General features: G+C 42.5%; 3 protein-coding genes and 1 long non-coding RNA gene across 4 annotated transcripts; 1 reads left to right on the forward strand and 3 right to left on the reverse strand.

Annotated features, from left to right (window-relative positions):
• The first annotated feature begins 1,412 nt into the window (after positions 1–1,412).
• Positions 1,413–14,635, forward strand: LOC110507336 (zinc finger protein 239). Its single transcript, XM_021587259.2, has 2 exons — positions 1,413–2,323; positions 13,068–14,635. Exons 1-2 carry the CDS (start codon positions 1,957–1,959, stop codon positions 13,673–13,675), a joined length of 975 nt encoding a protein of 324 aa, XP_021442934.1. The 5' UTR covers positions 1,413–1,956; the 3' UTR covers positions 13,676–14,635.
• A 20,500-nt stretch (positions 14,636–35,135) lies between these two features.
• LOC110507043 (stonustoxin subunit beta-like) lies at positions 35,136–39,455 on the reverse strand. The gene is made up of 2 exons (XM_036965790.1): positions 39,340–39,455; positions 35,136–35,794 (listed from the first exon to the last, which is right to left on the reverse strand). The coding sequence occupies exons 1-2, from the start codon at positions 39,416–39,418 to the stop codon at positions 35,268–35,270; spliced, it is 606 nt and encodes a 201-aa protein (XP_036821685.1). The 5' UTR covers positions 39,419–39,455; the 3' UTR covers positions 35,136–35,267.
• A 5,074-nt stretch (positions 39,456–44,529) lies between these two features.
• Positions 44,530–55,196, reverse strand: LOC110507338 (NACHT, LRR and PYD domains-containing protein 3-like; the record flags this gene model as incomplete). The annotated part of the gene is made up of 5 exons (XM_036965782.1): positions 55,048–55,196; positions 53,392–53,508; positions 45,858–45,942; positions 45,500–45,728; positions 44,530–45,143 (listed from the first exon to the last, which is right to left on the reverse strand). Coding segments are annotated over exons 1-5 (1,173 nt in total), but the record flags the coding sequence as incomplete, so codon positions are not given.
• Positions 55,197–55,247: 51 nt separating this feature from the next.
• On the reverse strand, positions 55,248–60,106 carry LOC118944748. Its single transcript, XR_005040049.1, has 3 exons — positions 59,912–60,106; positions 56,026–56,094; positions 55,248–55,281 (listed from the first exon to the last, which is right to left on the reverse strand). It is a non-coding gene; the product is annotated as an uncharacterized LOC118944748 (long non-coding RNA).
• Positions 60,107–71,550: the final 11,444 nt, after the last annotated feature.

The following is a 71,550-nucleotide window of genomic DNA, read 5'->3' on the forward strand; positions in this document are numbered from 1 at the left end:
CCACCATACAAAGACTTAGGACCCAGTTCACGATCTCTATGGCTTCTTCTACATGTGGCCAGTCTTTAGGCATTGTTTCAGGCTTTACTCTGAAAAATGAGGGAGATACAGCACTTTCAATGAGTGGACAGCGGAAATTTGCAGCCATGAGCCCAGCGCGTGATCGGGAGCGCGCATTTCTTGTTTACCTTTTCTATTGACAAAGCTTTTGTCCGGTTGAAATATTATTGAATATTTATGACAAAAACAACCTGAGGATTGATTTTAAACATCGTTTGACATGTTTCTACAAACTTTAATTGTACTTTTTTAAACATTTCGTCTGATGTTGAGAGCGCGCATTGTGACTTTTGATTACTGATCTAAACGCACCAACAAAACTGAGGTTTTTGGACATAAAGAGGGACATTATCGAACAAATTGAACATTTATTGTCTAACATGGAGACCTGGGAGTGCCACCAGATGAAGATCATCAAAGGTGAGTGACTAATTTTAATGCTATTTCTGACTTTTGTGAGCCCTCTCCTTGGTTGGAAAATGGCTGTACGGTTTTCTGTGGCTAGGCGCTGCCCTAACATAATCGCATGATGTGCTTTCGTCGTAAAGCCTTTTTGAATTCTGACACTGCGGCTGGATTAACAAGACGCTTATCTTAATCCTATGTATAAAACTTGTATTTTTCATCAATGTTTATGATGAGTATTTCTGTAATTTGATTTGGCTCTCTGAAATTTCACCGGATGCTTGTTGATTACTGTACATAACGCGCCAATTTCAACTGGGATTTTTGGACATAAAGAGGGACCTTATCGAACAAAACACACATTTATTTTGTAACATGAAGTCCTGTGAGTGCCATCTGATGAAGATCAAAGGTTAGTGATTAATTTAATCGCTATTTCTGACTTTTGCGAGCCCTCTCCTTGGCTGGAAAATGGCTGTATGGTTTTCTGTGACAAGGTGCTGACCTAACAAAATCAGATGGTGTGCTTTCGCCGTAAAGCCTTTTTGAAATCGGACACTGTGGTTGGATTTACAAGAAGTGTATCTTTAAAATGGTATATAATACTTGTATGTTTGAGGAATTGTAATTATGGGATTTCTGTTTTGAATTTGGCAACCTGCAATTTCACTTGCTGTTTTCGAGGTGGGACGCTACCTGTCCCACTGGTGCCAGACAGGTTAAAGCAGGTTAAAGCATCAGACAAGTTCTGTACGTATATTTGATTTTATAAAAATGTATTCGTGGATGTTGATGTGTCTTGCTGGAAGATCCACTTATGGCCAAGTTTCAGCCTCCTAGCAGAGAGGTAACCAGGTTTGGTGGCAAAAATATCCTGGTAGTGGGTAAAGTTTTTATTTATTTTATTTTATACAGTAATTTTTGCTCATCTCTATCAAGGGTATCAATAAGTAGTTGCTTATTTTGATAACTAGTTATTTGACTGAATCAGGAATACAGATGTGGAGTAGATGTAGAGTTTGTTTTAAAATCTCATTACAAATCTGAACTATTCAAACAACACTTGTTGCTCTTTGTACGTGTTGATATAATATTAATATTTAATGGAGAGGAAAAAAACGTTTCCCTAAACTGCTTTATAGTATTATAATTCATTGAAGGAAAAAAAAGGTTTTCCCTGCGTTTACTCCTTCCAGACAGCAGATGGCGATATGTGTCTTTCAGGTGATGTTTCTACTGTGACGTATAATTTAGTGGACGGAACGCTTCTTCAACACCTGCAGCCACCTCTGTATCTCGCTAGACAACAAAGTCGGAACATTCAAGATCTTTAGACAATTTCGTGGTTTATTTGCCACTATGATTTAAACATACGTATGTGGAAACAACTAGCTACCTCATTTAATTTTATATTTACGTTGTGTCAATTAGCTGGCTGGTTAAATTAGCACTAGTCTAGTCGCTAATGCTAATTAGCTATTATCCACGACCATGAGTTCACTAAACTACTCTCCTGATAAAGAAGAGGACGTCTGCTGGACGGAGAAAGAAGCTCTCGTCAAAGAGGAGGAGGAAGAGGAGGCTGTTACAATACAAAATCAAGTAGAGGGTGGGGCTGTTACCGTGAAAGAAGAAGAGAAAGATGCGTTCAGAGTGAAAGAGGAGGAGGATGTTACAGTAAAAGAAGAGGAGGAAGAGAAAGAGGAGGAAGCCGTTTTTGGAGTGGAGGAGGTTACTGTGACCGTGAAAGAAGATGACCACGTTTTTTTAATGAAGGATGAAGAGGGGGAGATTACTGTCACATTAGAGGAGGAAGAAGAAGAGAAGACTGGAGATCTGATTAACACCAGTAAATACAGTGAGTACTGTCTTAAAAAATAGGGGCACAAACTGCAATTGTTGAACTCGTGTGATTTTTTAAATCTACACTTGAATATGTTTTTGTACTATATGAATCGTTCATGACGTCCTCCAGTGATTTTTACTTTTTACTTTTCCTGTTGAAAAGTGATATATAAATACATTAAAGTATAAACACACTAAAGGGAAACACATATTACTTTGAAAATTGCGTTTAATAGACAACTGCAAACATTAAGTAGTTGAGTATTCAAGGAGTTGGTTTGATAGAAAGTGATGATGTCATGGACACTTCAAGTAGTAGGGCATTCAATGAGTTGGTTTGATAGGAAGTGGTGATGTCATGGACACTTCAAGGAGTTGGTTTAGAGCTACAACAAGGAAGCAGTGACAGATTCCAATGGATATTGATGTTCAAATGCTACAGCAATTATGAAGGTGAAAAGGTCAATCCAGAGGTATAATCCACAATAAAACTACATAAAACAATGATATTAAATGGTTGAAAACTGTATCTTAAAACGGCGTCTTCTATACAGGCACCCATCATCTGTTCCATGTAGACTTCAACTGACCCCGTCTTCCCATAATCCAACTAATGAAACGCACCTACAATTGGCCACGAGAGGTCATGACAAACAGAGGGATATTCTGTATACAAATAAACAACTTCCATACAACGCTGTACACAGTCAGCATTTCTATGTTAATTCTATATAATATAAATAATTCTATAAAACATTCTATTCAATATCAAACATATCTACAAATACTTTTTCTTTCTGATACCAAAATGAGACAGTCATTAGTTATATTTCTAAATGTCTCTAACAGATATAATCTGGACATCAGACAGTCATTAGTTATATTTCTAACATATATAATCTTGACATGAGACAGTCATTAGTTATATTTCTAAATGTCTCCAACAGATATAATCTGGGCATGAGACAATCATTTGTTATATTTCTGAGGTTGAGAGACAAAAGCACTGGTTGTTCATTCTATTGTTTCTTGCCAATCACACTGGTTGTTCATTCGATAGTTTCTGGCCAATCACACTGGTTGTTCATTCTATTGTTTCTGGCCAATCACACTGGTTGTTCATTCTATTGTTTTCTAGCCAATCACACTGGTTGTTCATTCTATTGTTTCTGGCGAATCACACTTGTTGTTCGTTCTATAGTTTCTAGCCAAGCAGAAAATGTTGCTGTCTCATCCATTCCCTACGGCAGGTCAGAGGTCGCATTTCAGAATGTCAACATTGTTGCTATGGTGGCTTCAAACAACGTCCCAATATTCTAATTAGCCACTTGGATATGTTCTGAGGGAATTGATGAAGCTACAAAGAGGGGGGTCACCAACAAAACGTTACAGATATTGGGAACCATTTAATCAATTTTTACAACATTTATAAGGGTGATTTTGCATAAAAGTGAACCTGAACCACAGTGATAATTATCCTTAAAGGTTCAATATGCAGAAATCTCTCCACCATTTGATAAAATTGTGATATTTCGCCTGATTTCAGTATGTCTACACTCCGAGCTTGTTTTGTCACAATCATTGTATTATCTAAACCGCTGTTAAATATATTTTCCAAAACCTCAAATATTTTCAACAGTTTGAAGATAAGACTCAAAAACAACACTTAAGATTTGGAAGCATAGACATACCGCACATAGATCAGATCTGTGACTTCTTAGACTTGCTTTCAATGGTCACCTAAAAAGTTATATGTTGCAGCTTTAAGGCCTATAAACAGGTCATTGCATGAATTCTGATCATTTACAGAGCAGGTGGCCACGTCTCCAAAAGGCTTTTCAGCCAATCATATTTAATTTCTTTTAGAATGGGCTTCCCGGGTCTTGTTTTCCACTCATAGCTGGTGATGTCATCGACATAGCTGTCCCCCAGTATTAGTTATGGACATGTTAATGAAACAGTACAGGCCCAATGGAAGAGTCTTGAGTGTTGTTTTAAAGTATTGTAAAGATCGTGGGGGACAGGCAATGTAACAGTACAGACCCAAAGATAGGGGGGTTGACTGGGACAGGCAATGTAACAGTACAGACCCAATGGAAGAGACAGGCAATGTAACATCCATAAAGGTTTTAGGAAATGTAAAACCTGCACCTGACATCAGATCATCTTGAAACTTACTCTGGAAAGTGAAATTTCATCAAGGTTTTATAATAATTCCTGATTTTCATTGTCAGTATGTTTTATAAGGTTTATAATTAGTTCCTGCTTTTCATTGTCAGTATGTTTTTTGAGCTTTATGATGTCAGTGTAACATACATAACGGTTGTGGATGTGATGGATCGTATCTTCTCTTCAGAAGCTGTTCCATTCACCACATTCAGTGTGCTTGTTCTGAGATATTTTCTTCAGACTTCTACTGAAGCAATTGTTGATAACTTGAAAGTTACGTGTTCTAGCTAAGATTCTCTTTACAAACATATTCTGAAGTCAGAGGTTGGAATCGCTTCAGGGAACTGAAATATATGCTGAAATCTGGGGTTTAAAATCAGTTCAGGAAACTGAAATATATGCTGAAATCTGGGGTTTAAAATCAGTTCAGGGAACATAAATGTATAGTGAAATGCATTTCTCTACATTGCAGTACTGTTTTTTAGACAGAAAGATGAGAAGAGTGTTCATCAACAATCTGTGAATAGTCCTGCAGTATATTTTCCAACTGAAAGCCTCCAAAATATCCTGACTTCGTCCCGTGTCTAGAAAAGTGGATTGGCACTATATAATAGTACTAATAACAGTAACATCTTATTTGTAACACACATTTCAAATAAGTGGCACAAAAATATATGTATAATAACATCAAATCAATAACAACATCAAATCCTTAAATATCAAGCCAAATGGTGGCGACTCAGAAGAATCTAGAATCTGAAATCTATTTCGATTTAACACTTTTTTGGTTACTACAAAATTCCATATGTGTTATTTCATAGTGTTGATATCTTCACTAATATTCTATAATGTAGAAAATAGTCAAATGTATAGATAATAAACAGCGAGTAGCAGCAGTGTACAAAACAAATGGGGGGGGAGGGCAATGTAAATAGTCCAGTTGCCATTTGATTAATTGTTCAGCAGTCTTATGACTTGAGGGTAGAAGCTGTTAAGGAGCCTTTTGGTTCTAGACTTGGCGCTCCGGTATCGCTTGCCGTGCGGTAGCAGAGAAAACAGTCTATGACTTGGGTGACTAACGATTTTATGGGCTTTCCTCTGACACCGCCTATTATATAGGTCCTGGATGGCAGGAAGCTTGGCCCCAGTGATGTACTGGGCCGTACACACCACCCTCTGTAGCGCCTTACAGTCAGATGCCGAGCAGTTGCCATACCAGGCGGTGATGTAACCGGTCAGGATGCTCTCGATGGTGCAACTGTAGAAACTTTTGAGGATCTGGGGACCCATGCCAAATCGTATCAGTCTCCTGAGGGGGAAGAGGTTTGGTCGTGCCCTCTTCCTGACTTTCTTGGTGTGTTTGGACCATGATAGTTTGTTGGTGATGTGGACACCAAGGAACTTCAAATCCTCCACCTGAACCACTACAGCCCCGTCGATGTCAATGGGGGCCTGTTCGGCCCGCCTTTTCCTATAGTCTACGATCATCTCCTTTGTCTTACTCACATTGAGGTCTCTGACCTCCCTATAGGCTGCCTCATCGTTGTCGGTGATCAGGCCTACCACTGTTGTGAGCAAACTTAATGATGCTGTTGGAGTCGTGTTTGGCCACGCAGTCGTGGGTGAACAGGGAGTACAGGAGGGGACTAAGTGCACACCCCTGAGGGGCCCCAGTGTTGAGGATCAGCGTGGCAGACGTGTTGTTGCCTACCCTTACCACCTGGGGGCGGCCCATTAGGAAGTCCAGGATCCAGTTGCAGAGCGAGGTGTTTCGTCCCAGGTATCTTAGCTTAGTGATGAGCTTCGTGGGCACTATGGTGTTGAACGCTGAGCTGTAGTCAATGACCAGCATTCTCACATACAGTGGGGAGAACAAGTATTTGATACACTGCCGATTTTGCAGGGTTTCCTACTTACAAAGCATGTAGAGGTCTGTAATTTTTTATCATAGGTACACTTCAACTGTGAGAGACGGAATCTAAAACAAAAATCCAGAAAATCACATTGTATGATTTTTAAGTAATTAATTAGCATTTTGTTGCATGACATAAGTATTTGATCACCTACCAACCAGTAAGAATTTCAGCTCTCACAGACCTGTTAGTTTTTCTATAAAGCCCTCCTGTTCTCCACTCATTACCTGTATTAACTGCACCTGTTTGAACTCGTTACATGTATAAAAGACACCTGTCCACACACTCAATCAAACAGACTCCAACCTCTCCATAATGGCCAAGACTAGAGAGCTGTGTAAGGACATCAGGGATAAAATTGTAGACCTGCACAAGGCTGGGATGGGCTACAGGACAATAGGCAAGCAGCTTGGTGAGAAGGCAGCAACTGTTGGCAGAAAATGGAAGAAGTTCAAGATGACGGTCAATCACCCTCGGTCTGGGGCTCCATGCAGGATCTCACCTCGTGGGGCATCAATGATCATGAGAAAGGTGAGGGATCAGCCCAGAACTACATGGCAGGACCTGGTCAATGGCCTGAAGAGAGCTGGGACCACAGTCTCAAAGAAAACCATTAGTAACACACTACACCGTCATGGATTAAAATCCTGCAGCGCAGGCAAGGTCCCCCTGCTCAAGCCAGCGCATGTCCAGGCCCGTCTGAAGTTTGCCAATGACCATCTGGATGATCCAGAGGAAGAATGGGAGAAGGTTATGTGGTCTGATGAGACAAAAATAGAGCTTTTTGGTCTAAACTCCCCTCGCCGTGTTTGGAGGAAGAAGAAGGATGAGTACAACCCCAAGAACACCACACCACCAGTGTTCCAATATCAGACCACACAAACACCAGTGTTCCTATATCAGAACACACCAGTGTTACTATATCAGACCACACTAGCACCAGTGTTCCTACACTGCTCAAAAAAATAAAGGGAACACTAAAATAACACATCCTAGATCTGAATGAATGAAATATTCTTATTAAATACTTTTTCCTTACATAGTTGAATGTGCTGACAACCAAATCACACAAAAATGATCAATGGAAATCAAATCAACCCATGGAGGTCTGGATTTGGAGTCACACTCAAAATTAAAGTGGAAAACCACACTACAGGCTGATCCAACTTTGATGTAATGTCCTTAAAACAAGTCAAAATGAGGCTCAGTAGTGTGTGTGACCTCCATGTGCCTGTATGACCTCCCTACAACGCCTGGGCATGCTCCTGATGAGGTGGCGGTGAGGTGACTAAAGCATCCGCCAACTCGGACTAAAGCATCCGCCAACTCCTGGACAGTCTGTGGTGCTACGTGGCGTTGGTGGATGGAGCGAGACCTGATGTCCCAGATGTGCTCATTTGGATTCAGGTCTGGGGAACGGGCGGGCCAGTCCATAGCATCAATGCCTTCTTCTTGCAGGAACTGCTGACACACTCCAGCCACATGAGGTCTAGCATTGTCTTGCATTAGGAGGAACCCAGGGCCAACCGCACCAGCATATGGTCTCACAAGGGGTCTGAGGATCTCATCTCGGTACCTAATGGCAGTCAGGCTACCTCTGGCGAGCACATGGAGGGCTGTGTGGCCCCCCAAAGAAATGCCACCCCACACCATGACTGACCCACCGCCAAACCGGTCATGCTGGAGGATGTTGCAGGCAGCAGAACGTTCTCCACGGCATCTCCAGACTGTCACGTCTGTCACGTGCTCAGTGTGAACCTGCTTTCATCTGTGAAGAGCACAGGGCGCCAGTGGCGAATTTGCCAATCTTTGTGTTCTCTGGCAAATGCCAAACGTCCTGCACGGTGTTGGGCTGTAAGCACAATCCCCACCTGTGGATGTCGGGCCCTCATACCACCCTCATGGAGTCTGTTTCTGACCGTTTGAGCAGACACATGCACATTTGTGGCCTGCTGGAGGTCAATTTGCAGGGCTCTGGCAGTGCTCCTCCTTGCACAAAGGCGGAGGTAGCGGTCCTGCTGCTGGGTTGTTGCCCTCCTACGGCCTCCTCCACGTCTCCTGTTGTACTGGCCTGTCTCCTGGTAGCGCCTCCATGCTCTGGACACTACGCTGACAGACACAGCAAACCTTCTTGCCACAGCTCGCATTGATGTGCCATCCTGGATGAGCTGCACTACCTGAGCCACTTGTGTGGGTTGTAGACTCCGTCTCATGCTACCACTAGAGTGAAAGCACCGGCAGCATTCAAAAGTGACCAAAACATCAGCCAGGAAGCATAGGAACTGAGACGTGGTCTGTGGTCCCAACCTGCAGAACCACTCCTTTATTGGGGGTGTCTTGCTAATTGCCTATAATTTCCATCTGTTGTCTATTCCATTTGCACAACAGCATGTGCAATTTATTGTCAATCAGTGTTGCTTCCTAAGTGGACAGTTTGATTTCACAGAAGTGTGATTGACTTGGAGTTACATTGTGTTGTTTAAGTGTTCCCTTTATTTTTTTGAGCAGTGTAGATCAGACCACACCAGCACCAGTGTTCCTATATCAGACCACACCAGCACCAGTGTTCCTATATCAGACCAGACCAGCACCAGTGTTCCTATATCAGACCAGACCAGCACCAGTGTTCCTATATCAGACCACACCAGCACCAGTGTTCCTATATCAGATCACACTAGCACCAGTGTTCCTATATCAGACCACACCAGTGTTCCTATATCAGACCACACCAGTGTTCCTATATCAGACCACACCAGCACCAGTGTTCCTATATCAGACCACACCAGCACCAGTGTTCCTATATCAGACCACACCAGTGTTCCTATATCAGACCACACCAGTGTTCCTATATCAGACCACACCAGTGTTCCTATATCAGACCAGACCAGCACCAGTGTTCCTATATCAGACCAGACCAGCACCAGTGTTCCTATATCAGACCACACCAGCACCAGTGTTCCTATATCAGATCACACTAGCACCAGTGTTCCTATATCAGACCACACCAGTGTTCCTATATCAGACCACACCAGTGTTCCTATATCAGACCACACCAGCACCAGTGTTCCTATATCAGACCACACCAGCACCAGTGTTCCTATATCAGACCACACCAGTGTTCCTATATCAGACCACACCAGTGTTCCTATATCAGACCACACCAGTGTTCCTATATCAGACCACGCCAGCACCAGTGTACCTATATCAGACCACACCAGTGTTACTATATCAGACCACACCAGTGTTACTATATCAGACCACACCAGTGTTACTATATCAGACCACACCAGTGTTACTATATCAGACCACACCAGTGTTCCTATATCAGACCACGCCAGCACCAGTGTACCTATATCAGACCACACCAGTGTTACTATATCAGACCACACCAGCACCAGTGTTCCTATATCAGACCACACCAGTGTTACTATATCAGACCACACCAGTGTTACTATATCAGACCACACCAGCGTTCCTATATCAGAACACACCAGCGTTCCTATGATGGTCTCCACACCTTGTTATTGTACTAGCTCCACTACTATACTATGATGGTCTCCACACCTTGTTATTGTACTAGTACCACTACTATACTATGATGGTCTCCACACCTTGTTATTGTACTAGCTCCACTACTAGTACCACTACTATACTATGATGGTCTCCACACCGTGTTATTGTACTAGCTTTACTACTAGCTCCACTACTATACTCTGATGGTCTCCACACCTTGTTATTGTACTAGCTCCACTACTATACTTTGATGGTCTCCACACCTTGTTATTGTACTAGCTCCACTACTAGTACCACTACTATACTATGATGGTCTCCACACCTTGTTATTGTACTAGCTCCACTACTATACAATGATGGTCTCCACACCTTGTTATTGTACTAGCTCCACTACTATACTATGATGGTCTCCACACCTTATTGTACTAGCTCCACTACTATACTATGATGGTCTCCACACCTTGTTATTGTACTAGCTCCACTACTATACTATGATGGCCTCTACACCTTGTTATTGTACTAGCTCCACTACTATACTATGATGGTCTCCACACCTTGTTATTGTACTAGCTCCACTACTATACTATGATGGTCTCCACACCTTGTTTTTGTACTCGCTCCACTACTAGTACCACTACTATACTATGATGGTCTCCACACCTTATTATTGTACTAGCTCCACTACTAGTACCACTACTATACTATGATGTTATTCACACCTTGTTATCAAATATATTTTTATAAAGCCCTTTTTACATCAGCCGATGTCACAAAGTGATATACAGGAACTCAGCCTAAAACCCCAAACAGCAATGCAGATGTAGAAGCACCGTGGCTCCCCAATTAAGGTTCAACCAGCTGCCTGTAGTTGGGAGGTAGTTCTGTAGTTGTATACAGCCAGACTGGAAGGGTTCATGCAAAGTGTTGGTAGAGAGGTAGTTCTGTAGTATCTAGTCAGACTGGAAGGGTTCATGCAGATTGTTGGTAGAGAGGGAGTTCTGTAGTATCTTGCCAGACTGGAAGGGTTCATGCAGATTGTTGGTAGAGAGGGAGTTCTTTAGTATCTAGCCAGACTGGAAGGGTTCATGCAGATTGTTGGTAGAGAGGTAGTTCTGTAGTATCTAGCCAGACTTGAAGGGTGTCATGCAGATTTTCTCAAGGTTGGTTTGATGGAGGCAGTTTTAAGGGAATTAGCCACAGTGCCTGAATTAAAGTGATTTATGATTGTATGATTCTTGTGGGAATAGGGTCCAAGGGGCAGGTAGTTGACCTCATATAATTGACCATTTCAGAGACCGATGTTGGGGTTTTCAATGAGAATATAGTGAAACTGCAGCTGGGAGGCTCAGTGTGAAGCAGAGGGCAGGTCTGAATCACGGGGTAGATTGTACAGTGAAACTGCAGCTGGGAGGCTGTGTGAAGCAGAGGGCAGGTCTGAATCAAGGGGTAGATTGTACAGTGAAACTGCAGCTGGGAGGCTCAGTGTGATGCAGAGGGCAGGTCTGAATCACGGGGTAGATTGTACAGTGAAACTGCAGCTGGGAGGCTCAGTGTGATGCAGAGGGCAGGTCTGAATCAAGGGGTAGGTTGGACACTGACGTAAATGCTCTTTATTTTTCGGATTTGGGGATTTGAAAAATTGTACTTTATTCAAAGGAGGCATTAGCGAGTGGTTGAACTAATTTCTTTACTACAGAAAATATAATTAAAGTGTAACTTGGTAAAGTGTAACTTGTGTGTTCAGTGCCTCTTTGTAGTCAGTCTGGTGATATACCAGGGCCTGGGCATGCAGTCTGTTGATAGTCTGTTGGCCTGGGGATGCAGTTAGGTTTGTTTTCCTCTAGCTGTTCCCCAGTTTGCTCCCAGCAGCATTCATAGAACGTAGATCACTGTTAAACTAGGCTGCAGAGCGTTTGTTTGACTGAATGAATATGACATTGTCTTAAATGCAGCGTTAAAATGTTAAGTTTTAATTCTCATCCATTACAAAAAGAGGTGCAGCGAAATGCTTATGTTTCTAGCTCCAACGGTGCAGTAATACCTACCAATACAAATCAATACACACACAAATCCCCAAGATAACAAGAAATAAATGAATAAATATCAGCACGATGTCAGACTTCGGAATTTAAATATTTAAGCAGAGCGGTGGCCAGCGGTCAAAGGCACTGCATCTCAGTGAGGCGTCACTACAGTCCCTGGTTCTAATCCAGGCTGTATCACAACCGGCTGTGATCGGGAGTCCCATAGGGCGGCGCACAATTGGCCCAGCATCGTCCAGGTTAGGGGAGAGTTTGGCCAGCCAGGAAGTCCTTGTCCCATCGCGCCCTAGCAACTCCTTGTGGCGGCCGGGCCCATGCACGCTGACTTCAGGTGCCAGCTGGACGGTGTTTCCTCCGACACATTGGTGTGGCTGACTTTCAGGTTAAGCGAGCAGTGTGTCAAGAAGTGCAGTGTGGCTTGGCAGGGTCGTGTTTCAGCAGTGTGTCGTGAAGTGCTGCTTGGCAGGGTCGTGTTTCAGCAGTGTGTCACGAAGTGCAGTGTGGCTTGGCAGGGTCGTGTTTCAGCAGTGTGTCAAGAAGTGCAGTGCGGCTTGGCAGGATCGTGTTTCAGCAGTGTGTCAAGAAGTGCAGTGCGGCTTGGCAGGATCGTGTTTCAGCAGTGTGTCAAGAAGTGAAGTGCTGCTTGGCAGGCTCGTGTTTCAGCAGTGTGTCAAGAAGTGCAGTGTGGCTTGGCAGGGTCGTGTTTCAGCAGTGTGTCAAGAAGTGCAGTGCTGCTTGGCAGGGTCGTGTTTTGGAGGACGCATGGCTCTCGACCTTCGCCTCTCCCCGGAGTCCGTAGAGGAGTTGTAATTGGATTAAACAAAATTGGCGAGAAAAAATATATAATACACTCGTACTGAAATCAGATTTTTCAATGACCTGGCAGATGTGTCAAACCATGTAAACACCTGCAAGACTTCGGTTAGAAGTGAATCACCTGCCTGGACATCCTAAGAACCACACAGAGACCTGCATTTTGAAGTCGGTTTAATAATACTTGTAAAACCTGACTTCAGGTGATTGAGGGATCTAGTCTAGATTAAACATCATATGAAGTTTTATCATGTGGAGGTTACATTCAGGTCTCTGTTTAATAAAATAATTGGTTTGTCTTTGACAGGAGAGAGACCAGACCCTCCTTCTGACAGCAGGAAGAGTCCTTCAGGGGAACCAGACCCTGAGACGTCTAAACCAGCAGGACGACATCACTGCTCCCAGTGTGGAAAGAGTTTTACTCAGTTAGGGAGCCTGAAAACACATAATAGAATACACACAGAAGAGAAGCCTTACCACTGCTCCTTGTGCGGAAAGAGTTTTAGGTGGTTAGGGAGCGTCGAAAGGCATGAGAGGACACACACAGGAGAAAAGCCTTTCCAATGTTCCCATTGTGGAAAGAGTTGTACCCAGTTAGGGAGCCTGAAGGAGCACGAGAGAATACACACAGGAGAAAAGCCTTACCAATGTTCCCATTGTGGAAAGCATTTTGCCCAGTTAGGAAACCTGAACCAGCATGAGAGGACACACACAGCAAAAAAGACGTACCACTGCTCCCACTGTGGAAAGAGATTTACCCGGTTAAGGTACCTGAAAGAGCATGAAAGAATACATACAAATACACAGGAGGAGAAGACATACCACTGCTCTCATTGTGGAAAGACATTTTCCCAGTCAGAGGACCTGAAATCACACGAGAGAATCGAGAGGCTGTGTTCTGACTTGTGTTTTTGACTGAGAATGTGTGTTTTTGTTTGGGCTGTCAGACTTGAGATAACTTTGTAATGTTAGTGCATCCATTGTCTGAAAGCGTTGAAAATACACTGAAAGCATCCAAAATGCATACTATATACCGCTAAAATCTACAATGCCATGTAAAAACAAGATGACATGGAGGTTAAATAAAGTGTGCTTTATCAATGTAACATATTGTGACCCCGTCCACTGTGGGGCTCTGTAGAGTCATAATATCCATAACAACTACAGGTCAAACAGGGAAATGGTTCCAATCCTTTTTCCAACATTAATTTTTCCCACAGGGCTGTGTTTTGTTTAGGCTCACCCTGGTGTGATGTTTTGATAACCATGTAAATCTCTCTAAGACAAGGTGACTGAGGGCATACCGTGTGTTGTGAATGTATTGTAATGTTTTTAATATTGTATAACTGCCTTTATTTTGCTGGACCCAGGGTGGGTATAATTTGTGGAACGTTCCAACAGGAATCCGTTCCAAAAACTTAGTAAATAACAAGGTTGCCAACAAACAACGCATACAGAGTCGTATAACAGTAGAATGAGATACCGAATAGGGAGTGAGCTATGTAATTACGTTTTTTCACTCACCACGTTTATTCTGAAAAAATGTATCGTCGTTCTGGTGGCCTCCACCATTTCTCATTCGTTGGTTTAGTTATTATTTCCGGTGTTCCTGCATTTGCCGGTGAACTCTGTTGCGCCTCAATTGGGGAATCGCTGTGGTTGAAATGTAACTGATGACCGCAAGCCCCAGTATTTTATTAGCTAGGTGGCTTGTACACAATTGTTACCGATGATTCTGTATATACCTACTCGTACTGCAGAAACATACATTGTATTTTGCCAAGTTCTCTCTGTGTTAATCCTGTTTCCCAAATATAGCAGGTAACTTGTGTCGATGTTGTTGAGTTCATCTTGCCTAGTTAAATAAAGATTAAATAAATTAGAACATTTAAAATATATACTTTGACCTATTTCAGGTAACCCCAAGATGCTTGATTCACTACAGCTGCTTTCCAGGCGTTTTTGCTTTACATCCCGACTTTTGAACGTATGTTTATTGGACATACAGTGCCTTGCGAAAGTATTCGGCCCCCTTGAACTTTGCGACCTTTTGCCACATTTCAGGCTTCAAACATAAAGATATAAAACTGTATTTTTTTGTGAAGAATCAACAACAAGTGGGACACAATCATGAAGGGGAACGACATTTATTGGATATTTCAAATATATCAATATTTTTAACAAATCAAAAACTGAAAAATTGGGCGTGCAAAATATTCAGCCCCTTTACTTTCAGTGCAGCAAACTCTCTCCAGAAGTTCAGTGAGGATCTCTGAATGATCCAATGTTGACCTAAATGACTAATGATGATAAATACAATCCACCTGTGTGTAATCAAGTCTCCGTATAAATGCACCTGCACTGTGATAGTCTCAGAGGTCCGTTAAAAGTGCAGAGAGCATCATGAAGAACAAGGAACACACCAGACAGGTCCGAGATAATGTTGTGAAGAAGTTTAAAGCCGGATTTGGATACAAAAAGATTTCCCAAGCTTTAAACATCCCAAGGAGCACTGTGCAAGCGATAATATTGAAATGGAAGGAGTATCAGACCACTGCAAATCTACCAAGACTTGGCCGTCCCTCTAAACTTTCAGCTCATACAAGGAGAAGACTGATCAGAGATGCAGCCAAGAGGCCCATGATTACTCTGGATGAACTGCAGAGATCTACAGCTGAGGTGGGAGACTCTGTCCATAGGACAACAATCAGTCGTATATTGCACAAATCTGGCCTTTATGGAAGAGTGGCAAGAAGAAAGCCATTTCTTAAAGATATCCATAAAAAGTGTTGGTTAAAGTTTGCCACAAGCCACCTGGGAGACACACCAAACATTTGGAAGAAGGTGCTCTGGTCAGATGAAACCAAAATTGAACTTTTTGGCAACAATGCAAAACGTTATGTTTGGCGTAAAAGCAACACAGCTCATCACCCTGAACACACTGTCAAACATGGTGGTGGCAGCATCATGGTTTGGGCCTGCTTTTCTTCAGCAGGGACAGGGAAGATGGTTAAAATTGATGGGAAGATGGATGGAGCCAAATACAGGACCATTCTGGACTCCTGATGGAGTCTGCAAAAGACCTGAGACTGGGACGGAGATTTGTCTTCCAACAAGACAATCATCCAAAACATAAAGCAAAATCTACAATGGAATGGTTCAAAAATAAACATATCCAGGTGTTAGAATGGCCAAGTCAGAGTCCAAGATTCAAGTCCAGACCTGAATCCAATCGAGAATCTGTGGAAAGAACTGAAAACTGCTGTTCAAAAATGCTCTCCATCCAACCTCACTGAGCTCGAGCTGTTTTGCAAGGAGGAATGGGAAAAAATTTCAGTCTCTCGATGTGCAAAACTGATAGAGACATACCCCAAGCGACTTACAGCTGTAATTGCAGCAAAAGGTGGCGCTACAAAGTATTAACTTAAGGGGGCTGAATAATTTTGCACGCCCAATTTTTCAGTTTTTGATTTGTTAAAAAAGTTTGAAAGATCCAATAAATGTCGTTCCACTTCATGATTGTGTCCCACTTGTTGTTGATTCTTCACAAAAAAATACAGTTTTATATCTTTATGTTTGAAGCCTGAAATGTGGCAAAAGGTTGCAAAGTTCAAGGGGGCCGAATACTTTCGCAAGGCACTGTATGTATTATGTACTTGTTGTACATTGGATTTGTGCCTCAGAGCATCATGGGCGTTTGTATGTGTCGATATGATCACGTTCCAGATAAATGTTTGAACTGATTCCTGTCTCCCATCTCGTCATTATTGAATTGTTATACAGACTTGGTTATGAAACCCACAAACATCACAAAAGATTGGTGATGAGTAAGTCTGAATATACAGGAACTATTCTGTCTGGAAGAAGTTGGTTTTTACAACTATTGAAAACAAACATACTGGACACACACACACACACACACACACACACACACACACACTGGACACACTGACACACACACACACACACACACACACACACACACACAGTACAAACACACACTGGACACACTGACACACACACTGGACAAACACACAAACTCCCTGGACACACACACACACACACACACACACACACACACTGGACAAACACACAAACTCCCTGGACACACACACACACACACACACACACACACAAAACACTACGCACAATTAGCACAACCACACACCCAAATAGCAAAACACCACAGATCCTTTGCAAAATTAAACACTCTTGTAAAAACTATACACTTCTTTTTAAAAACCACACTTTGTTACCATATGAAACACACACGTTTCACATTACTATACTCTGTTGACACGAGTTACACTCTGCTGTGATAAACCTAAAACACTTTTAGCACTTCTACTTCCCTATGATTAGAGTAGGCTACTATCAACAAAGTACAAATATAATGTAAATTCACCAAACACTACAAAAGACCAATGTTGCAGACTGAAGAAACTCATTTATTTCTCAACACGCCCAAAATGTTGACATGGAGATTCATAATACTGTAACCAAACGTCACTTTACATATTGTAAGTTCAAAAAAATAAAATAAAAAATAACTAGACATTGTCTCTTCGCCTAGCTGGATCTGGCCAGAGAAGTTCATCAACATCGCAGGCAATGTTGTCATTAGCAAGACACCTTGGAAAGAAACGTCTTGAATGACTAATCCATCCTTGCATTGAAGCTACCTCCATCTGGTCACAGCCCTCCTCCATGGCTTGGATGAGGGGTACCTCAGCCTGGAACGGAGATCATATAGCTTCCACCGCCATGCAGAGAAAAAATCTTCTATAGGATTGAGGAATGGAGAGTATGGTGGAAGATATAGGACGGTGAAATGTGGATGTTGCTGAAACCAGATCTGAACCAGAGCAGAGCGGTGGAAAGACACATTGTCCCAGACAACAATGTATTGCATATGATCGACTTGATTTGCTGCTGTTATGTTGTGCAATTGGTCCAAGAATGTAAGTCTGAGTGCTGTGTTGTAAGGGCCCATATAGGCATGACTTTGGAGGACCCCATTCTGTGTAATGGCTGCACAGTGTGTTATATTACCCCCACTTTGCCCTGGGACATTGACTATAGCCCTTTGGCCATTGATGCTTCTTCCCCTCATTCGTGTTCTCGTCAGGTTGAACCCAGCCTCATCTACGTAAATGTACTCATGCTGGATCTCCTCTCCATCCATTCGTAAAACTCTCAGAAAAACAGTGTCAGGCAAAATTGTGTAGTTCAGTGTAGATCTAGTATACATATTACAGTACAGTAAAATATTATGAGACAGTATGCAAGATCACACTGCTAAAGTGAATACATACCTCTGCATAATCATGCCGCAGTCGTTTCACCCTTTCGGAATTGCGCTCGAAAGGCACTCGATAAGTTTGCTTCATTTGAATATGTTTTTTTTTTAGGATGCGTGGCAGTGTTGATGTTGAGACCTGATGGATATCGTTGAAAATGGCGTGGTTATTGACAATGTTAGCTTGGAGCTGCTTGAGTGTTATAGCATTGTTGGCCAAAACCATGTTTACTATCTCCCTCTCTTGCTGTTCTGTGAACATAGGAGGCCTTCCCCCTTGTCGTCCCTGACCCTCAATCCTATGTAGAAAAAAATCAGTATACAATAGTACAGTAATTTCACTGGAAAAGGTAACAGAAGTGCTGATAGTGCATAGAATACAGTACTGTAAGCAGTTACTGAAACCGTGCAGATGTTTTTGATATGATGATATTTTTACAATACCTATTTTCCTGTCGAAATGTTCTCATCACGCTTGCCACTGTATATCGGCTTAGATTTGGCTCCCTCAGCGTCAGGCCTTGGTTGACAACGTGGTCAACCAGTGTTGCGTGGATCTCATTTGTCAGATTTGGTCCTCTTTGAGCACCTTCTTGTCTTCCTCTTCCTCCCCTTCCTCCTCCTCCTCGTCCTCGTCCTCCTCGTTCTCCTCGTCGTCCTCCTCATTCTCCTCATTCTCCTCATTCTCCTCGTCCTCCTCGTCGTCGTCGTCGTCCTCCTCCTCCTCCTCCTCCTCCTCGTCTTACTCTTTCTCTGACTCTTTCCATTGTGCTTGAAGACCGATGAACTCACCTGCTGATTTTTATAGTGCTTATACACCTGATTGGTGTGTCTACAATTAAGCAAATTGGCAAATAAACTACTGAAAACGTCACTCAGTACATCCAAAACAACATACAGTCTTTCCACAAGATTCCCATGAAGTTATAGTGTGACGTTATGAGTGGACGTTTAAGTAACATTCTCAGAACATACTGCACTTGTTTTATACTGTTTTAGATGGATCCTCTGTTTAAACATTACTCTTACAATAACACTGTTAAAATACCAATGTGATAATTAGTTGTCTTTATGCTGAATAAAAAATTATGCATGAATATATTGTACTTTTCATAATAAAACATTCTTGAAACAAGAAAAAGCATGTTAATTAACCATACCAACCTGCTTCCCAGTCATCCCCTCCTTATCTTTACAAGGCTGCAGAACATGCAAGCTAGTGATGTGGTTGTTCTCTCATAACCCTCAGTCCCCAGGTGGGTAGATGGCAGGTTGTATAAAGAGAAGCTAGTGATGTGGGGGTTATCTCATAACCCTCAGTCCCCAGGTGGGTAGATGGCAGGTTGAATAAAGAGAAGCTAGTGATGTGGGGGTTCTCTCATAACCCTCAGTCCCCAGGTGGGTAGATGGCAGGTTGAATAAAGAGAAGCTAGTGATGTGGGGGTTCTCTCATAACCTCTCAGTCCCCAGGTGGGTAGATGGCAGGTTGAATAAAGAGAAGCTAGTGATGTGGGGGTTCTCTCATAACCCTCAGTCCCCAGGTGGGTAGATGGCAGGTTGAATAAAGAGAAGCTAGTGATGTGGGGGTTCTCTCATAACCCTCAGTCCCCAGGTGGGTAGATGGCAGGTTGAATAAAGAGAAGCTAGTGATGTGGGGGTTCTCTCATAACCCTCAGTCCCCAGGTGGGTAGATGGCAGGTTGTATAAAGAGAAGCTAGTGATGTGGGGGTTCTCTCATAACCCTCAGTCCCCAGGTGGGTAGATGGCAGGTTGAATAAAGAGAAGCTAGTGATGTGGGGGTTCTCTCATAACCCTCAGTCCCCAGGTGGGTAGATGGCAGGTTGAATAAAGAGAAGCTAGTGATGTGGGGGTTCTCTCATAACCCTCAGTCCCCAGGTGGGTAGATGGCAGGTTGAATAAAGAGAAGCTAGTGATGTGGGGGTTCTCTCATAACCCTCAGTCCCCAGGTGGGTAGATGGCAGGTTGAATAAAGAGAAGCTAGTGATGTGGGGGTGCTCTCATAACCCTCAGTCCCCAGGTGGGTAGATGGCAGGTTGTATAAAGAGAAGCTAGTGATGTGGGGGTTCTCTCATAACCCTCAGTCCCCAGGTGGGTACATGGCAGGTTGTAGAAAGAGAAGCTAGTGATGTTGGGGTTCTCTCATAACCCCCAGTCCCCAGGTGGGTAGATGGCAGGTTGAATAAAGAGAAGCTAGTGATGTGGGGGTTCTCTCATAACCCTCAGTCCCCAGGTGGGTAGATGGCAGGTTGTATAAAGAGAAGCTAGTGATGTGGGGGTTCTCTCATAACCCTCAGTCCCCAGGTGGGTAGATGGCAGGTTGATTAAAGAGAAAACAATAGGCTACATAAAAAAAATCTATAAATGTATAATTATGTGTGCAATTTATTATTATTATTATTATTAAACCTTTATTTAACCAGGAAGGGCTCATTGAGATTTAAAATCTATTTTCAAGAGCGTCCTGGCCACGATAGGCAGCACCAAGTCATTACAATAATGACAGACAAACAACATGAGAAACTACAAGTAATCTAGTAAAAACCATAGAATTCACAAGAGTATAACAAAATCATAAAACAGCAAATTAAAAAACATTACACTAAGTGTATAAAACATTAAGGACACCTTTCTGTCCATGACAAACTGACCAGGTGAATCCAGGTGAAAGCTATGAGCCCTTATTGATGGCACTTGTAGATGAAGGGGAGGAGACAGGTTAAAGAATCGTTTTTATCCTTGATACAATTGAGACATGGATTGTGTATGTGTGTCATTCAGAGAGGGAGTGAGCAAGACAAAATATGTAAGTGCCTTTGAACAGGGTATGGTAGTAAGTGCCAAGCGCACCGGTATGTGTCACCGGTATGTTCCGCACCGGTATTTTCCATCACCCAAAGGACATCCAGCCAACTTGACAACTGTGGGAAGCATTGGAGTCAACAAGGGCCAGCATCCCTGTGGAACGCTTTCAACACCTTGTAGAATCCATTGAGGCTGTTCTGAGGACAAAAGTGGGGGAGGGGTGGGTGAGGTTGACAAAATATTAGGAAGGTGTTCTTAATATTTTGTCCACTCAGTGTATAACCTATAGACTACACTGCTCAGTTAGAGTAATATCTAGTCCACTCAGTGTATAACCTGTAGACTACACTGTTCAGTTAGAATAATATCTAGTCCACTCAGTGTATAACCTATAGACTACACTGCTCAGTTAGAATAATATCTAGTCCACTCAGTGTATAACCTGTAGACTACACTGCTCAGTTAGAGTAATATCTAGTCCACTCAGTGTATAACCTATAGACTACACTGCTCAGTTAGAATAATATCTAGTCCACTCAGTGTATAACCTATAGACTACACTGCTCAGTTAGAGTAATATCTAGTCCACTCAGTGTATAACCTGTAGACTACACTGTTCAGTTAGAATAATATCTAGTCCACTCAGTGTATAACCTGTAGTCTACACTGCTCAGTTAGAGTAATATCTAGTCCACTCAGTGTATAACCTGTAGACTACACTGTTCAGTTAGAATAATATCTAGTCCACTCAGTGTATAATCTATAGACTACACTGCTCAGTTAGAATAATATCTAGTCCACTCAGTGTATAACCTATAGACTACACTGCTCAGTTAGAATAATATCTAGTCCACTCAGTGTATAGCCTGTAGACTACACTGTTCAGTTAGAATAATATCTAGTCCACTCAGTGTATAACCTATAGACTACACTGCTCAGTTAGAATAATATCTAGTCGACTCAGTGTATAACCTATAGACTACACTGCTCAGTTAGAGTAATATCTAGTCCACTCAGTGTATAACCTGTAGACTACACTGTTCAGTTAGAATAATATCTAGTCCACTCAGTGTATAACCTATAGACTACACTGCTCAGTTAGAGTAATATCTAGTCCACTCAGTGTATAACCTGTAGACTACACTGTTCAGTTAGAATAATATCTAGTCCACTCAGTGTATAACCTATAGACTACACTGCTCAGTTAGAATAATATCTAGTCCACTCAGTGTATAACCTATAGACTACACTGCTCAGTTAGAATAATATCTAGTCCACTCAGTGTATAGCCTGTAGACTACACTGTTCAGTTAGAATAATATCTAGTCCATTCAGTGTATAACCTATAGACTACACTGCTCAGTTAGAATAATATCTAGTCCACTCAGTGTATAACCTATAGACTACACTGTTCAGTTAGAATAATATCTAGTCCACTCAGTGTATAACCTATAGACTACACTGCTCAGTTAGAGTAATATCTAGTCCACTCAGTGTATAACCTGTAGACTACACTGTTCAGTTAGAATAATATCTACTCCACTCAGTGCATAACCTGTAGTCTACACTGCTCAGTTAGAGTCCATCTGTTAAAGTTCCTCTTTATCAGCATCATAAAAGCTGATCGTTTTTCAACCACATCAAATATGCATCCAAGTCAAACTGAAATCTTATCAGAAACATGTTGACCCTTTTACAATGAAGATTGGCCACTAGATTATTACCAGTTTATATCCATAACTAAAACTTCCCATCATTTTAACATTCTGTTATAAAGAACACATTCAAATTTGTAAAAAAAAAAAATGTTTCCATCTCAAAAGGTTAAATAAAGAAATTACTATAATAAGTGCCTATTTAGTGCCAAATAAAAGGTTTCTATTTGTGGAAATAGGAAGACACCAGTGAATAATGTAGGTAAGGTGTGTTATCAACAACGGTGAATAATGTTGGTAAGGTGTGTTAACAACAACAGTGAATAATGTAGGTAAGGTGTGTTAACAACAACAGTGAATAATGTTGGTAAGGTGTGTTAACAACAACAGTGAATAATGTTGGTAAGGTGTGTTATCAACAACAGTGAATAATGTAGGTAAGGTGTGTTATCAACAACAGTGAATAATGTTGGTAAGGTGTGTTATTAACAACAGTGAATAATGTTGGTAAGGTGTGTTATCAACAACAGTGAATAATGTTGGTAAGGTGTGTTATCAACAACAATGAATAATGTTGGTGAGGTGTGTTATCAACAACAGTGAATAATGTTGGTAAGGTGTGTTATCAACAACAGTGATATTTGAGGTGTAACACTGGAAGAAGACATTTGGTCTCCCATATTCTCCAGTAATACATTAACAGACACTATAGTATTGGTTCTAATACAAGGTATTAAGTGCCGTGACCAATTAAAAGGCACAAATACCATAACTATTCTCTGGGGAAGTGGGTATCAATACCATAACTATTATCTGGGGAAGTGGGTATCAATACCATAACTATTCTCGGGGGAAGTGGGTATCAATACCATAACTATTCTCTGGGGAAGTGGGTATCAATACCATAACTATTCTCTGGGGAAGTGGGTATCAATACCATAACTATTCTCTGGGGAAGTGTGTATCAATACCATAACTACACGGTTGGTTGCGCGCTGTGTTAAGAAGCAGTACGGCTGGTTGGGTTGTGTATCGGAGGACGCATGACATTCAGCCTTCGTCTCTCCATTGGGGAGAAAAAACGGGTAAAAAAATAAAATAAAAGACTTAGAGCTGGGAGTGAAGAAGATATGAACACCCCAAACAACCTTTGGGGACAGGTCTCAGAATAATAACTACTGAAATGGAGACAGAAGGACCAGATTCTCCCTGTAAAGTGGGACTAGAGGAAGTTTAATAAGTGCTCGAGCATTCTACTAATTTGGCTCCACTATGGGAACATTCTAATCTAATAAAGAACTCAGAGATGTTGTTGTGGTCTGGCACAATAAATAACATTAAGCTGGCACACACCCAGAAACATTATTTTGTGTGGAGGTGCTGACTAACGTCAAATAAACTATAAAGTAAAAAAAAAACACTCCATATATAAACTACCAGTAATTTATTGGGTTTTTACCAATGTTTCAGCATCACTGTTCCTTCTTCAGGGTGATGCCATGAATACTTGAACCCGGTTATGTAGACAAACATTGCAATTAGTGCAACCAATGACAATAGGTTGCACTGTGTCATTAAGTTAATTAGAATGAATGAACTGTTAAAAAACAATAGTTTATGGCATATTGAATATATCAGGCTATTATATATTCACCCAAACAACTTGGTATAAGTCATTGCTAGGGTTGGGTTGGGTTGGGTTGGGCTGGACTGGGTTGGGTTAGGGTTGGGTTAGGGTACAGTAGGGTAGGGTACGGTAGGGTAGGGTACGGTAGGGTAGTGTTGGGTTAGGGTTGGGTTGTGAAAGGGTTAGGGTGGGTTTAGGGTTAAGTTGGGTTTGGGTTGTGAAAGGGTTAGGGTGGGTTTAGAGTTGGGTTAGGGTTAGGGTTGGTTTAGTTGGGTTATGGTTGGGTTAGGGTTAGGGTTACGGTTAGGTTAGTGTTGGGTTGAGGTTAGGGTTGGTTTAGGGTTGGGTTAGGGTTAGGGTTACAATTAGTGTTAGGTTAGTGTTGGGTTACGTTTAGGGTTAGGTTAGTGTTGGGGTTAGGGTTGGTTTAGGGTTGGGTTAGGTTAGTATTGGATTTCGTTGAAGCCAGCATGTGGACGGACATGAGTCTAAGATTTGAGGATATATAATTCATTCTCTGTATTGACCTGACAGTCTAAGTTTGAGGATATATAATTCATTCTCTGTATTGACCTGACAGTCTAAGTTTGAGGATATATAATTCATTCTCTGTATTGACCTGACTGAGTCTAAGTTTGAGGATATATAATTCATTCTCTGTATTGACCTGATTGAGTCTAAGTTTGAGGATATATAATTCATTCTCTGTATTGACCTGATTGAGTATAAGTTTGAGGATATATAGTTCATTCTCTGGCTGTATTGACCTGATTGAGCCATATTTCTAGTCCTGTAAACAGAGAGACAACAACATACATGGAATTGTGTTTAACACGGTTTCATTTTAATCATGTTAATTTGCAACTCTCTCTGTATGGCAGATTCTCAGTAGGTTTCCATAGTCCATTAACCTAACAGCCTGGCAGGCCTACACTGTGTGTGTGTGTGTGTGTGTGTGTGAGTGAGAGAGAAAGGTACTGTGGGATCATTTAATCAGTTTAGCTCATTGGACAGGTCAGAGTCAATGTTTGTGAGAGAGGGGGGAGTGTGAGTGTGGAGACTGTAGAAGGGGAGACGGAGAGAGGAGCGAAGAGAGAGAGAGAGGAGACCGGAGACATTATCACCACCTACCACTAGAGGGCGACAAATACACAATTTTGTTAGTTTGTCATTCTTACATTCACGGTAACAAAATGAACACTCCTCAAATGGCACCATATTCCCCATAATACACTACACAGCCCTATAGAACCTGGTCAAAGTAGTGCACTATATAGGGAATAGGGTTCCACTTGGGACAGGCCTCAGACTTGAATCAATGGTCCTGGAGACTGCTAGTTGTTCATACGGTGTTGTTTTTAATGATTGAACTTGAAATGCAGTGGTCTGAATCAGGGTCACACAGTGTTTGTTGGAAGTCTACTTTGAAACAAAGGTGTGCACCACAAACACATGGTTACGGGCTTAATGAAAGAAGACACCTGTACCATGTCAGATATGGAGTTGAAATGGATTCCATATTGTTTTTTTTTCATCCCAATATTACACTTTATATAGATCACAGATGACTGAAATATAGCAAATCCATTTGGCATAGAAACACCGGATCTTCGGCATAAAAAAACAAATTCTTTATTAATTATGAAATTATAAAAAATATGAATAACATTCCAGCATGAGGTCACTAGGTAATTTGACTGCAGGAAAGGACTCCAGATAATAATGATACAATATGAATAACATTCCACCATGAGGTCACTAGGTAATAATGATACAATATGAATAACATTCCACCATGAGGTCACTAGGTAATTTGACTGCAGGAAAGGACTCCAGGTAATAATGATACAATATGAATAACATTCCACCATGAGGTCACTAGGTAATAATGATACCATTTGAATAACATTCCACCATGAGGTCACTAGGTAATAATGATACAATATGAATAACATTCCACCATGAGGTCACTAGGTAATAATGATACAATATGAATAACATTCCACCATGAGGTCACTAGGTAATAATGATACAATATGAATAACATTCCACCATGAGGTCACTAGGTAATAATGATACCATTTGAATAACATTCCACCATGAGGTCGCTAGGTAATAATGATACAATATGAATAACATTCCACCATGAGGTCACTAGGTAATAATGATACAATATGAATAACATTCCACCATGAGGTCACTAGGTAATAATGATACAATATGAATAATATTCCACCATGAGGTCACTAGGTAATCTGACTGCAGGAAGGACTCCAGGTAAATAACAGTGTTGTTTCCTGATAGTTGCTGATTGAAAATAGAATCTACATAGCACCTTCTAATCAGCGGGTTTAACATTGATGGAGCTTTGGCTTGCTTGGTGACATCACCAGGTGGTATAAGTTTAAGAGGGAACCCTTGGTGACATCACCAGGTGGTATAAGTTCAAGAGGGAACTCTTGGTGACATCACCAAGTGGTATAATTTAAGAGGGAACCCTTGGTGACATCACCAGGTGGTATAAGATAAAGAAAGAACCCTTGGTGACGTCACCAGGTGGTGTAAGTTAAGAAAGAACCCTTGGTGACATCACCAGGTGGTATAAGTTAAGAAAGAACCCTTGGTGACATCACCCTGATCAAGGAGCAAATAATAATAATAATAAACAGTCTGTCCTACAAACAATAATTATACATATAAACACTTTTTGGGTATTAAAGTGTAGTATTGTTTAATAATAATATGTATCATTTATTTAAAGGTTTATTAACATAATACATCAAAAAAATCAATTTAGCCTCAAGTAAATAATGAAACATGTTCAATTTGGTTTAAATAATGCAAAAACAAAGTGTTGGAGAAGAAAGTAAAAGTGCAATATGTGCTATGTAAGAAAGCTAAGGTTTTAGTTCCTTTCTCAGAACATGAGAACATATGAAAGCTGGTGGTTCCTTTTAACATGAGTCTTCATTATTCCCAGGTAAGAAGTTTTAGGTTGTAGTTATTATCGGAATAATAGGACTATTTCCCTCTATACCATTTGTATTTCATTAACCTTTGACTATTGGATGTTCTAATAGGCACTTTAGTATTGCCAGTGTAACAGTATAGCTTCCGTCCCTCTCTCCTTGTGTTCCTGGCTCGAACCAGGAACACAACGACAACAGCCACCCTCGAAGCAGCGTTACCCATGAAGAGCAAGGGGAACAACGACTAGTAGGCTCAGGGCGAGTGACGTTTGAAACGCTATTAGCGCGCACTAACTAGCCAGCCATTTCACTTCGGTCACAACAGCCTCATCTCGGGAGTTGATAGGCTTGAAGTCATAAACAGCTCAATGCTTGACGCACAACGAAGAGCTGCTGGCAAAACGCACAAAAGTGCTGATTGAATGAATATTTACGCGCCTGCTTCTGCCTACCACCGCTCAGTCAGATACTTAGATACTTGTATGCTTGTATGCTCAGTCAGATTATATGTAACGCAGGACACGCTAGATAATATCTAGTAATATCATCAACCATGTGTAATTAACTAGTGATTATGATTTATTGTTTTTTATAAGATAAGTTTAATGCTAGCTAGCAACTTACCTTGGCTTACTGCATTCGCGTAACAGGCAGTCTCCTTGTGGAGAGCAACTAGAGAGAGGCAAGTCATTATTGCGTTGGACTAACTCTAAGGCTGCAGTATTGGTTCCCCGAGTTGACAAGGCAGTTAACCCACCGTTCCTAGGCCGTCATTGAAAATAAGAATGTGTTCTTAAACTGACTTGCCTAGTTAAATAAAGGTATAAAAAAACATATTTAAAAAAATAATCGGCAAATCGGTGCCCAAAAATACCGATTTCTGATTGTTATGAAAACTTGAAATCGGCCCTAATTAATCGGCCATTCTGATTAATGGGTCGACCTCTAATGTGGACTGTATTTATAATGTTATCTCTCTCAATGTATAATATGTTTTACAGTTTTTTCCAACTGCTTACACACAAAATCTTTTCATGTCACACGATTTTTGAAACCTCTCACTCAAAGTACAAAACTACACACCAAATATCCAAAACCATAAGCTATTTCTCAGCCTTTGACTCAGTTGTCAATTGCATAAAACACTTTTTTCAAAACACTACACACAATTCTCTAACCTAAAACACAAAAATCTAACTATTCACCAGGTCACACACACACTCCTCACATGTGCAAACACTAATAGTTTAACTGATCACTTACCAATCACTGCTTTACTGTAGTATAGGCCTATAAATAGGTCAAAGGTCAGATGACCTGTTTTGAACAATGGATGCCAACAATGGACAGAGAGTAAGAGGAGTAGGAGGGAGAGGAAGACGAAGAGGAGGACGGGGCAAAGAAGAGAAGGAAGGAGAGCCATCTATGATGAGATTAGGGCAACACTTGTTGATCATGTGATCATGTGATCAACCACGGTATGACCATGAGAGAGGCTGGACTGAGAGTCGATTTACAGTGGCGTCCATAATTCTAACCTTCAGAAATGAGAACAGGTATGCAACTATAGCCATCCATTTACTGCACTGCAATGAATGAATGAGGTTGGTTATCATGCTGTACTACATTTTTTTTGTACATTGTTTACAGTTCCTATGCTGAACACATACTGTGTTTGAATTCTGTACAGAGTGGAAAGGCAAAGACATATTGGAGGACGAGTACGCTTGTTTACATATGTACAAGAAACTGTAATTATAAATATGGTTTTGGCCAACAATGCAATTAGGATTCGGAGATAAGAGAGCATATCTTGAATAATGACACCATATTTAACAACATCAATGCTGTAAGCCTGTCGACCATACAACGCATGCCCCAACGGCACCGAGTGACGATAAAACAACTTTACAAGGTGCCATTTGAGACAAACTCTGACAGAGTCAAGAATATGCGACATGACTTTGTAGAGGTATGTATGCAACACTACTTCCAGTACTTCAGACATACCATATTTACTCATCTGTATATCCTTTTGTCTGTTACAGAGAGTATTGGAGCTGGATGCCCATGTAATTCGCCATTACAGTTTTTTTCGATTGCTTAACAGTTGCATCTCTAGGGGCGCTATTTCATTTTTGGATAAAAAACGTTCCCGTTTTAAGCGCGATATTTTGTCACGAAAAGATGGTTGACTATGCATATTCTTGACAGTTTTGGAAAGAAAACACTCTGAAGTTTCAGAATCTGCAAAGATTTTGTCTGTAAGTGCCCCAGAACTCATTCTACAGGCGAAACCAAGATGATACGTCAAACAGAAAATGAGCAGAATTTCTGAAGCTCTGTTTTCTAATGTCTCCTTATATGGCTGTGAATGCGACAGGAATAAGCTTAGACCTTCTGCCGTTTCCCCAAGATGTCGGCAGCATTGTGACGTATTTGTAGGCATATCATTGGAAGATTGACCATAAGAGACTACATTTTCCAAGTGTCCGCCTGGTGTCCTGCGTCGAAACTGGTGCGCAAAGCCATGTGCAAGTATTTTTCCATTTGATTGAGAGGGGAAACCATGCTTCCACGAACGATATATCATCGAAGAGATATGTGAAAAACACCTTGAGGATTGATTCTAAACAACGTTTGCCATGTTTTCAGTCGATATTATGGAGTTAATTTGGAAAAAAGTTCGCGTTTTGAGGACTGAATTTTCGTCTTTTTTTGGTAGCCAAATGTGATGTACAAAACGGAGCTATTTCTAATACACAAATAATCTTTTTGGAAAAACTGAGCATCTGCTATCTAACTGAGAGTCTCCTCATTGAAAACATCTGAAGTTCTTCAAAGGTAAATTATTTTATTTGAAGGCTTTTATGTTTTTGTTGAAATGTTGCGTGCTGGATGCTAACGCTAATGCTAACGCTAAATGCTACGCTAGCTAGCTACTTTTACACAAATTATTGTTTTCCTATGGTTGAGAAGCATATTTTGAAAATCTGAGATGACAGTGTTGTTTACAAAAGGCTAAGCTTGAGAGATGGCATATTTATTTCATTTCATTTGCGATTTTCATGAATAGTTAACGTTGTGTTATGCTAATGAGCTTGCTGATAGATTTACACAATCCTGGATACAGGGGTTTTTTCATAGCTAAACGTGACGCAGAAAACGGAGCGATTTGTCCTAAACAAATAATCTTTCAGGAAAAACTGACCATTTGCCATCTGAGAGTCTCCTCATTGAAAACATCTGAAGTTCTTCAAAGGTAAATTATTTTATTTGAATGCTTTTCTGTTTATTTGTGTAAATGTTGCCAGCTGAATGCTAATGCTAAATGCTACGCTAAATGCTACGTTAGCCATCAATACTGTTACACAAATGCTTGTTTTGCAATGGTTGAGAAGCATATTTTGAAAATCTGAGATGACAGTGTTGTTAACAAAAGGCTAAGCTTGAGAGCTAGCATATTTATTTCATTTCATTTGCGATTTTCATGAATAGTTAACGTTGCGTTATGGTAATGAGCTTGAGTCTGTATTCACGATCCCGGATCCGGGATGGGGAGATCAGAAAGGTTAAGCACGATTTTCAAAACAGGGCCTGTGTTTTCAAAACACTACACACAAGTAGTACAACCACACGCCCAATTAGCAAAACACTACAGATCCTTTGCAAAATTAAACACTCTTGTAAAAACTATATACACTTCTTTTTAAAAACCACACTTTGTTACCATATGAAACGCACACGTTTCAAATTACTATACTCTGTTTGAACGAGTTACACTCTGCTGTGATAAACCTAAAACACTTCTACTTCCCTATGATTAGAGTAGGCTACTATCGCTGAAAATGGCGTGGTTATTGACAATGTTAGCTTGGAGCTGCTTGAGTGTTATAGCATTGTTGGCCAAAACCATGTTTACTATCTCCCTCTCTTGCTGTTCTGTGAACATAGGAGGCCTTCCCCCTTGTCGTCCCTGACCCTCAATCCTATGTAGAAAAAAAACAGTATACAATAGTACAGTAACTTCACAGGAAAAGGTAACAGAAGTGCTGATAGTGCATAGAATACAGTACTGTAAGCAGTTACTGAAACCGTGCAGATGTTTTTGATATGATGATATTTTTACAATACCTATTTTCCAGTCTAAATGTTCTCATCACACTTGCCACTGTATATCGGCTTAGATTTGGCTGTACTCGCAGCCCAGCCTCCCTCAGCGTCAGGCCGTGGTTGACAACGTGGTCAACCAGTGTTGCGCGGATCTCATTTGTCAGATTCGGTCCTCTTTGAGCACCTTCTTGTCTTCCTCTTCCTCCCCTTCCTCCTCCTCGTTCTCCTCCTCGTCGTCCTCCTCCTCCTCCTCCTCGTCTTACTCTTTCTCTGACTCTTTCCATTGTGCTTGAAGACCGAGGAACTCACCTGCAGCTTTTTATAGTGCTTATACACCTGATTGGTGTGTCTACAATTAAGCAAATGAGTGTTTGCACACCTGATGACTGTGTTGAACCAATTGGTTGGACGGTGTGGTAATTTGACAGTCAGTGCTTTGGTATTGCAAAGACGTGACTTCATGATAGATTTTTGTGTGTAATGTATGTTAAGTGTGTTTAGTGTTTTGCAAATCACTGTGTGTAGAGTTTTGCAACAAGTGTGAGGTTGACAATGTGCTTATAGTTGTGCAAATATGGGCTGATGTTTTGCTTCTTGAGTGTAAGGTTTTGCTAATAGTGTACTACTTTTAATTTTAGTGTTTAAGCAATCCAAAAAAACTGTAATTTATTTATGTGGATGAGGTTGGCTTCAACCTCACCAAAACCAGGCGCCGCGGAAGAAATGTAATAGGACACAGGGCAATTACCAATGTCCCTGGACAGCATGGGGGTAAAATAACTATGTGTGCTGCCATCACTCAAAACGGGGTCCTCCCCACTGGGTCCGTACAACACTGGCCATATGCTCACTTTTCTGGATACAATTTACACAATGCATGTCCCTGATCCAGATCAGGAGCCTGCTAGATTTGTGGTTTTATGGGACAATGTTAGTTTTCGCCAGGCTGGAAAGTGTATGATCGCCAACCCTATGCCCGCATGACGCTTCTCCAGGCAATGGAGGATGCATGTGTGGACATAGAGGTTTCCTCTGTCCAAGGTTGGATACGCCATGCTAGGAGATACTTCACTCGATTTTTGGCAAGAGAAAACGTATCTTGTGATGTGGACGAAGTATTGTGGCCAGACTCCCCCCCCCCCCCCCCCCCCCCCCCTAACAATTCCTGGACTGCCCCCCTGGGACCCCACACACACAGTTGTGTTCTTTACTGTATTCTAAAGAATATACTTTTGGTTTATATATGTTTATGGTTTTGTTGCATGCTACTGTATACAGCAGTAATGTTTGGCCTAATAAATATTTTTTGTTTCTACATTGCATTGGTGTTTACAGTGTACTGTTACCCCTCTCAGCAGATTACTTTCACTGTAGAACATTGTATTGGTGTTTACAGTGTACTTGTTACCCCTCTCAGCAGATTACTTTCACTGTAGAACATTGTATTGAAATGTAGATATAAGCCTATGAAATACCACAGAGCTTTAGATTTAGAACAACAGTGTTTACATGTTATATCCAAAAATGTACTATTATGAAAGCAGTGTTTGCCATTTGATGCAAATGCTTCATTCTGACATGTGTTTATGGCATTTTGAATGCAGTGTTATATTTTGAAGGAGATGTGAGGCATTTTGCATTTTGTGTGTGCAGTTTTGGGAATTGTGTGTAGAGTTTGGAAAAAAGGAGACAGTTTTGAAAACGTGTGTAAGCAGTTGGAAAAAACTGTAAATTAAGACCATAAAACAACGTTATCTTCCACAGCCCATTTTGACTTTGCAGCTGGCATATCTAGAGGAAATTGCACAGTTCTGCCTCCAGGTCAAGATTCATAACAAACCTGCGATTGGCAGAGGCAATGTAAAATAACAATTAACATGCTTTTTCCTTGTTTCAAGTATGTTTTATTATGAAAAGTACAATATATCCTTGTATACTTGTACAACTATGGAGCGTTTGTCCATATTTAATTGTACAATTTGTTATTCAACATAAAAGACGCACAACAAATTATTACATTGGTGTTTTAACGGTGTTATTGTAATAGTTTAAATGTTTAAACAGAGGATACATCTACAACAGTATAAAGCAAGTGCAGTATGTTCTGAGTATGTTACTTTAACGTCAACTCATAACGTCACACTATAACTTCATGTGGAAAGACTGCATGTTGTTTTGGGTGGATTGAGTGACGCCTTCATCAACATTTGCAGAATATTCCTGTAATATTTTCACCTCTGTGTTTGTGGGACCACTTAGAAATGGAAAGAGGTGTGTGTTTGTTCCCAATCAGAAATGATGGTCCTCATTGGAAGGTCCTGTGTCAAGGTCCTCACAATTATAGGGAGGCGTATGTGTGTGTGTGTGTGAGTGTGTGTCCAGTGTGTGTGTGTCCAGTGTGTGTGTGTATCAGTGTGTGTGTGTCCAGTGTGTGTGTGTGTTTGTCCAGTGTGTGTGTGTGTGTGTGTGTGTGAGTCATGTGTGTGTGTGTGTCCAGTGTGTGTGTGTGTGCATCCAGCGTGTGTGTGTCCAGTGTGTGTGTGTCCAGTGTGTGTGTGTATCAGTGTGTGTGTGTCCAGTGTGTGTGTGTGTTTGTCCAGTGTGTGTGTGTGTGTGTGTGTGTGTGTGTGAGTCATGTGTGTGTGTGTGTCCAGTGTGTGTGTGTGTGCATCCAGCGTGTGTGTGTCCTGTGTGTGTGTGTGTGTGTGTGTGTGTGTGTGTGTGTGTGTGTGTGTGTGTGTGTGTGTGTGTGTGTGTGTGTGTGTGTGTGAATCTAGTGTGTGTGAGCATCCAGGGTGTGTGTCCAGTGTGTTTGTTGTCGTGGAAATTTCCTCTATTTACCAAATCATGGGAGCAAACCACAACACAAGTCAGAGTTAGTTATCAAAGTCCATCTTTAATTATATGAGCTCTATCACAACCCTGTGACTCTCAGATCAATTCAGTGTCTATCAATGAATTTTCTGAGAGCCCCCACTACATTGCAATTGAGATCCTTTAATAGCAAAGAACACACATAGTCAGACAGCATAGACATAATAAATCGTTCAGCTTTGTCTCAAACCCAGAACCATAAACCAATTCTCCATATCAACAGGCATATATCAAATTGTCATTTAGATACAACCAATTCTAAATACAACCAATCCTGGACAAGCTCACGGGGAGCATAGAATGATTCCAGACACTGCCATCCTCCTCTCCCCGATGGGAAAAGTAGGGAGTGACTGGCACACAGACACAGTGGAGCAAAATATATGTTTACACATGATGACACCTTGACCTCTCCCCTCTCTGTGGCCCATGCAACTTAGTCTTGACATAGAACAGATAACTGCCAATGGCCACCACTATAGTACAACAAAATACATTCTTATGAGAAATAACTCATAAGCATATGATGAAAATAAAACATCTTACCTATTACCAACCAATTCTGATTATTCCCCAACAGTGTGCATCCAGCGTGTGTGTGTGTGTGTGTGTGCGCATGTGGTGTGTGTTTGTCCAGTGTGTGTTTGTCCAGTGTGTGTGTGTGTGTGTGTGTGTCCAGTTTTTGTCAGTGTGTGTGTGTGTGTGTCCAGTGTGTGTGTGTGTGTGCCCAGTGTGTGTGTTTAATTGTGTCCAGTGTGTGTGTGTGTGTGTGTGTGTGTGTGTGTGTGTGTGTGTCAGTGTGTGTGTTTGTGTGTTTTCAGTGTGTGTGTGTTTGTCCATTGTGTGTGTATATCAGTGTGTGTGTTTGTGTGTTTCCAGTGTTTGTCCGGTGTGTGTGTATATCAGTGTGTGTGAGTCCAGTGTGTGTGTGTGTCCAGAGTGTGTGTATATCAGTGTGTGTGTGTGTGTGTGTGTGTGTGTGTGTGTGTGTGTGTGTCCAGTGTGTGTGTGTGTGTGTATGTTGTGTGTGTGTGTGTCCTGTTTGTGTGCGTGTGTGTCCAGTGTTTGTGTCTGTGTGTGTGTATGTGTCCAATGTGTGTGTGTGTGTGGATCACTGTTAACATGGTAGTTATTTACAGGTTATTATTTACAGGGACACTGAGGAGTCATCACCCCAAACCCTAAACCCTGTATAGAGGGGCTCTGTGAATGTGGAGGTGAATGTGTACAGGTGGGTCAGTGTGTCAGAGGAGGCTCTATAGAAGGACAGAGTGCCGGCTGAGCAGTCCAGATACACTCCTACTCTGTGGGAGCCGGAGGGGTGGACGTCTATGGTTGTGGTAATATTATTGTGACAGGCATAGTAACTGTTGTCAGAGCAGAACAGACTCCAGGACTTGTTATTCCATCCAAGACAACAGTCATCACCCCCTCCTCTCCTGTTGATTCCTTTATATGTCACTCCGATGCCAACCCTTCTCCCACTCCACTCTACCTCACAGTAACAGAGCCCAGTCAGACCCTCTCTACACAGCACCTGTTCACAGCCCTCAAATCTCTCTGGGTGATCAGGATACAGCTGCTCCTCTTTCCTACGTGTCACCTTTCTGTTCTCCTCAGACAGAGAGAGGAATCTGTTTACTGTGTTTGGGTCCAGTGTCAGATCACACACATCTGATGGATGAAAACAGACACAATATTAGAAATCATCATCATTCACAGAATGTTAACTCACTTTTCACTAATTCATTTAATGTAGATGTTTCTAGGTATCAAAAGGAGAAGTTAAGGTAACTTGAGACTTGTTGAATGATCTTACGTTATACTTTATGGTAATATAAAACACACTTATTCACATTAATCACACACACACACACACACACACACACACACACACACACACACACACACACACACACACACACACACACACACACACACACACACACACACACACGTAATGGCTTTCGTCCTCCTCGTCTGAAGAGCGGCCAAGTGTCCATGGTTATTTAAACACAAACTGAACACTCCATCGAAAAACAATAAATGTAACGTGAATAACCAAAACCGAAAACAGTACCGTGTGGTGTAAAACACAGACACGGAAACAATCACCCACAAACATACAGTGAAACCCAGGCTGCCTAAGTATGATTCTCAATCAGAGACAACTAACGACACCTGCCTCTGATTGAGAACCATACTAGGCCGAACACAGAAAAACAACCTAGACACACAAAACATAGAATGCCCACCCAACTTACGTCCTGACCAACTAAAACAAACAATTAACACAATAACAATGGTCAGAATGTGACAGTACCCCCCCCCCAACGTGCGGACTCCAGCCGCAGAACCTGAACCTATAGGGGAGGGTCTGGGTGGGCATCTGTCCGCGGTGGTGGCTCTGGCGCTGGACGTGGACCCCACTCCACCATAGGCTTAGTCCGCCTCTGTGGTCTCCTAGGAACGGCGACCCTTGCCGCCGACCCTGATCTGGGAACCCTAAACAGGCCCACCGGACTGAGGGACCCCTCTGGACTTAAGGGGTAGCTCAGGACTGAGGGGTAGATCAGGACTGAGAGGTAACTCAGGACTGATGGGTAGCTCAGGACTGAGGGGTAACTCAGGACTGAGGGGTAGCTCAGGACTGAGAAGCAGCTCAGGCTGGTTGATGGCTCTGGCAGCTCCTGGCTGGCTGACGGCTCTGGCAGCTCCTGGCTGGCTGACGGCGCTGGCAGCTCCTGGCTGGCTGACGGCGCTTGCAGCTCCTGGCTGGCTGACGGCGCTGGCAGCTCCTGGCTGGCTGACGGCGCTTGCAGCTCCTGGCTGGCTGACGGCGCTGGCAGCTCCTGGCTGACTGACGGCTCTGGCAGCTCCTGGCTGGCGGATGGCCCTGGCAGCTCCTGGCTGGCGGGCGGCTCTGACTGGCAGGCGGCTCTGGCAGCTCCTGACTGGCGGGCGGTTCTGGCAGCTCTTGACTGGCGGGCGGCTCTGGCAGCTCCTGACTGACGGGTGTCTCAGATGGCGCTGGCAGACGGGCGGCTCAAATGGCGCTGGACAGAGGAGCTCTGGCGCATCTGGACTGAGGGGCTCTGGCGCCTCTGGACTGAGGGGCTCTGGCGCCTCTGGACTGAGGGACTCTGGCGCCTCTGGACTGAGGGGCTCTGGCGGCTCTGGACAGGCGGGAGACTCCAACAGCTCTGGAGAGTAGGAAGGCTCTGGCAGCGCTGGACAGAGGGGCTCTGGTGCCTCTGGACTGAGGGGCTCAGGCGCCTCTGGGGGGACTGAGGGACGGAAGCTCTGGCAGCTCCGGACAGGCGGGAGACTCCGGCAGCGCTGGAGAGGAGGAAGGCTCTGGCAGCGCTGGACAGAGGAGCTCTGGTGCCTCTGGACTGAGGGGCTCAGGCGCCTCTGGGGGGACTGAGGGACGGAAGCTCTGGCAGCTCCGGACAGGCGGGAGACTCTGGCAGCGCTGGAGAGGAGGAAGGCTCTGGCAGCGCTGGACAGAGGAGCTCTGGTGCCTCTGGACTGAGGGGCTCAGGCGCCTCTGGGGGGACTGAGGGACGGAAGCTCTGGCAGTGCCGGACAGGGGGGAGACTCCGGCTGATACTACATGATTCCATATGTGTCTGGAGAGGAGGAAGGCTCTGGCAGCGCTGGACAGAGGGGCTCTGGCGCCTCTGGACTGAGGGGCGGAAGCTCTGGACTGAGGGGCTCTGGCGCCTCTGGACTGAGGGACAGAAACTCTGGTAGCGCCGGACAGGCGGGAGCACCTGTATTGATGGGACGGAGAGACAGCCTGGTGCGGGGTGCCGGCACTGGTGGTACCGGGCTGGGGACACGCACCTCAGGGCGAATGCCTTGCATACTACGCCAAATCAACAGCTCTCTCTCTTCACTCTCCTCCAATTCTATTAACAACTCCTCGAGTGTCTCCTCATCTCCCATTCGTTCACTCTCCTCCAATCTGTCCAATAATTCCTCGACCCTCTCAGACTCAACCCTCAGCTTAGCCGACTGCTCTGATTCCATCCATGGATCCTTACAGGGGGAGTTGGCTCAGGTCTTACTCCTGACTCTGCCACACTCTCCCTGTTCCCCCCCCCCCCCCAATACATTTTTGGGGCTGTCTCTCGGGCTTCCTACCGCGCCGCCGTGCTCGTTTCGCCAACCTCATTCTCCAGTAACCCTCCTCACACTGCTTCAGTGAATCCCAGGCGGGCTCCGGCACTCTCCCTGGGTCGACTGCCCACCGGTCTATCTCTTCCCAAGTTGTATAGTCCAGATAATGCTGCCTCTCCTGCTACTTCTTCTGCTGCTGTTGTTGCTTCTCCTGCTGCTGCTTTTGCTGCTGCTGCCGCTTCCTCTGCTGCTTCTGTTGCTTCCCCCGCTGCTGCTTTTGCTGCTGCTGCTGTTGCTCCTGCTGCTGCTGCTTCTCCTGCTGCACCTTGGGAAGGCGACACTCCCATGGCTTTGCCCAGGGTCCTCTCCCATCGAGGATTTCCTCCCACGTCCAGGAGTCTTGTGTCTTCGTCCGCTGTTGCTGCTCATTACCACGCCGCTTGGTCCTTGTTTGGTGGGTGATTCTGTAATGGTGTTCCTCCTCTTCGTCTGAGGAGGAGAGGCGAGAAGGATCGGAGGACCAATATGCGGCGTGGTAAGTGTCCATGGTTGTTTATTTAAACACATAAACTGAACACTCAATAAACAATAAACGTAACGTGAATAACCAAAACAGAAAACACACACACACAGAAACAATCACCCACAAACATACAGTGAAACCCAGGCTACCTAAGTATGATTCTCAATCAGAGACAACTAACGACACCTGCCTCTGATTGAGAACCATACTAGGCCGAACACAGAAAAACAACCTAGACACACAAAACATAGAATGCCCACCCAACTCACGTCCTGACCAACTAAAACAAACAATTAACACAATAACTAGGGTCAGAACGTGACAACACCTGTATACATCATGAACACAAACACACATTTCTTATGTAATACGAACACGCCACACACAAACACAGACACACACATTGTCAAAACAACTATTTTTAAACGTTGGTGTCCCTGATTTCTGCTTCTGTAGAACTACAGCTGATATTTAATATGACCAAGTAAGTAATGATGGTGGTCTTTGACTTTGACTTAACTTGAATTAAGACTTATTCTTAGTAATATTCTTCACAGCAGTCAACACTCACATTTTCTAAGCCCAGGTTTCATTGTGTACTCTCCACCATGTTCCACACTGTAGCGGTAAGCAGAAGAACAGACAGTCATTGAGTGATACACACACACACACACACACACATACACACACACACACACACACACACACACACACACACACACACACACACACACACACACACACACACACACACACACACACACACACACACACACACACACACACACACACACACACACACACACACACACACACACACACACACACACACACACACAGTCAGCATATACCTTTGTCCAAGTGGTGGTAAGAATGTTTGTCTTAACTAGCCTGATATGAACATTGACATAAACCCTCTACAAACTTTAGTTTCTCCAGTCTGCAGTGTGGATCCTCCAGTCCAGCAGAGAGCAGTCTGACTCCTGAGACTCCAGGGTGATTGTAGCTCAGGTCCAGCTCTCTCAGGTGTGAGGGGTTTGACCTCAAAGCTGAGACCAGAGAAGCACAGCCTTCCTCTGTGACTAGACAGCGTGACAGTCTGCAAAGAGTCAAAACATTTTAAAATCACACTGCTATTCTTTGGCGGTGAAAATTGTGGCAGTGTACTTTTTCAACATTTTTAGATATATCAGTGTCCTGAAACCTTCCATATCCATAAATTAATGTATCATTATTAGAAATGACAAATTATCAAAGTATGGCCTGTAGAGAGAAAAATGTTTAGTACAAATATTTGAGTAGACATGCTGCAATAGTTTGTGTCGGGGGACTAGGGTCAGTCTGTTATATCTGGTGTATTGCTCCTGTCTTATCCAGTGTGAAATTAAGTATTCTCTCTCTCTCTCTCTCTCTCTCTCTCTCTCTCTCTCTCTCTCTCTCTCTCTCTCTCTCTCTCTCTCTCTCTCTCTCTCTCTCTCTCTCTCTCTCTCTCCCTCCCTCCCTCCCTCCCTCCCTCCCTCCCTCCCTCCCTCCCTTTCCACAGTGACTTTCCACAGTGAGCTTTCCACAGTGACCTATCCACGTCCTCTGTCACTCAAGGAACGCATTTGATGTTCCTCAACCACGAGACACTTGTGTTCAGTCTGCATGGATAATGCAGCACATGGAACAATGTGGATGACAACAAAGCTGTTTTCACTTTGCTTCTTCAAATAAATCCACCAGCGTTCTGTAATGACACTATTAGTTTATGTTTATTACATCAGCAAAACAGCTAGTTTGTCTTTTCTTAGCAAGTTGCCCTAAATCTTGTGAGACGCTAATTGTTCGCCACTAATGTTAATATCTAGCTAGATAGCTAATAAATGTACTGAATAAGAGCAAACGTAGCTAGCTAATACAGCCTGATAATACCAGTGATGGTGTAGACCTAAATCAGCATGTTGATTGTGCAACAGTCTCTTCTTAACCAAAGGGGAATATGCAGAGCAAGAACATGTTACCTACATGAAGTAGCTAAGAGAAAACATGCAATGTAGCAAAAGCTTATAGGGTCTCCTAGGAAACACTTATCAACACTTTAGTTCCTACCCTGTCACAATAACTCCTCCCTGGCATTTTAATTGGTTGTCATCTCAAACACTGTATTCAAAGTGCCCAAAACTAAAAATACCTTCAAATACCTGGCCATATCGCCCAGCCCTAGTTTGTTTGTGTGTCTGTGTGTTCATTGAGTGATACACTTGCAAACACATACACACACACACTGGACACACACAGAACACACACACAATGGACAAACAGGACACACACACACAGGACACACACACACAGGACGAACACACACAGGACGGACACACACTGGACACACACTGGACACACACACACACACACACACACACACACACACACACACACACACACACACACACACACACACACACACACACACACACACACACAAACACACACACACACACAAACACACACACACTGGACAAACACACACAGTTCAAAAAGCTGGAGCAATTTAAAACTGTAAGCTTCACTGTCCAAACACATATGGTGTGGACATTGTGTGTTTGGTAAACACATGTGGATCTGGTGAACAGTTATCACTTGTTGACCAACTACAGGAATACTGACCTCAGAGTCTCCAGTTTACAGTGGGGATTCCCCAGTCCAGCAGAGAGCAGCTTCACTCCTGAATCCTTCAGGTCATTGTTACTCAGGTCCAGCTCTCTCAGGTGTGAGGGGTTTGACTCCAGAGCTGAGACCAGAGAAGCACAGCCTTCCTCTGTGACTCCACAGCCTGACAGCCTGACAAAGAGATCATCATGACTTCACAAACACACTGTTGTCATGACTCTCCTGATCAGGTCAGGAGACCACAACCCTACAGATCATCTCTCACCCCCAACAGCGAAGGAGAGATCTAGGGGTCTGAAGATGTGGGGGTTTTATGACCCCTCACGCCCCTGGTAAATCTTAGGCCACAGACAACATTCCTTTGTCCTCTCACTATGGAGACCCACCCTCAGAACATTAAACATGCAATAAGGGACTTTGGAACAATGGTTTCCGTCAGCCACATTGGTGGTCATGACGATAGATGGAATATGAAAATGTATGTCATTTTTGTTTTGTTATTAAAGGTTAATAGATGACATTATAAAGAAACATTTTAACTTTAAGAGTTTTCCTAGGATATGCTTGATGTTTATACATTGCACGTGGAAAATGTCCAAATCAAAGAGAATGTTTTGGTAAAGATGAAATGTGAAGTGAGTTGTCTAAAATTGGAATTGAGTAAAATCTAGACCTTGCCTCAGTGCGCCCAGAGAATTGCCCTAAAGGCGGTTACTCCCACTTCTGACCCGAGGGTATAAGACATGTGCATTAAGAATTAACATATCAGACTATGTGACCCAAACTGCAGCCATGATCTAAAAAGTAAATGAACCCAGAACGCAAAACAAGTTTGCAGAAGAATACATATTTTTCTACCCAAGCTACGGATGAGGCCCCTAGCATCCAATCCCAGCGAATCGTGGTATCTAAACGGTTTCATTCCTACGCTGTGAGCTCTGAGTTTCAGAGCTGTCCATCCTCAGAAGACCCCTTCCAGAGCAAGGGTGAGGAAACAGACCACTAAGCCAAAAGGACACTGACATCGTGAGGACAACCAGAGTTGCGCCGGAGAAGTGCGTCATTGAGCAGCCTAAACGGACCACGCTGAGCTTCCCATCTGAGAACTTCCACACGTAATTACATCATTATATTCTGACCCATAAGAGCGGCAGTTCGGGGCAAGGCTAGGGTTAAAATAAGCATTGCTGCCAAATGCACCCAAATGTATATTTCTCTCGTATACTTTCTCTTTTTCTCTCTCCTTAAATCCCCATTTTGGGTAACACGCGCCATAGTGTGTTGGCCCGTTATACTAAGTTCTAATCTATAGCCTAGATATTGTTTTTGTGTATGTGTATTTTTTATCATCATTTTAGCTTTCTAGTAAATAAATAATCAACTAAGATTGGTGTGGTAAGAACTCATTGGTGGGACTCGGGTTTGTGCAGATTCCCGGATTATGCGACGTTCAGAATGAGACTGTAGAGGAAACTGATTAATTAGCGACTGTTGTAAAATCGATATTCTGATATACTTTGAGTTAATTTAGGAAATAGAAACTCAATAAAACAAATTTTCCCATGGTGCCCTAGGTAAATGAGTAAATAATTGCTTGATTCATTTAATCACGCAATTAGAAGCCTTTAATCGTTCGATGAGCAACAGTCGTCACATTAACTAATACAATGTCATGACACTGTTCATTTAACACCAGTAGTGCAGAAGGACAAAGGCAGATGCATTTGGTTTATTCTCTCAAACAACATATAGATTCATCTTCGGGTCTCCTAGAATTGTATGGTCATGTTGTTATACTAATGTGAAAACCAATGCACTGATTCAATGTGTAATTCAACATGATATTGTATATATATTACAATAAATATTTTTCTCTAAACTGAATATTGCTTCCTGATGATGAGTTCTGATGTGTCATTTTATGTACTCACAGGACAGCTCTGGAGGCTTTGACCACTGGCAGCAGCCTCAGAAGACCTTCCTCTGATCTGGAGTATTTTTTCAGGTCAAACACATCCAGCTCCTTTTCTGAAGTCAGCAACACAAAGACCAGAGCTGACCACTGTGCAGGTGACAGGTTGGCTCCAGAGATACTTCCTGTTCTCAGGTAGCTTTGGATCTCCTCCACTAGAGAATGGTCATTCAGTTCATTCAGACAGTGGAACAGATTGATGCTCCTCTCCGGAGAAAGATTCTCCCTGATCTTCTCCTTGATGTACTTGACTGTTTCTTCATGGCTCCGTGAGCTGCTTGTCTTTGTCAGTAGACCTTGTAAGTACTTCTGATTGGACTCCAGTGAGAGGCCCAGAAGGAAGCGGAGGAAAAGGTCCAGGTTTCCTGTCTTACTTTGTAAGGCTTTATCCACAGCACTCTTGTAGAAACTAACTTCAGGCTCGTCTCTGAATAGCAAAGAAAAGTTATTGGATTTTGTTTGCTGTTTGTCCATTAGATTCTCGTTGTTGTTGATGAATGAGAGGAACACATATACAGCAGCCAGAAACTCCTGAATGCTCAGATGAACAAAGCAGTACACCTTGTCCTGGTACAGCACACATTCCTCTTTAAAGAGCTGTGTGCACAATCCCGAGTACACTGAGGCTTCAATGACATCAATACCAGCCTCTTTCAGGTCCTCTTCATAGAAAATCAGATTGCCCTTCACAAGCTGTTGAAAAGCCAGTTTTCCCAGTGACAGAATGCTCTCTTTATTCCAGTGTGGACCTGTCTCTTCTTTCCCAAGATACTTTTCATTCTTCTGTTTGGTATGAAACACCACAAGGTGTGTGTACATCTCAGTCAGAGTCTTGGGCATCTCTTCTCTCTTATATTTCAGCATGTGTTCAAGGACTGTTGCAGAAATCCAACAGAAGACTGGAATGTGGCACATGATGTGGAGGCTCCTTGATGTCTTTATGTGTGAGATGATTCTGCTGGCCAGGTCCTCATCACTGAATCTCTTCCTGAAGTACTCCTCCTTCTGTGGGTCATTGAACCCTCTTACCTCTGTCACCTGGTCAACACACACTGAAGGGATCTTATTGGCTGCTGCAGGTCTGGTAGTTATCCAGAGGAGAGCAGAGGGAAGCAGATTTCCCTTGATGAGATTTGTCAGCAGAACATCCACTGAGGTTGACTCTGTGACATCACAACAGATTTTGTTCTTCTGGAAGTCTAGGGGCAGTCGGCACTCATCCAGACCATCAAAGATGAACAGAACTTTGTACTTGTTGTAGTGGGAGATTCCTGATTGTTTGGTTTCCATTGAGAAGTGATTGAGAAGTTCAATGAAAGTGTGTTTGTTCTCTTTCATCAAATTCAGCTCCCGAAAAGGGAATGAAAATAAAAATTGCACATCCTGATTTGCTTTTCCTTCAGCCCAGTCCAGAATGTACTTCTGCACAGAGACTGTTTTTCCAATGCCAGCGACTCCCTTTGTCAGCACAGTTCTGATAAGTTTGTCTTGTCCAGTTAAGGGTGTGAAGATGTCGTTCCATTTGATTGCAGTCTCTAGTCTTGCTTGTTTCCTGGTTGTTGTCTCAATCTGTCTCAGCTCATGTTCATTATTGACCTCTCCTGTTCCACCCTCTGTGATGTAGAGCTCTGTGTAGATCTTATTGAGAAGTGTTGGGTTTCCTTGTTTAGCGATCCCCTCAAATACACATTGACACTTCTTCTTTAGATTAGATTTGAGTTCACGTTGGCAAATCACAGCAGGATCATCTGAATCTAGAAATAACACAGAGGATATTCATATTACGTATGTTTTAATGCTTACAGTATTGTAGGACTGTTATAAAGTTTTAAATTATAATTATTTAACTGACTATACATGTGTAAATGTTTTCATATTGCATTACAGACTGGCGTGACTGATTATAATATTATTGATTATTGATGGTATAATTAATGTTGTCTCTCTCTCTAATCTCTCTTTAAATGAATCACCACAACACATCCCTGCTGCTACTTGAGGAGGTCACTAGGTGTTGAGTTAAGGCTGCTACAATGTCATTGAGTTGTACTTTCGCTTCAGCTTTTAAATGTTATAAAACAGCACTCAACATGAGTCAGACAGATCTTACAGTTCTCCAGTGTGTCAGCAAGCTCCACCTGGTTCATCTTCCTCAGGACGTGCAGTGTGATCTTCAGAGCCCCCTCTCTGGCACTGCTCTCCTGCTTCTCATCTTCAGAATCCACCACTTCCTTATCCTGCTTCTGACTCTCAAAGCCTTCTGGGAGTTCTGGACTAAGAATCCTCTTGAACAGCTTCAGCTCGTTCTTCACAAATGTCATAATATTCTCTTCAAGCATCTGAAATAAATAAAGTAAATAAGTTAAGCAAGAGACAATATGCTTTCTCATTATCACATTAATGAATGGTTGACAGATCAACTTTACTTGAGGTAAACAAAAACAAATGTACATAACAGGACCACATACACTGAATATGGAGGCCAGGTCTTTTTGATGACTCTGGGAAGACTGACCACTGAGAATCTCTGACTCTAATCTCTCCTGTTGGTTTCTGTGGACAAAACATGAGATTACATCTCCTCATCCAGGGAGTGAACACACGCACACACACACGCACATGCACACGCACACGCACACACACACACACACACACACACACACACACACACACACACACACACACACACACACACACACACACACACACACACACACACACACACACACACACACACACAGTCTCTAGTCAGAAATGACTAGGGAGGTACCCTTATCTCAACTCATTTGCTCACAAACACTGTATGTTTGTTTTACTCCATGTGTAACTCTGTGTTATTGTATCTGTTGAACTGCTTTGCTTTATCTTGGCCAGGTCGCAATTGTAAATGAGAACTTGTTCTCAACTTGCCTACCTGGTTAAATAAAGTTGAAATAACTAAAATGCTGCTGGTAGAGTAGCTAGCTAGCATACCTAGCTGTACCGACTAACTAAGATAACTAGGATACTGCTGGTAGAGTAGCTAGCTAGCTTTCCTAGCTGTACCGACTAACTTGGCTAGCTAGCAGTTTGTTCATCTATCCCTGATCTCGATGACAACGAATCTGGTGAATCACAAAATGAAACAAGGATAGAGAGTGAAAAGGATCTGGCTACACTCATACTGTCCCTGACCGCAAAGCAAAAAGAAAATTAAACACTAAACTTTGGTGTGTCAACACCATAGCGAACTCCGTCATTATTTCCAAAGATCACCTCATCCCACTCTGCGCGTAACCGGGACAATATGCTTGGCGCCACACCGTACGTGGACGCGGACAGTTCTGTACGGGGACGTGGACAGTTCCAGAACGCGGACGTGAGCAGTGCAACACAATCAACAAAAAACAGTCTTTACAGTGGGTTACATTAGTAATATTCATTTATTTTTTTATTATTATGTAAAACAAACTTTCTACATTTTTATATAACAATATGTTGAGATCTGGGCCCATATCCACAATGGAAAAGTGGTCGTATAAGTGCTGAGAATAAAGACATTTGATACTAATGGGTATAAATTAAAGCTATGCATGAAGCCTCTAGTCCCACCGAGTCGGCAGATATTTAGGACACCTCGTGAGCTGTCCTAAGTAGTTAAGAGTTAACAGCAGGTGTCTTGAGAATACTTTAGAATAATGCAGCGAGTCAGTGGTTCCTGAGCCACATGTAATTCCTTTGCAGTAGTAGAAAGTAATGTTTTATATTTCTATATAATCAATCCATAAATAATACAGACCTACATGCAACAGTATGTCTTGTGCTTTTGGCAATGATGTATGTATAATAATTATGTATAACATGTGAGACCATGTATGTCTGCATAGCATTTTGTCTTCATTTTGGCAGAATAACTCATGCTTATTTCTGAAGATTAACTCAGGTTTTCACCTAGCGGCTAAGGAGTTGGAGCTGTGGCAGAATGGTGGAGGGTTCGAAACCTGGACTGGGTGCTGGAGAAACAGGTGGAATTGATCTGACCACTGGAGGGCTGCTGGGTTTACATCCTCAAAACATGAATCTTTCGTTCATCAGAACTCTACAGGTTCTTCTTCCCTGAACACAAAAAGTATGTATGTATGTTAGTGATTCCATATATGAAGGAAGTGATAAAAGCCTTTTTGGTTGTTTAACCTGTCTACGATACTGGTTCCCAATTGGGGATCAACCCTCCCACGTTCAGCTGAAACGGTGGCGCATGGAACGCAAAAATATTCTTAAAAATATTTAACCTCCACACATTAACAAGTCCAATAGCTCAAATGAAAGATAAACACCTTGTTCACCTAGCCAGGAAGTCAGATTTCTAAAATGTTTTACGGCGAAAACATAGCACATATATATGTAAAACCACCACCAGACACAGCTCATTTCAATAGCCAAAACATGCAATCAACAAACGCAGGATTAAAAAATAAATCGCTCACTAACCTTTTGAAAATCTTCATCAGATGACAGTAATATGACATATTACACAGTACATATTTTTTTTTTTCAATAATATGCCATTTATATCCATAAATGTCCATTTACAGTGAGTTCACCTTCAGAAATTACTCAAAAATGCCCGCAGGAAATCTATGTAGCGCGGCAAGATAACGTAAATAGACATCATAAACTTTGACTAAATATACATGTTCTACATATAGTTAGAAAGATACACTGCTTCTTTATGCAACCGCTGTGTTAGATTTATTTTTAACGTTACAGAAATCGCACACTATTCCATATGCTGAGACAGCGCTCAGTTCCAAGCTACATTTCCACGTAATGTTGGAGTCAACAGAAACACAGATTTAAGCATAAATATTCCCTTACCTTCGATGGTCTTCGTTCAGAATGTTCTGGAAGGCTTCATACTTACCCAATACATCGTTTGGTTTCAAGTCTTGCGTCTTTGTATTAGCTACTGCTAATAACATCAGCTGAAATGCACCCAAAACGTCCTCTGGTCCGGATAAGTTGCGCATCAAAACTTCAAAATTACACATTATATGTCGACTAAACAGGTCAAACTAAGTGCAGAAGCAAGCTTTATGATGTTTTAGACGTGCAAAACAAACTTCAATTCAATCGGCCATCGTCTGCCCTTCTCTTGAGTGCTGGAAACAAAGGAATGGCTGGGACCAATTCGCGCCCATACGCACAGCCTATTCTCTCGTGGCACGCACTAACTCCCATAGGGTCAATTCTCGCGGGATTTGAACGATTTGAAGCTCTAATGAAAGAGGACATCTAGCGGAAGAGAAAGAAAGTGTCCCCAGAATCATAGCTCGTTGGGAAGGGTGGGGGCCATGACGTCAAAGTTGCTCCAACTTTCATGGCCACAAAAACTAGTTTGGAAGAATGCCTGCCCTGTGAGTTCTGCTATACTTACAGACATAATTCCAACGGGTTTAGAATCTTTAGAGTGTTTTCTATCCAATAATAATTTTTATTTGCATATATTAGCAATTTTTGACAGATTTTTTTTCCAGTTTACTAGGGGTACCCAATCTCTCCAAAGAGAGATTCCTTATCCTTAACAGGATAAGGAACCTTCTGTTCTAAGAGCGTATAATAAACATGTTTTTATTTTGATTATTTAATTATCTACATCTTGTTATTTCAAGTTCTCCCTTTGGAGTAAGACATCATGTCGTTAAAAAAATAATCCTAAATTGGGCATGGCTATAAATTGGGCAATTGAAGGCATCTAGGGCGTAATATGTGGTCGCTGAAAATTAACATTGTATGCAACGTTGTAGGCAACATTCTTGGCAAGGGACTTGATGCCTACTATGCCAAAGCTATTTAGAGTTGTTAAACAGGGTTTCAGGCTTTTATTTTGAACAATGAGGAAGAAAGACCCCATGACTTGTGTGGACAGTGAGATGGACCAGAGCTATTTTGCACACAAGACCGGGAGCTCGCCCTCGGTTCTTTTTCCTTTCATTTGAATAAGTCTGGTGAAAATATTACCGATTATTTTGACAAAAGACAACCTGAGGATTAATTATAAACATTGTTTGACATGTTTCAACAAGCTTTAAGGGTACTATTTGGATGTATTCATCTGAATGTTGTGATCGCCATTGACAGTGGATTACTGAACAAAATGAAACAGCTCATCAAACATAAGTGATTAATTATATTGCTAAATTCTGACTTTCATGACTCCTCTACTTGGCTTGAAAATGTGTGTATGCTTTTGTATGCAGGGCGCTGTCCTAAGATAATCGCATGGTATGCTTCCGCCGTAAAGCCTTTTTGAAATCTGACACAGCAACTGGATTAACAAGAAGTTTATCTTTAAGCCGATGTATAACACTTGTATAATTTATGAATGTTTATTATGAGTATTTCTGTATTTTGTATTTGGCGCTCTGCAATTTCACCGGATGTTGACCAGGTGGTAAGCTTCTCACCTACCCATAAGAAGTTTTAAACGGGTTTGAAGAGTGAGTTGATATAAGGGTAATATTGTCAAAATTCTGCTTGACCATCAGAATTGGTCAAAAAAAAAACATTTACTCCATTATATTAGACAATAATTCAAATAAAATAAAATCTAATTGTATTAGACACATGCACTGAATACAACAGGTTTAGACGTTACAGTGAAATGCTTACTTATGAGCCCCTAACAAACAATGCAGGTAAGTAAAAAATACGAATAAGAATAAGAAATAATGGTAACAAGTAATTCAAGAGCAGCAGTAAAATAACAATAGCGAGACTATATACAGGGGGTACCATACAGAGTCAATGTGTGGGGGCACCAGTTAGTTGAGGTAATATGTACATGTAGGTACTGTTATTAAAGTGATTATGCATAGATGATAACAACAGAGAGTAGCAGTGGTGTAAAAGGGGGGGGGGGGGGGGGGGGGGGCAATACAAATAGTCTGGGTAGCCAGTTGATTAGATGTTCAGGAGTCTTATGGCTTGCGGGTAGAAGCTGTTTAAAAGCCTCTTGGACCTAGACTTGGCACTCCGGTACCGCTTGCCGTGCAATAGCAGAGAGAACAGTCTATGACTAGGGTGGCTGGACTCTTTAACCATTTTTAGGGCCTTCCTCTGACACCGCCTGATATATAGGTCCTGGATGGCAGGAAGCCTGGCCCCAGTGATGTACTGGGCCATTCGCACTACCCTCTGTAGTGCCTTGTGGTCAGAGGCCGAACAGTTGCCATACCAGGCAGTGATGCAACCAGTCAGGATTCTCTTGATGGTGCAGCTGTAAAACCTTTTGAGGATCTAATGCCAAATCTTTTCAGTCTCCTGAGGGGGAATAGGTTTTGTTCGTTCCCTCTTCCCGCCTGTCTTGGTGTGCTTGGACCATGTTAGTTTATTGTTCATGTGGATGCCAAGGAACTTGAAGATCTCAACCTGCTCCACTTCAGCCCCGTCGATGAGAATGGGGGCGTGCTCGGCCCTTTTTTTCCTGTTGTCCACAATGATCTCCTTAGTCTTGATTATGTTGAGGGATAGGTTGTGATTCTGCAACCACCCGGCCAGGTCTCTGACCTCCCTATAGGCTGTCTCGTCGTTGTCGGTGATTAGGCACACTGTTGTGTCATCGTCAAACTTAATGATGGTGTTGTGCCTGGCCATGCAGTCATGAGTGAACAAGGAGTACAGGAGGGGGCTGAGCACGCACCCCTGAGGGGCCCCTGTGTTGAGGATCAGCGTGGCGGATGTGTTGTTACCTACCCTTACCACCTGGGGGCGGCCTGTCAGGAAGTCCAGGATCCAGTTGCAGAGGGAGGTGTTTAGTCCCAGGGTCCTTAGCTTATTGATGAGCTTTGAGGGCACTATGGTGTTGATTGCTGAGCTGTAGTCAGTGAATAGCATTCTCACATAGGTGTTCCTTTTGTCCAGGTGGGATAGGGCAGTGTGGAGTGCAATAGAGATTGCATCATCTGTGGATCTGTTAGGGTGGTGTGCAAATTGGAATGGATCTTGCGTTTCTGGGATAATGGTGATGATGTGAGCCACGTTATATGCTCAATCAATCAATTTAGTTATATTTTGCTACTTGTAGGCTACTGTTTGTAATTTGTCTCAATATATTTTATGATGTGTAGCCTACCGTGATGTAGTGCAATTTTATTGGATAAGCATTAGAATAAGCCACCTCAATATTTGCAACCATAGGTGATAATATTTCTCTAGGTGCTGATCCGTCATCAGTATTGTGAAATAATTATAATGTTAAAATCATAAGGCTAGTGGGCAGTATCCTTAATTTCGGAGAGTCTGGCGTGCCCAAAGTGAACTGCCTGTTACTCAGGCCCAGAACCTAGGATATGCATATTATTGGTAGATAAAACTGTTAAAATAATGTCTGTGAGTATAACAGAACTGATATGGCTGGTGAAACCCCGAGGAAAATCCATCCGGGAAATGTTTTTTTTTTTATGTGTAAATGTTTTTGCTATTGAATATAGTGGGATAAAGCTCCCAGATTGCAGTTCCTATGGTTTCCACTAGGAAGTGGACATTTTCACTGTCACTAGAGGTTTACGCGCGTGACCTTGTGCGCCCTCTCTGTTCTTTTTCCTTTCTATTGAATACGCTGTTGTCCGGTTGAAATATTATCGATAATATCGATATTTGACAAACTAAGGATTAATCTTAAGGCTAGGTGGGCGCTAGTGTCCTACCTCGACAACATCCGGTGAAATTGCAGAGTGCCAAATTCAAAATATAAAATTCCTAATATTAAACATTCATGAAAATACAAGTGTCATACATGATTCTTTAGCTTAGAATCTTGGTAATCGAACCACTTTGTCCGATTTACAATAGGCTTAATGGCGAAAGCATAGCATTTGATCATCTGAGGACAGCGCCTCACAAAATGTCTGCATTTGCATAAATTCATAACCTGCACAAGCATCCTCAAACTCAAAAATAGCAATAAATTAAATTACTTACCTTTGAAGATCTTCCTCTGTTGGCAATCCAAGGAATCCCAGAAACACAATAAATGGTTGTTTTTTTCGATAAAGTCCCTCTTTATATCCCGAAAGCTCTGTTTTGTTGGCACGTTCTGTTCAGTAATCCACTGGCTCAATGGCGTTCAAAACATGCAGACCAATACATCCTAATAGTACCGGCAAAGTTCGTCGAAACAAGTCAAACGATGCTTCTAATTAAAGAAAGATTTGAATGGAGAAAACTGATCTGAGAGCAGCGCTCCCTTTCTTTCCATCCTATCAGTATTGATACATGATCCACCAGACATGATACCTTGTAGTGCTGCTGATCCAGTTTCTACTGGTCTGACTGAGGATATGAACTCTGACCTGTTCACCAGACTACCTTGTAGTGCTGCTGATCCAGTTTCTACTGGTCTGACTGAGGATATGTAACTTTGAACTGTTCACCAGACGTGATACCTTGTCCTTGTACCTTGTAAATTAAAAAAAGAAACAGTAACACAATAAAATAAAATAACAATAATGAGACTGTAAGGAGAACCAGTTCTGAGTCAATGTGCAGGGGTACTAGGTAGTTGAGGTAATAATGAGACTATAAGGAGTACCAGTACTGTGTCAATGTGCAGGGGTACCAGGTAGTTGAGGTAATAATGAGGCTATAAGGAGTACCAGCACTAAGTCAATGTGCAGGGGTACCAGGTATTCTAGGTAATTGAGGTAATATGTACATGTAGGTAGGGGTAAAAGTGACTAGACAATCAGGATAGAGATTACATCTCCTCAACCAGGGAGTGCACGCACACACACACACACACACACACACACACACACACACACACACACACACACACACACACACACACACACACACACAGGGAATGTTGTGTTTTTTTAATAGTGTTTTAGGACTATATGAAAAAAAGTATTAGCCTATGGATTTTGAAAACAAGAAAAATAAATGGGAAAATAGGAGAGGAGGAATGACTAGAGACAGTGTTGTTTAACTCACTGACCATGATCCATGAGTTCTTCTTACCTTTGTTCAGTAGAAAGGTCTCCCTCTCTAAAGTATATAGGTAGCGCCATAGACTTGTCACTCTTCATGGACACACAGCTGGGTACAGGGGAGGCTGGTCTCTCCTGCTTGATTGGGCTACAACACAACAGATAAAATACGTACAATTAGTACTGCTAGGTTTTACACAGTAATAATATATATCTGCCTCACTCTCAGAGAAATCAATAGTACTGCTAGGTTTTACACAGTAATAATATATATCTGCCTCACTCTCAGAGAAATCAATAGTACTGCTAGGTTTTACACAGTAATAATATATATCTGCCTCACTCTCAGAGAAATCAGTAGTACTGCTAGGATTTACACAGTAATAATATATATCTGCCTCACTCTCAGAGAAATTAGTAGTACTGCTAGGTTTTTACACAGTAATAATATATATCTGCCTCACTCTCAGAGAAATTAGTAGTACTGCTAGGTTTTACATAGTAATAATATATATCTGCATCACTCTCAGAGAAATTAGTAGTACTGCTAGGTTTTACACAGTAATAATATATATCTGCCTCACTCACAGTGAAATCAGTAGTACTGCTAGGTTTTACACAGTAATAATATATATCTGCCTCACTCTCAGAGAAATCAGTAGTACTGCTAGGTTTTATACAGTAATCATATATATATCTGCCTCACTCAGATATATCAGTAGTACTGCTAGGTTTAATACAGTCAAATGGGACCAACCAGCTTGGTTCGGTCTTGTGTAGCCAAATTTGAAATTGTATTTTTTAAATTGGATAAAAGTAGAGACTCAGAGCTATAAAATGGTATATCATACACTGCATTTGAGGAACAATGGGAAAGTAGTTCTGCTTTGAAAGTTGATGAACTTGTAACCTCACTTTTGAGAAAACGTCCTTTGAATGTTTTGGTTCTCAAACATCAGCGCAACATCACGTTGTTAAAAAATAATCCTAAATTGGGCATGGCTATAAATTGGGCAACTGAAGGCATCTAGGCTGTAATATGTGTTCTATGAAAATTAACATTTGTATGCAACTTTGTAGGCAACATTATTGGCAAGGGACTTGATGCCTACTTTGCCAAAGCTATTTAGAGTTGTTAAACGGGTGTGAAGAGTGTGTTGATATAACGGTAATATTGTCAAAATTCTGCTTGTAACAATGATCAGAATTGGTTAAAAAAATATGCATGCCATTATATTAGGCAATAATTAAGAGTAGGCAAAGTGGTCGTGTCGTGTGAAAATTCTATCAAATGTCTTACATTGCAACGAGTACAGTCAGGGTGCCGCGGAACCCCTGCAGTACCTCCACAGACAACGGATTGAGAACCCTGATTTAGCAGATACTCTTATCCAGAGTGATTTACAGTAATACATTCATCTTGAGATAGCTAGGTGAGACAACCTCATATCACAGTCAAATGTACAGGATATAAACATTCCATTCAAGCTGAATGGATAATAATAATGGATATGTAGCATTTTGCTTAAAAAAAGTAAAAAAATATACACATCTAAAATCTATATTTAAAAATCTGAGAACAGATATATTGAAGGTACGCATAAGCAACTATTTATGATTAAAAAACAAATGTGAACATTTTTGGAAATAAACTCTTAATAATTCTTAAATAAAATTGTCATCTCACCTCTTAGCTTTGGTGTCATGTTCCCCAGAGAGACTCATTTTAGAGGCAGGGCCTCCTTCCTCTCTCTCCCCAGAGAGACTCATTTTAGAGGCAGGGCCCCCCTCCTCTCTCTCCTCAGAGAGACTCATCTTAGAGGCAAGGCCCACCTCCTCTCTCTCCCCAGAGAGACTCATTTTAGAGGCAGGGCCCCCCTCCTCTCTATCCTCAGAGAGACTCATTTTAGAGCACTGACCCCTAAACAGAAATCCAGCATGTCGATTGTCATTAACACAGCAATTCTTCAATGTCAATTGTTATCATTTATTAATTATCTCTTATAAAACATTTACTAACAGACATATAGAAACAGTCAGGGGATTTAATGCAATCACATGAACATGTAGTTGTGACATTTCATCTCCATGGTAACTGTCATTTTTATAATAAGTCGCTGTTAATAGTCACTAAGAGTGGACTATTTATTGTCTTTCAATATGTTATTTTCTAAACGTATCTGACAATACAGACAGAAGGGTGAAAATGGGCATGAATGATCTGAGAGGGAAATCATTGATCCATTCAATGTTTATTTGCAACAAGTAAGATATGTTATATTATGTAAAGTAGGCTAGGTTATAATGTATAATAGCAGTTTGTTAGTGATATGCAGATTGAGTTCTATACCTCAGCTATGGACTTCACATCATAGATGACCAGACAAAACCTGTTCAGATCAGTTCACAGAGACCATCAGATTTGTCGGCATGATAAGTGATCGTAGCTCAAACCCACTCTGACTATTGAATGCCTGACGTCGACCTAACCTTATAATAGTTTGTAGGTAGCCTAGACCCACAGTACGAGAGTCTGCCCGTCTTTCCTACATACCAACACGTTGATTTCATGTTACAGAAAAATATGTGCCACAGTTTCGAAAGGAACTTTGTAACTGCGTAGGCTACAAACATGTTTCTAATTACATATGAGGAAATCACATACCTTACAGTCACTGGTGCAGCTGTTTTCTTGCAGTTGAAGTAGCTTTCATAGGCAACTCATTCAACCAGCCTAAACCACAGTAAATAAAAGATGTCAAATGGTCAAAAGTGAATCCTGATATAGCCATATACATTAGAGAGAGGTATATATATCCTGATAGAGCCATATACATTAGAGAGAGGTATATATATCCTGATAGAGCCATATACATTAGAGAGAGGTGTATATATATATCCTGATAGAGCCATATACATTAGAGAGATGTATATATATCCTGATAGAGCCATATACATTAGAGAGAGGTATATATATCCTGATAGAGCCATATACATTAGAGAGAGGTGTATATATATATCCTGATAGAGCCATATACATTAGAGAGAGGTATATATATCCTGATAGAGCCATATACATTAGAGAGAGGTATATATATCCTGATAGAGCCATATACATTAGAGAGAGGTGTATATATATATCCTGATAGAGCCATATACATTAGAGAGAGGTATATATATATCCTGATAGAGCCATATACATTAGAGAGAGGTATATATATCCTGATATAGCCATATACATTAGAGAGAGGTATATGTATCCTGATAGAGCCATATACATTAGAGAGAGGTATATATATCCTGATATAGCCATATACATTAGAGAGAGGTATATATAGCCTGATATAGCCATATACATTAGAGAGAGGTATATATATCTTGATAGAGCCATATACATTAGAGAGAGGTATATATATCCTGATAGAGCCATATACATTAGAGAGAGGTATATATATCCTGATAGAGCCATATACATTAGAGAGAGGTGTATATATACTGATATAGTCATATACAGTGCCTTGCGAAAGTATTCGGCCCCCTTGAACTTTGCGACCTTTTGCCACATTTCAGGCTTCAAACATAAAGATATAAAACTGTATTTTTTTGTGAAGAATCAACAACAAGTGGGACACAATCATGAAGTGGAACGACATTTATTGGATATTTCAAACCTTTTTAACAAATCAAAAACTGAAAAATTGGGCGTTCAAAATTATTCAGCCCCTTTACTTTCAGTGCAGCACACTCTCTCCAGAAGTTCAGTGAGGATCTCTGAATGATCCAATGTTGACCTAAATGACTAATGATGATAAATACAATCCACCTGTGTGTAATCAAGTCTCCGTATAAATGCACCTGCACTGTGATAGTCTCAGAGGTCCGTCAAAAGCGCAGAGAGCATCATGAAGAACAAGGAACACACCAGGCAGGTCCGAGATACTGTTGTGAAGAAGTTTAAAGCCGGATTTGGATACAAAATATTTCCTAAGCTTTAAACATCCCAAGGAGCACTGTGCAAGCGATAATATTGAAATGGAAGGAGTATCAGACCACTGCAAATCTACCAAGACCTGGCCGTCCCTCTAAACTTTCAGCTCATACAAGGAGAAGACTGATCAGAGATGCAGCCAAGAGGCCCATGATCACTCTGGATGAACTGCAGAGATCTACAGCTGAGGTGGGAGACTCTGTCCATAGGACAACAATCAGTCGTATATTGCACAAATCTGGCCTATATGGAAGAGTGGCAAGAAGAAAGCCATTTCTTAAAGATATCCATAAAAAGTGTCGTTTAAAGTTTGCCACAAGCCACCTGGGAGACACACCAAACATGTGGAAGAAGGTGCTCTGGTCAGATGAAACCAAAATTGAACTTTTTGGCAACAATGCAAAACGTTATGTTTGGCGTAAAAGCAACACAGCTGAACACACCATCCCCACTGTCAAACATGGTGGTGGCAGCATCATGGTTTGGGCCTGCTTTTCTTCAGCAGGGACAGGGAAGATGGTTAAAATTGATGAGAAGATGGATGGAGCCAAATACAGGACCATGCTGGAAGAAAACCTGATGGAGTCTGCAAAAGACCTGAAACTGGGACGGAGATTTGTCTTCCAACAAGACAATGATCCAAAACATAAAGCAAAATCTACAATGGAATGGTTCAAAAATAAACATATCCAGGTGTTAGAATGGCCAAGTCAAAGTCCAGACCTGAATCCAATCGAGAATCTGTGGAAAGAACTGAAAACTGCTGTTCACAAATGCTCTCCATCCAACCTCACTGAGCTCGAGCTGTTTTGCAAGGAGGAATGGGAGAAAAATTTCAGTCTCTCGATGTGCAAAACTGATAGAGACATACCCCAAGCGACTTACAGCTGTAATCGCAGCAAAAGGTGGCGCTACAAAGTATTAACTTAAGGGGGCTGAATAATTTTGCACGCCCAATTTTTCAGTTTTTGATTGGTTAAAAAAGTTTGAAATATCCAATAAATGTCGTTCCACTTCATGATTGTGTCCCACTTGTTGTTGATTCTTCACAAAAAAATACAGTTTTATATCTTTATGTTTGAAGCCTGAAATGTGGCAAAAGGTCGCAAAGTTCAAGGGGGCCGAATACTTTCGCAAGGCACTGTACACTAGAGAGAGGTTTATATATCCTGATAGAGCCATATACATTAGAGAGAGGTATAGTGGGGCAAAAAAGTATTTGTCAGCCACCAATTCTGCAATTTCTCCCACTTAAAAAGATGAGAGAGGCCTGTAATTTTCATCATAGGTACACTTCAACTATGACAGACAAAATGAGAAAAAAAATCCAGGAAATCACATTGTAGGATTTTTTATGAAATTATTTATTATTTATTTATTATTTATGATTCACTATACTAACATTACACCATACATTTCATTTCTCTACACACTTTACAATAATCCCTGGCAGGATTCCCTGTAGCCTGAATTCACAACCAGAACATGTCAAGTCATTGAGATATTTTCTGTTCTGTTCTGTATATTCTTATGGATGAGGCCTAAATTGGAATGTGAAGCTAACTGAATCTGGCTGTTTTTAGAAAACCAGTATATCAAGCCTGTATCATAGTCTACCCCTCAGGTTACTTTCAGGTTTCAGCTTTAGACATGCCGAGTCGTAGGCAAAAACCTGGGTTGTATTCATTAGTTTACTCCACAGCCAACAGTTTAAAAATGTTGCATAAAACATAAACAGTTCTCTCAATGCTGTACAACGTGACCTAAACGGTTTCTGTTGCCAAACGTTTTGTTACGATGGGCACTAATGAATACACACAACCTGTTTTGAGGAAGTGTAAGTTGTTGTTAGTCTCTCCACAATATTTATTTGTCTCTTTCACACAACTTACCTTCCTCAGTGAAAAGCATTAACAGTAGATTAGAAAGAGAAAATGTTTGTTTGTTGCTTGTTGTGTTTTAAGCCTGTTTTGAGGAGAAAAGTCAATAGACCTATGATACAATACACTCTTAGAATAAAGGGTTCCAAACTTGTCCTCCAGGCTGTCCCCATAAGAGAACACTATTGGGTTCCAGGTAGAACCCTAATTGCTTCCATGTAGAACCCTCTGTGGTAAGGGTTCTTCATGGAACCCAAAAGGGTTCTACATAGTACCAAAAAGGGTTCTACAAAGGGTTCTCCTATGGGTACAGCCAAATAACCCTTTTAGATTCTAGATAGTGTAGGAGTGATCACTCTGGGGCACACATATGGGCACAGAACAAATTCACCCCACGCATCTGATTTATTTCGAAAACATTTTAAACAGAGTAGGACTATTATAACACTGTCCACCAAAAATATCATCAATTATATGAATACACATAACAACATCATCAACTATATGAATACACATAACAATATCATGAACTGTATGAATACACATAACAATATCACCAACTACATTAATACACATAACAATATCATCAACTATATGAATACACATAACAATATAATCAACTATATGAATACACATAACAATATCATCAACTATATGAACACACATAACAATCGTCAACTTACCTTTTATCTCTCAATAGAAACAGAGTCTGGAATGATCATCAGGTCATCAAATGTTACTTTCGTTTGCTCTGCTCATTTACATATCAGGTTCTGCCTGTTCTCTCTCCCACTCCCTCTCTCTTTATAGCTCTTACAATGTGTCTTGGCATACATTCTACAACTGTCTGGAACTCTATTCTTCTGCCTCTCTCCATCACTTTCTCTGTATCTTGTCTGGTGTCCCACTCCATCATATCATATTCTGTTGCTGTCTCCGTGTATTGTCTGCGTCTCTCTCAATCACCAGAACATTTTGAGGGTTAGGCCTACTACAATACAACATTCAAAACATGACAACACAACTACATAACACCATTAAATACAGTTGAGGGTTGCTACAATACAACATTCACAACATGACAACACAACTCCATAACACCATTAAATACAGTTGAGGGTTGCTACAATACAACATTCACAACATGACAACACAACTACATAACACCATTAAATACAGTTGAGGGTTGCTACAATACAACATTCACAACATGACAACACAACTCCATAACACCATTAAATACAGTTGAGGGTTACTACAATACAACATTCACAACATGACAACACAACTACATAACACCATTAAATACAGTTGGAATGTAGTTTGAACTCTCAAACTGTTTGCATCAAACAGAAAAACAACAAGAAATCTGGATCAACACATTTAGATTTCTAGATGCTGCACTTTGCTGTTTCATTACCCAGACAGCTGTTTAAGGTCATACCAAGGCAGAGTGCGGTATCAGCATTTTAGGGGTCAAAAGTCAGATAAGTGGTCATGGCTGATATGCATGGACTAGAAAAATAACTTTAAGGCCTTTTTTCTCAGATTCACTGTTTGTGTAGACTGCAGTTTGTCTTTGTTGGGCAGTAGTTCAGGTGGCTTGCCTTTCCCTTAGTCTGCCTATCGCCATGGTTACACCTTCCTGAAAACAATGAGGTTACTGGCCCAACACTCCAATCGCAAGCAAACTGACCAGTTTAATCAATGAAATGTGATACAAAATGATGCAACGGTGTGCTTTAGGACCATGTGGACACCTCCTAGAGGTGGGTTCATCAGGGGTTTTAATCAGACCATGTGGACACCTAGTGGTCTGGTTGTTAGGAGTGTTTATCAGACCATGTGGTCACCTCCTAGTGGTCTGGTTGTTAGGAGTGTTTATCAGACCATGTGGACACCTCCTAGTGGTCTGGTTGTTAGGAGTGTTTATCAGACCATGTGGACACCTCCTAGTGCTGGGGTTTTTAGGAGTGTTTATCAGACCATGTGGACACCTCCTAGTGGTCTGGTTGTTAGGAGTGCTTATCAGACCATGTGGACACCTCCTAGTGGTGGGGTTGTTAGGAGTGTTTATCAGACCATGTGGACACCTCCTGGTGGTCGGGTTGTTAGGAGTGTTTATCAGACCATGTGGACATTTCCTAGTGGTCTGGTTGTTAGGAGTGTTCATCAGACCATGTGGACTCCTCCTAGTGTCTGGTTGTTAGGAGTGTTAATCAGACCATGTGGACACCTCCTAGTGGTGGGGTTGTTAGGAGTGTTTATCAGACCATGTATTTATAGACACTATGCTGCATCAGTTGGTACAGATGACAATGTAGAGACAAACCCCATCATGCTTCAGCCTATTTATTTATAGACACTATGCTGCAGCCATTTGGTTACAGGTGATAATGCTTATTGCTAATAGCTGATAATATACCATCTATACAGGTTATATGGTCTGATTTGTTAAAATCATTTAACATTTTTTAACAATATCTTATTGGGCTCATTTCTGGAGGTGGAAATTATATTTTAGATGGTGTCAGCATCATTATATTTTCATACATTTTGGATTAGAATGTGCTTTTATTTGGTCACCAGAACTGAGTATCTCAGAACTGAGCTGTGTATGTGACAAATAAAATTTGATTTGATTTGAATCTGTTTAAGTCATAAGTAAAGGCCTTTCAAAAAGAGGCTGTCATGATTGACTGTGACACATATTTAACAAGTATTGCTTGTTACAGAAGACTACTGTTGTTCATTGAATATCCATTCATCCCTGTTACACCTTGATGTGTTGGCTCTCTATGGCTGTACATAGTGTGAAATGCGGTTTCCCTAAAGTTATTACCCCCTCAACCTGAATCCAAAATTTACTTTATGATCTTTTCTTAACCCTATTACTTTGGGGTTCTAATCTACCTCTAGCAAACCCCCCCCCTCCATCCATAGGCTGGAGCCACCTGGAAGCTCGGTGCATGTACTTATAAAGAGAACTAAATAGGAAACTCAACAGTGTGTTAGGCCGAGAAACATTATTTAGATGGTTGTTTTATTGTTGTTGAAAGCTTGAAATGTACACAATGAAATGTACACAATGTTTCTAACAACCCTGTAGAGACATCCACCCACCCACACCCACACAAACACACACACACACACACACACACACACACACACACACACACACACACACACACACACACACACACACACACACACACACACACACACACACACACACACACACACACACACACACACACACACACACACACACACACAATCCCCCTCCCAGACATTCCTGGTTCATAGACAACAACCCTAAGGGCATTAAAATAGGGTGGGTGTGGGGTCATGCTCTTTGAAATGTTCAAACACACCCCCCAGTTCAACAAGGTCGATAGACCTCAATCATCATGACAACTTCAAAATAATATACATAATTTCACACTCACTCCCAAATATGGGCACTCCCTAGAGCACGTGATAACTTCCCGGCATTTTTTAAACATAATTTCACACTCACTCTAAGGCGGGAGAACAGGAACAGGATGTCCTGACCGGATGCCCAAATATGGGCACTCCCTTGAGCACGTGATAACTTCCCGGCATTTTCTTTACATAATTTCACACTCACTCTAAGGCGGGCATGCACACGTCATCCGGACATTGGGTCATAAATCAAAAGTTTGACCTGTGCTGTCTACTTTATTTTCTCTCTCACTGAATTGAGCATAGTTTCCCTATACACCAAAGTTTACTTCAAAGAAACAGAAACACATGCATTAACCCCCCGATCCTGTTTCCACCCCAAACATACTTTTAGGGGTATTGCCAAATCACAACTCATCCGATTCCACAGATGAGGTACTCAACAGACGGATTTTAATATAGCCACACACATATTGTTTGAGGCATTGAGGAAGAGCGGTTACTCAAAGCGGTCACTGAGATATATCAAAGCTGACACGCTAGAAAGCATCATCGAAAATCAATTGCCTCTTCCTCCTAACCTTAACCCACGTGACCCTGATCCTGATCCTGACCCTAACCATAACCCCAACCCTAATTACAATCCTAGCCTTAACCCACGCGACCCTGATCCTGATCCTGACCCTAACCTTAACCCCAACCCTAATTCCAACCCTAACCTTAACCCACACGACCCTGACCCTAACTTTAACCCCAACCCTAATCCCAACCCTAACCTTAACCCACAGAACCCTGTTCCTGACTAACCCCAACCCTAACCTTAACCCACAGAACCTTGTTCCTGACCCTAACCCTAAGCCTAACCTTAACCCACAGAACCCGGTTCCTAACCCTAATCCTAACCCTAATCCCAAGCCTAATTTTAACCCCCAGGATCCGGATCAGGACCAGGATGCCTGTAGGGACCACCAAAACACTGGGGTTGACGTCTACCTTCACCCTCAAAACCCTCACCACCACAGACCTCTGGGCCAGCCACCCATACCCTTTCCTCTCCCTTTCCCTAACCAGGGTCCGAATCCCAATCCCACCCACCCAATCCCTTTCTGCTACCCAAGACTTCCCTTAATCCCTTCCCTTCCCCACTCCCATTTTCACAAATACACAAATTTCTTCACAATCACAGGATTGGAAACGATTACAGAGGAGGCCACAATAGGTCAGTGCAATTCAAGGTGTAAAACCATAATAAACTAAATTTATCATAAACATAACCCTAACCCCAACCCTAGCCCTACCCTAACCCTAACCCTTGACTCCCCCATTCGGCAAGTGAAGTGCAACCCTTCCCCTGGTCTCTGCATTAGCTTGAAGGCATCAGATCGACCTTGTTGATTCCCTAACAAAGAAAAACCTAACCTAACCCTAACCCCTATCCCATCCTTATCCTAACCCTAACCGTAATTTTAAACCCAAACCAATCCCCATTCCCATCCAACCTAACCCCTACCCCCATCTTAACCCGAACTGTAATTTCAACCCTAACCTTAACCCCAATTCCCCTCAATCCTAACCCCAATCCCCAACCCTATCCTAACCCCAACCCTAACACCTATCCGAACTCTATCCTAACCCTAACCGTAATTTCAAACCCAACCCTAATCCCCACTCCCATCTAACCCAACCCATCCCATATCCCCACCTAACCCTAACCGTAATTTTAACCCTAACCCTTTTTTAAACTTAACCCTAGCACTTACAGTTTATTAAGGCATGCCCTTGATCCTTGCCCTAACCTTAATTTCACCTTTTATTCAGGCCCTAACCTTAACCCCCTTCATTGGGAATGTCTCCTCACTTCTCATATAACAAAGATGTATCCCCAGGAGCAATAGAATTAGAGAACATGCGCCGGTGTATGTTGTCCTCTTTGAGGTCAATTTTCCCCTGACCTGCCAGAGCCCTGTTCTCCTGCTTCTATTTAGATACTTTTATTTAGAGAACCTGAATCACATATATCGAGAGTACTTCTATATTATATAACTGGAGCCTTGTAAATATGTTTATTCATTTTGTTTTATTAAAATTGCTTCCTTATACCATTTCTTTGTGTTTATTTTTTGGCACTGTTTGCCTCTTACTTATTTCTTTACTTTGAATTTTCTTTGGAGGTCTTCTTATAGAGTGGCCCAATGTCATACAAATAACCCAAGTTTTCCTCCGATAGAGTGTTTTATACAAAGAAGGTGAAAAAATAATGGGAAATCTACACAATTAAGGACAGATGGGTTGGGGTACATAGGATGGACATAACACTCCACCAATGGAAGGTCAGGTGTAGCAGCTTGATCCCTCCCCTCACCTGTTCTCATACTATATGGGCTGGCCTTCCCTCATTTTCTGTCTATTTCCTCTGAAGAAGCATGAATTGTGCGGAACGTCAGAATTTTTTCTAACATTTTAACTTCCCATGCTTTTATCTTTTTACCCGTAAATGAAAAGGATTGGGATTTTGAGAAAAATAAGATGATTCCTCTACCTCATTATTCCAAAAGGACACATTTTTTCCTACAAAAAAAGCCAAGCACATGAACCTTTGGGCATTCATTTGAAATGGTATGAAATACCAAATATGTCTGCATGAAATATCTATTCTCTGGGTTTGGTGAAAACTCCCATTTATTCCACCCCAAAACAACTGTGTGTACACATGAAGATTTTGAAGTTTGGAGTGACTTGAAGCTGAACAACCATCAGAATTGAATTATAAAGGAGTGATCACCTTCGAGTCTAGTGCTTTTCTCACCCTAGTGTGGAGTTATTTTTCTAAGGACCATTTTTATGGAGTATCAACTGAATCTACAGTGAGAATGTTGTATGGATTGCTTTTTGTATACAGCTTTTTGGAAGGCCTGAAGCCTGCATGAGGCTTAATTGCCAGCCCTGGAACAACCACCAGATGGCAACAGAAAATTAATTTTGTAGAAGAAAATGAGTTGTGAGTGTTGACCTCCATTCCCCATTATCCCTTTTACATTGGGTTTAGATTATTTTCGATTTTCTTTTCTAAAACAGGGCTAATTTCTTATTGTTAATTTTTTTTGCCTTTTGCATAATTATTTTTTTATTCGCTCCAATTATATATTTTGGGGGGTTTAATTGTTATATGATCACTTTTTTTAGATAGGATTCCCAGCCAGTGTTCCTATTGTGCACCTCTACCATGGCAGTGCCACTACATAACCATTTCCAAGCATTAGTCAATCTAAATGATCAGGGTGAGTCTACTGGAGAAACTAGGAATGCTCCTTCCTTGCCAGGTATAACCTACATAAGGAACGCGAGTGGCATTTCCCGTATGGTTGATGAGGATCTCCATATTGCAAATGTACGGTCCCTTACTAGATGTCCGCAGGTGCTATTAAACTAGGCCGATGGCTTCAGGTCGTCCCCCAGGGCCCGGTCTTCTGGGAAGTCATCAAATAAAGTCTCTCGGACATTAGGGTTCTGCATTATAACATTTTTAAAATATATATATATTCTGCTGTACTGGAAGATTCCACCAGATGGCGACTGGCTGTATATTGCAAATGGACAAAACATCACCAAACGGACATGACCGTTTCCCGTAAACGGGAAAGACTTCGAAGATGAAACTCGGTGATCACAGGATTGGCCAAATGTACTTTTAGCCCAAAAACAAGATGGCGTTTACGCTCTTTGACTTAAAACATTAAAAGTCTAAATCGGTAATACATCACTAATTTGGCCACTTCACGTCGAAGTACATAAACCTACGGTGTAAGGAAAAATAGATCCAGCCATTTATCTATCGTAATTTACGAGAAATTGTACAACGTCCGTTTGATGAATGATAAACAAAACAAACAAACATCTAAAAAGTTATAGATCCAGTGTTAAGACAAACCATTAATGTGGGTTTCAGCGATCTATGTGATTTCTGTGATTTTCTGTGGTTTTCTGTACTCACACACAACACAGTCAATGTGGAGTGACAGTGTGAGGCTTCCAGACACACAGAGCCTGCAATAGTTACCTGCATTCAAAACATCAAAAAACCGTCAGATCTAGGGCTCTGAAACTATTAAAAAAACTGTTCTAGGGCTTAAGTTGTCATGTATTGTCATGTTGTGTCTTTCTGTCCTTTCCTTTCACCCTGTCTCCCTCTGCTGGTCGTCTTAGGTTACCTTTTCTCCCCCGCTTTCCCCCAGCTGTTCCTTGTCTCCTCTTGACTACCTCGTCACCCCTTCTCCCACCTGTTCCCCTTTTCCCTCTGATTAGTCCCCTATATCTCTCTCTGTTTTTGTTCCTGTCCTTGTCGGATTCTTGTTTGTTGTGTTTCATGCCTGAGCCAGACTATCGTCATGTTTGCTGTAACCTTGTCCTGTCCTGTCGGAATCTGCCGGTCTATCTGAGCCTACCTATGTTTGGTTATTAAAGAAGCTCTGTTTAAGTTAGTTCGCTTTTGGGTCCTCATTCACTCACCGTAACAGAAGAATCCGACCAAGAATGGACCCAGCGACTTCGGATCCTCTCCACTCAGCCGTCGAGATCCAGGGAGCGATGCTAGGCAGACACGAGCAGGAATTGTCTGCTGCTCGACATGCCGTTGAGACCCTGGCCACCCAAGTCTCCAACCTCACAGAACAGGTTCACCATCTCCGCCTCGATCCACCGGCCACTTCCAGGGCTTTCGAATCTCCGGAGCCCAGAATCAATAACCCGCCGTGTTACTCTGGGGAGCCCACTGAATGCCGCTCGTTCCTCACCCAGTGTGATATTGTGTTTTCTCTCCAGCCCAACACTTACGCCAGGAGCACTGCTCGTGTCGCCTACGTCATATCTCTCCTTACTGGACGGGCTCGTGAGTGGGGCACGGCAATCTGGGAGGCAAGGGCTGAGTGTACTAACCAGTATCAGGACTTTAAGGAGGAGATGATACGGGTTTTTGATCGATCTGTTTTTGGGGAGGAGGCTTCCAGGGCCCTGTCTTCCCTATGTCAAGGCAATCGATCCATAACAGACTACTCTATTGAGTTTCGCACTCTTGCTGCCTCCAGTAGCTGGAACGAGCCGGCTTTGCTCGCTCGTCTTCTGGAGGGTCTCCGCGCAGAGGTAAAGGATGAGATTCTCTCCCGGGAGGTTCCTTCCAGCGTGGATTCCTTGATTGAACTCGCTATTCGCATTGAGCGACGGGTTGATCTTCGTCACCGAGCTCGTGGAAAGGAGCTCGCGTTCTCCGTTGCCCCCCTCTCCGCATCACTACCATCTTCCTCTGCCGGCTCGGGAGCTGAGCCTATGCAGCTGGGAGGTATCCGCATCTCGACTAAGGAGAGGGAACGGAGAATCACCAACCGCCTCTGTCTCTATTGCGGTTCTGCTGGTCATTTTGTCACTTCATGTCCAGTAAAAGCCAGAGCTCATCAGTAAGCGGAGGGCTACTGGTGAGCGCTACTACTCCTGTCTCTCCTTCAAGATCCTGCACTACCTTGTCGGTCCATCTACGCTGGACCGGTTCGTCAGCTTCCTGCAGTGCCTTAATAGACTCTGGGGCGGAGGGCTGTTTTATGGACGAGACCTGGGCTCGGGAACATGACATTCCTCTCAGACAGTTAAGGGAGTCCACGGCCTTGTTCGCCCTGGATGGTAGTCCTCTCCCCAGGATTCAGCGTGAGACGCTACCTTTAACCCTCACTGTTTCTGGTAATCATAGCGAAACCATTTCTTTTTTGATTTTTCGTTCACCTTTTACACCTGTTGTTTTGGGCCATCCCTGGCTAGTTTGTCATAATCCTTCCATTAATTGGTCTAGTAATTCTATCCTCTCCTGGAACGTCTCTTGTCATGTGAAATGTTTAATGTCTGCTATCCCTCCTGTTTCCTCTGTCTCTTCTTCACAGGAGGAGCCTGGTGATTTGACAGGGGTGCCGGAGGAATATCACGATCTGCGCACGGTGTTCAGTCGGTCCAGGGCCACCTCTCTTCCTCCACACCGGTCGTATGATTGTAGTATTGATCTCCTTCCGGGAACCACTCCCCCCCGGGGTAGACTATACTCTCTGTCGGCTCCCGAACGTAAGGCTCTCGAGGATTATTTGTCTGTAGCTCTTGACGCCGGTACCATAGTCCCCTCCTCCTCTCCCGCCGGAGCGGGGTTTTTTTTTGTCAAGAAGAAGGACGGGTCTCTGCGCCCCTGCATAGATTATCGAGGGCTGAATGACATAACAGTTAAGAATCGTTATCCGCTTCCTCTTATGTCTTCAGCCTTCGAGATCCTGCAGGGAGCCAGGTTTTTCACTAAGTTGGACCTTCGTAACGCTTACCATCTCGTGCGCATCAGGGAGGGGGACGAGTGGAAGACGGCGTTTAACACTCCGTTAGGGCACTTTGAATACCGGGTTCTTCCTTTCGGCCTCGCTAACGCTCCAGCTGTCTTTCAGGCATTAGTCAATGATGTCCTGAGAGACATGCTGAACATCTTTGTTTTCGTTTACCTTGACGATATCCTGATTTTTTCACCGTCACTCCAGATTCATCTTCAGCACGTTCGACGTGTCCTCCAGCGCCTTTTAGAGAATTGTCTTTTTGTGAAGGCTGAGAAGTGCACTTTTCATGCCTCCGTCACATTTCTCGGTTCTGTTATTTCCGCTGAAGGCATTAAGATGGATCCCGCTAAGGTCCAAGCTGTCATTGATTGGCCCGCCCCTAAGTCACGCGTCGAGCTGCAGCGCTTTCTCGGCTTCGCAAACTTCTATCGTCGTTTCATCCGTAATTTCGGTCAGGTGGCAGCTCCTCTCACAGCCCTTACTTCTGTCAAGACGTGCTTTAAGTGGTCCGTTTCCGCCCAGGGAGCTTTTGATCTCCTCAAGAATCGTTTTACATCCGCTCCTATCCTTGTTACACCTGACGTCTCTAGACAGTTCGTTGTCGAGGTTGACGCGTCAGAGGTGGGCGTGGGAGCCATTCTTTCTCAGCGCTCCCTCTCTGACGACAAGGTCCACCCATGCGCGTATTTTTCTCATCGCCTGTCCCCGTCGGAACGTAACTATGATGTGGGAAACCGCGAACTGCTCGCCATCCGGTTAGCCCTAGGCGAATGGCGACAGTGGTTGGAGGGGGCGACCGTTCCTTTTGTCGTTTGGACTGACCATAGGAACCTTGAGTACATCCGTTCTGCCAAACGACTTAATGCGCGTCAGGCGCGTTGGGCGCTGTTTTTCGCTCGTTTCGAGTTCGTGATTTCTTATCGTCCGGGCTCTAAGAACACCAAGCCTGATGCTTTATCTCGTCTCTTCAGTTCTTCAGTAGCCTCCACTGACCCCGAGGGGATTCTCCCTGAGGGGCGTGTTGTCGGGTTGACTGTCTGGGGAATTGAGAGGCAGGTAAAGCAAGCGCTCACTCACACTCCGTCGCCGCGCGCTTGTCCTAGGAACCTTCTTTTCGTTCCCGTTCCTACTCGTCTGGCCGTTCTTCAGTGGGCTCACTCTGCCAAGTTAGCCGGCCACCCTGGCGTTCGGGGTACGCTTGCTTCCATTCGCCAGCGTTTTTGGTGGCCCACCCGGGAGCATGACACGCGTCGTTTCGTGGCTGCTTGTTCGGTCTGCGCGCAGACTAAGTCCGGTAACTCCCCTCCTGCCGGCCGTCTCAGGCCGCTTCCCATTCCCTCTCGACCGTGGTCTCACATCGCCTTAGATTTTGTCACCGGACTGCCTTCGTCAGCGGGGAAGACTGTTATTCTTACGGTTGTCGATAGGTTCTCTAAGGCGGCTCATTTCATTCCCCTTGCTAAGCTTCCTTCTGCTAAAGAGACGGCACAAATCATCATCGAGAATGTTTTCAGAATTCATGGCCTTCCGTCAGACGTCGTTTCGGACAGAGGTCCGCAATTCACGTCTCAATTTTGGAGGGAGTTTTGCCGTTTGATTGGGGCTTCCGTCAGTCTCTCTTCCGGCTTTCACCCCCAGTCTAACGGTCAAGCAGAACGGGCCAATCAGACTATTGGTCGCATCTTACGCAGTCTTTCTTTTCGCAACCCTGCGTCTTGGTCAGAACAGCTCCCCTGGGCAGAATACGCCCACAACTCGCTTCCTTCGTCTGCGACCGGGCTATCTCCTTTTCAGAGTAGCCTCGGGTACCAGCCTCCGCTGTTCTCATCTCAGTTCGCCGAGTCCAGCGTCCCCTCCGCTCAGGCTTTTGTCCAACGTTGCGAGCGCACCTGGAAGAGGGTCAGGTCTGCACTTTGCCGTTATAGGACGCAGACTGTGAGGGCTGCTAATAAGCGTAGAACTAAGAGTCCTAGATATTGTCGCGGTCAGAGAGTTTGGCCCTCCACTCAGAACCTTCCCCTTAAGACGGCTTCTCGCAAGTTGACCCCGCGGTTCATTGGTCCGTTCCGTATTTCTCGGGTCATTAATCCTGTCGCAGTTCGACTTCTTCTTCCGCGATACCTTCGTCGCGTCCACCCGGTCTTCCATGTCTCCTGTATTAAGCCCGTTCTTCGCGCCCCCGCTCGTCTTCCCCCCCCCCCCCCCCATCCTTGTCGAGGGCGCACCCATCTACAGGGTCCGCAGGATTTTGGACATGCGTCCTCGGGGCCGTGGTCACCAGTACCTCGTTGATTGGGAGGGGTACGGTCCTGAGGAGAGGAGTTGGGTTCCCTCTCGGGACGTGCTGGACCGTGCGCTGATCGAGGATTTCCTCCGTTGCCGCCAGGTTTCCTCCTCGAGTGCGCCAGGAGGCGCTCGGTGAGTGGGGGGGTATTGTCATGTATTGTCATGTTGTGTCTTTCTGTCCTTTCCTTTCACCCTGTCTCCCTCTGCTGGTCGTCTTAGGTTACCTTTTCTCCCTCGCTTTCCCCCAGCTGTTCCTTGTCTCC

Source organism: Oncorhynchus mykiss, chromosome 27 (genome assembly GCF_013265735.2).
Source record: "Oncorhynchus mykiss isolate Arlee chromosome 27, USDA_OmykA_1.1, whole genome shotgun sequence".
Classification (NCBI taxonomy): Eukaryota; Metazoa; Chordata; class Actinopteri; order Salmoniformes; family Salmonidae; genus Oncorhynchus; species Oncorhynchus mykiss.

What these genes read in the sequence shown, in the direction of transcription:
- LOC110507336 (XM_021587259.2), top strand. Translation starts at nt 1,957, where the DNA reads ATGAGTTCACTAAACTACTCTCCTGATAAAGAAGAGGACGTCTGCTGG. An exon ending in GATTAACACCAGTAAATACA is followed by an intron (nt 2,324 to 13,067) that starts GTGAGTACTGTC and finishes TGTCTTTGACAG; the next exon opens with GAGAGAGACCAGACCCTCCT.
- LOC110507043 (XM_036965790.1), bottom strand. Translation starts at nt 39,418, where the DNA reads ATGACTGTCTGTTCTTCTGCTTACCGCTACAGTGTGGAACATGGTGGA. An exon ending in GAAACCTGGGCTTAGAAAAT is followed by an intron (nt 35,795 to 39,339) that starts GTGAGTGTTGAC and finishes TTCATCCATCAG; the next exon opens with ATGTGTGTGATCTGACACTG.